General features: G+C 42.5%; 2 protein-coding genes and 2 long non-coding RNA genes across 5 annotated transcripts in view; all 4 read right to left on the bottom strand.

Moving 5' to 3' along the window:
* The window catches only part of GTF3C6 (general transcription factor IIIC subunit 6), a 12,970-nt gene extending 1,851 nt beyond the window's left edge, over positions 1–11,119 (bottom strand). The window contains exons 1-5 of one of the 2 annotated variants that reach the window (XM_003121346.5): positions 10,990–11,119; positions 10,617–10,697; positions 9,411–9,474; positions 9,263–9,307; positions 5,141–5,254 (exon numbers count right to left, since the gene is read on the bottom strand). In XM_003121346.5, the coding sequence (XP_003121394.3) occupies positions 5,141–5,254; positions 9,263–9,307; positions 9,411–9,474; positions 10,617–10,697; positions 10,990–11,103 (418 nt within the window). In that variant the 5' untranslated portion in view covers positions 11,104–11,119. The remainder of the gene's footprint in view (positions 1–5,140; positions 5,255–9,262; positions 9,308–9,410; positions 9,475–10,616; positions 10,698–10,989) is intronic. The other variant, XM_005652686.4, reaches the window with a different exon arrangement.
* A 17,708-nt stretch (positions 11,120–28,827) lies between these two features.
* On the bottom strand, positions 28,828–39,664 carry LOC146406157 (uncharacterized). The gene is made up of 4 exons (XR_014807340.1): positions 39,530–39,664; positions 39,229–39,452; positions 29,431–29,572; positions 28,828–28,939 (listed from the first exon to the last, which is right to left on the bottom strand). It is a non-coding gene; the product is annotated as an uncharacterized LOC146406157 (long non-coding RNA).
* A 4,419-nt stretch (positions 39,665–44,083) lies between these two features.
* AMD1 (adenosylmethionine decarboxylase 1) lies at positions 44,084–68,081 on the bottom strand. Its single transcript, XM_003121345.7, has 9 exons — positions 67,645–68,081; positions 51,135–51,221; positions 50,021–50,147; positions 48,906–49,008; positions 47,892–47,934; positions 47,651–47,795; positions 47,450–47,542; positions 47,214–47,369; positions 44,084–46,267 (listed from the first exon to the last, which is right to left on the bottom strand). Exons 1-9 carry the CDS (start codon positions 67,752–67,754, stop codon positions 46,127–46,129), a joined length of 1,005 nt encoding a protein of 334 aa, XP_003121393.2. The 5' UTR covers positions 67,755–68,081; the 3' UTR covers positions 44,084–46,126.
* LOC146406156 (uncharacterized) lies at positions 53,322–57,999 on the bottom strand. The gene is made up of 2 exons (XR_014807343.1): positions 54,170–57,999; positions 53,322–53,430 (listed from the first exon to the last, which is right to left on the bottom strand). It is a non-coding gene; the product is annotated as an uncharacterized LOC146406156 (long non-coding RNA).
* Positions 68,082–68,628: the final 547 nt, after the last annotated feature.

Raw genomic sequence — 68,628 nt, 5'->3', positions numbered from 1 at the left:
GGCGTTGCCGTGAGCTGTGGCATAGGTCACAGATGTGGCTCAGATCCCTTGCTGCTGTGGCTGTGGCGTAGGCCAGCAGCAACAGCTCTGATTAGACCCCTAGTCTGGGAACCTCCATATGCTGTGGGTGCAGCCCTAGAGAGGCAAAAAGACAAAAAAAAAAAAAAAAAAAATTAAAAAATTAAAAAAAAAAAACCTCAACATAAAAGAACATGGTGCCTGTACCTACTGATAAATATGCACATAATTTCCATCTTCCATGGAGAACTCAGGAAGCCTATAGGGTATGCAGCATCAAAACCACTTAAGTATCGAGTTCCCGCTGTGGTGCCAACAGGATCATCGTCATCTTGGAAGCACTGGGACACAGGTTCAATCCCCCATCCAACACAGTGGGTTAAGGATCCCGCATTGCTGCAACTGCAGCTTAGGTCACAAGTGGGACTTAGATGTGATCCCTGGCCCAGGAACTCCATATGCTGAGGGGCAGCCAAAAAAAAAAGGAAAAAAAAAAAAGAAATCCCAGTAGGAGTTCCCTGGCGGTGCAGCAGGTTAAGGACCTAGTGTCGTTACTGCAGTGGCTTGGGTTGCTGCTGTGGCTTGCGTTCAGTACCTGGCCCAGGAACTTCTACATGCTGCAGGCAAGGCCAGAAAACAAACAAACAAAAAAACTACTATGAGTAAACAACTTCAGTTATTATTCCAAACTATTTTTCCAGAGTCCAATTCCCAACTCATTCTCAGAGATAACTGAGCTCCCACTGCCATCTCTTGGCTTTAAAAAAATTTAGCCACTTTCCTGCAGCTTGTTCCTTACCCCATTTTTTTTTCTTTTTAGGGCTGCACCCACAGCATATTGAGGTTCCCAGGCTAGGGGTCTAATCAGAACTACAGCTGCTGGCCGACACCACAGTCACAGCAACGCCAGATCTGAGCCATGTCTGTGACCTACATCACAGCTTACGGCAATGCCGGATCCTTAACCCACTGAGCAAAGCCAGGGATCGAACCCACAGCCTCATGATTCCTAGTCAGATTTGTTTCTACTGCACCACAGCGGGAACTCCATTGCCCAATCAGTTTTCATAAGACAATAGATGATACTACTCTATTATCTTGTGAGTTAGACTTAGATATTATTTTGAGTTGGAAAATCCAACTGTGAAATAAGACAACTCTCAAAAAAAAAAAACAAAAAAAAACCTTGAAAAAAATTTTTGTTCTTTTCCTCACAGCCCTTTCCCCTCAATAAACTCACATAATTAAGAAATGCTCCAATAATAGTAGCTATTTTTTCTTTTATCTGTATGACCCTTCCAGCCAAGCATTTTCAATGGATCCTCAGTTTCTTTTTTTTTTTTTCCTTTTTAGGGCTACACCTGCAGCACATGGAGGTTCCCTGGCTAGGGACAGAATCAGAGCTGCAGCTGCTGGTCTATGCCACAGCCAAGCAGCACCAGATCCAAGTCACAGCTTGTGGCAACACAGGATCCCCAACCCACTGAGCAAGGCCAGGGATCAAACCCGCATCCCCATGGGTACCAGTCAGGTTCTTAACCCACTGAACCACATGGGAACTCCTGTATCCTCAATTTCTATAGCAAGCCCAAGCTGTTTACTCTCATCTTCAAAATTCCATTAGATATCCCTAAGATACCCCAACCCATCCTGCCCATCCCTGTACAAGTATCCATATGCTCCTATCCCCCATCATAAACTAAGTCTTCTGCCCTATTTGTTGAAACGTGGTTACTGCTGATGTCTTTTCTCGTGTTACTACTATAAATTCTCCTTCTTCCAAAAATTTATTATGGAGATCCTCCGTCGTGGCTCAGCAGTATCAAACCCGACTAGTATCCATGAGGATGCAGGTTTGATCCCTGGCCTCACTCAGTGGCTTAAGAGTCCAATTCAATCCCTAGCCTGGGAACTTCCATATGCCTCGGGTATAGCCCTAAAAAGGCAAAAAGAAAAAAAAATTTTTTGATTAGTATTTCCCCACTGGTTCAGCTTCAACTACTGACTTCCTACTTTTTTCCCTGCAATTGGACTTCCCATGTGGCTCACAATATATTTTTTCCTGCAATTAACGTCATTCTCCTAGTCACCAAATTCAAAACCTTAAAGCCATCATGAAGCCTACTCTGTAATTTAGCACAATACCTGTCACATAATGGATACATGAAATAAGTTGAGTGAAATGGGTGTCATCATAGTCATCCATGTTTGTTTCAATGTGATTTACTTAAGAGTACAAGTTCTCCAAGTTCCCTTGTGGTACAGTGGGTTAAGGGCCTGGTGTTGTCACTGCAGCTATTTGGTCACTGCTGTGGGTTCTATCCCTGGCCTGGGAACTTCCACATGCCACTAATGTGGCCAAAAAAAGGGCTTTGAGTTCCTAGAAAGTAAGGACCACATCTTCTATTTTGCCCTGCATCTTCCAATGTGTGGCAGCCAGCCTCCAAGACGGTCCCCAACAATCCTCACCTTACATGCAGGCCCCTGTGTCATCCCCTTCCACGTGGAATAGAATATGAAAGAATGTGATTTTTTTGGGGGGGGGGACTGCACCCAAGGCATGTGGAAGTTCCTGGGCCAGGGCTCGAACTCATGCCACAGCCGTGACCCAAGCCACAGCAGTGAAAACACCAGATCCCACTGTGCCACAAGGGAACTCCAGACAGAATGAGGTTCTAAGGCGAGTTCATAAAAGACATTGTGGGGTCTACCTTGTTCCCAAGGATCACCTCATCTGGGAAAGCCTGCTGCCATGTCAGGAGACACTCCAATAGTACTATGGGGAGGCAAAGATGTGAGGCCTCCTGCTAACAGCCTGCACAAACTCACCAACCGTGAGAGTGAGCCATCTTACAATGATGTGAGATGCATCCAGCCTTACTCAAGCCTTCAGATGACTGCAACCCAGCCAAGATACTGATTGCAACCTCACGAGAGACTCCAGCCAGAACTACCTAGCTAAGCTGCTCCCAAATTTCTGCTTCATAGAAACTGTGTAAGATGCTGTTCTGTTGTTGTTGTTTTAAGCCATTAAGTTTAGGAGTAACTTTTAATGCAGCAATGGATAACCAATACAGCCTTGAATAGTTGGTTACTATTTATTTGATTAAAATAGACATGCATATATCTTCACAAAGATCTATTAGATTATTAAGTACTATATGAGAAGAAATTCTATAACTTCCTTTAAAAACTCTATCTAGGAGTTCCCGTCATGAATCTGACTAGGAACCATGAGGTTGTGGGTTCAATCCCTGGTCTCGCTCAACGGGTTAAAGATCCGGTGTTGCTGTGAGCTGTAGTGTAGGTGGCAGATGAGGCTTGGATCCCACATTGCTGTGGCTGTGGCGTAGGCCAACGGCTACAGCTCTGATTAGACCCCTAGTCTAGGAACCTCCAGATGCTGCGGGTGTGGCCCTAGAAAGACAAAAAGACAAAAAAATTTAAAAATTAAAAAAATGAAAACAATATCTAAATGATAGCTAAGCAATCTTATCTGGATCTGCCTTTCAAGTTCATTCTAGAACTTTAAGTGCCTCCTTCTTCCTATTATTTTCAGAGTGCCTCAAAAAGGGATAGTTGTGGAATATATAAAAGACTTGGTATACAGTGATGTGTACTTGATATAACCAATTTCTATAAAATTAATGTACCTTCAAATATTTATTCCTTAAAATACAATAAATCAAGCCATGAATATTCATCAATAGAGTCTTATTTAAATATGCCTTTGAGCAATAAGTCATTTTTTTTTTAAAGTGGGCAAACACCTTTATTCCAACCATGTCCCAAATTCCCTAGGGTAGATGAAAAAGCAAGGTGTGGTCAGCAATAAGCTTTTAAATCATCAAATGATTGTTTGTTCATCTCCACAAACACATGTATGCTATGGGTGCAAAAAGCACTGTCCTCAAGTCTCTAGTGTGGGATGACCAGTACCTAGAAAGGCTAAATGGATGCCTATTAAGAACTAGACTCAGGAGTTCCCACTGTGGTGCAGCGGAAACAATCCGACTAGTAACCATAACGTTGCAGGTTTGATCCCTGGCCTCGCTCCGTGGGTTAAGGATCCAACGTTGCCAAGAGCTGGGGTACAGGTTACAGACAAAGCTCGGATCCCGCATGGCTGTCACTGTGGCTATGGCACAGGCCAGCAACTACAGCTCCAATTTGACCCCTAGCTTGGGAACCTCCATATGCCCCATGTGCTGCCCTAAAAAGAAGAAGAAAGAAAAAAAAAAGGACTAGACTCAGGGGAATTTCGTGGCGGTCTAGTGGTTAGTACTCAGCACTTTCACCACTGTGGCCTGGGTTCAATCCCTGGTCTGGGAACTCAGATCCCATATCAAGCTGCTGTACACCACAGCCAAAAAGAAGAACTAGACTCAGAACTAACAACTTGGCGTCCCCCTCATGGCTCAATGGAAACGAATCTGACTAGCATCCATGAGGACGCAGGTTTGATCACTGGCCTTGCTCAGTGGGTTAATGATCCAGCATTGCCATGAGCTGTGGTGTGCGTCACAGATGCGGCTCAGATCCCTCATTGCTGTGGCTGTGGTGTAGGCCAGCAGTTACAGCTCTGATTTGACCCCTAGCCTGGGAACCTCCATATGCTGCAGGTTTGGCCCTAAAAAAAAAGAACTAACAACTGTGGTCCTGGAGTCCCTCATATCAAGCCAGCTTGGTTGTGAACATCTGGGAAAGGTTACTATATCTGCAAAAGGTTAGGAGATCCTGTGGGGTTACTCCTTGGGAATCCAGAACTGCTATCATCATTTCTTCTGCACTTACAAAGCAGTTTTACTGAAAGTGAGAGAGAGAAAGTGGTGGGGTGGGGGGTTTGCCAAATTCACCAAGAGCTGGAAATCACATCAGGTTTCCTGACAAACTCCTCACAGTCGTTGGCAATGCAAAGCAGGTATTTTATATGTCTCCAGCGCCCTCTGCTGTGTAAGAATTAAACTAAATTTTAAATTGTACTTTTCAAGGGGCATCCTCAATTTTAACATACCTAACCCATCACATAGTTAACACTACAAAGTACAAAGAATGTCTGGGCAGCAACGTGCCATTTTCAAAGCCAATATTAAATCACCTATTTTCAGGGAAGTGAACTAACCTTTGTGTTCTTCTCCTTCCTTCTTTTCTGTCAGAAGAGTTCTTGTCATGCTGAGCTTCTTCATTGTGTGGCATTTATATTTTAGCACTGTTTTATTATTGCCTTCTGCATCTACTAGAGTATAAAATGAGCATAATTATTATACTGCTTGATGTCATCAAATAACAGTAAGCCTCAATGATTCCAGTTTATTTATTTTTTTTATTTTTTAGTCTTTTTTTTTTTTTTTTTTTTTTGCTATTTCTTTGGGCCGCTCCCACGGCATATGGAGGTTCCCAGGCTAGGGGTTTAATCGGAGCTGTAGCCGCCAGCCTATGCCAGAGCCACAGCAACGCGGGATCCAGGCCTCGTCTGCAACCTACACCACAGCTCACGGCAACGCCGGATCATTAACCCACTGAGCAAGGGCAGGGACCAAACCCGCAACCTCATGGTTCCTAGTCGGATTCGTTAACCACTGCGCCACGACGGGAACTCCTGATTCCAGTTTAAAGTACTTCCTGTCAAGAAAGTGTAGTAAGTTCATGAGTTAACTCATTCCAGGAGTTCCCGTCGTGGTGCAGTGGAAATGAATCTGTCTAGTATCCATGAGGATGTGGGTTTGATCCCTGGCCTTGCTCAGTGGGTTAAGATCTGGCATTGCCATGAGCTGTGGTGTAGGTTGCAGACACGGCTCGGATCCTCTGTTGCTGTGGCTGTGGTGTGGGCCAGAAGCTCCAATTCCACCCCTAGTCCGGAAACTCGCCGATGCCGTGTGTGCAGCCCTAAAAAAAAAAAAAAAAGACAAAAAAGAAAAAAAGAAAAACAGAATTCCCGCTGTGGCTCTGTGGTTAACGAATCCGACTAGGAACCATGAGGTTGCAGGTTCTATCCCTGGCCTTGCTCAGTCGGTTAAGGATCCAGCATTGCCGTGAGCTGTGGTGTAGGCTGCAGATGCGGCTCGGATCCTACATTGCTGTGTCTCTGGTGTAGGCCAGTGGCTACAGCTCCGATTGGACCCCTAGCCTGGGAACCTCCATATGCCACAGGAACGGCCCTAGAAAAGGCAAAAAGACAAAAAAAAAAAAAAAAAAAAAGAAAGAAAGAAAGAAAAGAAAAGAAAAAACTCATTCCTCCTGCTCCAAGTGACAGATAAAATATATAACTTAAGGCACAAGTGAACTCAAAAACAACAAATGTCTCTCCAGGAAAACAGAAACATAAAACTGAGTGACATTAAATCTATGGGCCTGTTAGGTTCCAGCCCTGAGGTAGGAAAAGTGGAGCCAGGAATTTGACCTTACAAGATAATGAGGTCTAAAATTCTACAACTCCAGGAGTTCCCGTCATGGTGCAGTGGAAACGAATCTGACTAGGAACCGTGAGGTTGCAGGTTCGACCCTGGCTTCACTCAGTGGGTTAAGGATCCAGCGTTGCCGTGAGCTGTGGTGTAGGTCGCAGACGTGGTTCGGATCCCGCGTTGCTATGGCTGTGGTGTAGGCCAGTGGCTACAGCTCCAATTGGACCCCTAGCCTGGGAACTTCCATATGCCGTGGGTGTGGCCCTAAAAAGAAAAAAAATAATAAATAAAATAAAATTCTACTACTCCAGGAGTTCCTGTCATGGCGCAGCAGAAACAAATCTGACTAGGAACCATGAGGTTTTGGGTTTGATCCCTGGCCTCATCCAGTGGGTTAAGGATCTAGCATTGCCAAGAGCTGTGGCGTAGGTTGCAGACATGGCTTGGATCTGGCATGGCTGTGGCTGTGGTGTAGGCCGGCAGCTGTAGCTCCGATTCGACCCCTGGCCTGGGAACCTCCATGTGCTATGGTTGCGGCCCTAAAAAGCAAAATAAAGTAAAATTCTACTACTTTGAAAGACCAGGGAGTTCTCTTGTGGCTCAGCCAGTTAAGTCCCCAGTATTGTTACTGCAGTGGGCTCAGGTCATTGCTGTGGTGTGAGTTCGATTCCTGGCCCCAGAACTTCTATGTGTCACTGACGCAGGGGTTGGGGGAGACACATGGAGTGAGGACTAAGTCATGAAGAGAAAAAAAGTGCTGCCAACCAGATGCCTGGGGTCATGGCTTTATAAAAACTGGTATAGGTAGGAGGGAGGTTGAGGCTCTGAGCTAAGGACGTGAAGCACACTGAAAACTCCATAGCCTGCCACTGCGCAGATAACTGATTCTACACTTTAGAAAGCCCCACAGTGATATCTATTCAGTTGAACCACATGAAATTGTTGATATTCAGCCCAAATTGATAATTTCATATGGTTGAATCTAGTACAGATGCTCATCCATCTAGCAATTCCGTTGCTAAGTGTACACCTGAGAGACATTTTTACATTATGCACAAAGAGACATAAAAACATTCATGGGTGCATTTTTGTCTGAATTAATAAGCATAATTAAGAAAATGGGCTCTGGGAGTTCCTATCGTGGCTCAGCAGAAATGAACCCGACTGGGAACCATGAGGTTGCAGATTCAATCCCTGGCCTCGCTTAGTGGATTAAGGATCTAGCGTTGCCATAAGCTGCAGTGTAGGTTGCAGACGCAGTTCAGATCTGGCGTTGCTGTGGCTGTGGTGTAGGCCGGCAGCTACAGCTCTGATTCGACCCCTGGCCTGGGAATCTCCATATGCCACAGGTGCAGCCCTAAAAAAAAAAGGAAAAAAAAGAAAATGGGCTCTGGAGCAAACCACCTGGGTTCAAATCCCGGCTTGGCTTCTTATTTCATGTTCGACATTGGGAATCTTATTTACCTTTTCATGCTTCAGTTTCTTCAAATATAAAATGGAAGTAACAGTGATAGCTGCTTCACAGACTTGTGGAGAGGATTCAATGAGTTAATACGTGTAGCATCGGAACAGTGCCTGACATACAGAAGGCACTCAATACATTTTAGTAGTTACTAATAATTACTGATAAAAATGGAAGCAACCAACATGTCCATTAATTGGAGAATAAACTATTACATAATCATAAAAAGAATACTAAACAACAGGGAAAAGAGAATTACATATACCAACATGTACAAATCTCAAAACTTAGCTCTAATTGAAGAAAGATATAGAATGTGTATGTATAATATGCTAATATTTATATTAAGTTTGAAAATATACTATTTATTAGTTATGGTTACAAACATATGTAATATGTATTTATATGTAATATAAAATCAGGTATAGGAAAGAAAAACACCAAAAACACCAAATTTAGGAAAGTGATTACTACTGAAGACAGAAGGAAGGGAATAAGTGTGGACAGGGGTGTACAAGGGCCTCAAATGTATCTGGAATGTTTGTTTGTTTTTGTCCTTTTTAAGGCGGCACCCTAGACATATGGAGGTTCCCAGGCTAGGGGTCGAATCGGAGCTACAGCTGCTGGCCTATGCCACAGCCATAGCCACACCATATCCAAGCTGAGTCTGTGACCTACACCACAGCTCACAGCAATACTGGATCCTTAACCCACTGGGTGAGGCCAGTGATCGAACCTGCATCCTCATGGATCTTAGTCGGGTTTGTTAACTGCTGAGTCAAGAAGGGAATTCCTGGAATGTTTTTAAATTACCTAATAAAAAGACAGGATTTCATACAGCTGGACAATGGATACACGAGATATCTAATTTATTTTTAATTTAATTTTTTCCTTTTTTGGGCTGCACCCCCAGCATACAGAAACTCCTAGGCTAGGGGTTGAATTGGAGCTGCAGCTGCCAGCCTATGCCACAGCAATGTCAGATCCAAGCCTTGTTGGGTTCATTACCACTGAGCCACAATGGGAACTCCAAGACATCTAACTTTAATACCTATTATACATAAGTATGTTTGAAATATTTCATAGCAAAAAGAGTTGAGGAGTTCCCATCATGGCTCAGTGGTTAACAAACCCGACTAGGAAGAGGTTTTGGGTTTGATCCCTGGCCTCACTCAGTGGGTTAAGGATCTGGCTTTGCCATGAGCTGTGGTATAGGTTGCAGATGTGGCTTGGATCCTGAGTTGCTGTGGCTCTGGCGTAGGCCAGCGGCTACAGCTCTGATTAGACCTCTAGCCTGGTAACCTCCATGTGCTGTGGGTGCGGCCCTAAAAAGACAAAAGACAAAAAAAAAAAAAGTTGAGTCAGTACAGGAATCACTTACCATGTTCAACATTTTCTTCAAATATAACACAGGTCCCAAGGGTGTCTGCAGAAAAATGTTAAGGCAACTTGTTAAGAAATAAGAGCTACTTTCTCCAAAAGGCATTAGGGAAAAAAAAAGGAGTTTCAGCTCTCTGACATCCTCCTACCTTCATATTCCCCAGCAAAGACATAGCCATCCACCTGCAGAATGGGCCTCTCAGTATTAATTCCCTACAATAGAAAATAAGATCATAAAAAAAAAATCATTAGAAAAAGCATTTGGGGGTGGCGGAGATAGGTGAAAGGGTAAAAAAGGGCTCAAAAGAACTTCCAACTATGAAATAAGTCCTAGGATGTTTTAAGAACATTATGGTGCCTATAGTTAATAATGCTATATATTTGAAAGTCAGTAAGCAAGTTCTCACAAAAAGAAAAAATTTGGGGAGTTCGAGCTGTGGCTCCGCAGTAACAAACACAACTAGTATCTGTGAGGCTGTGGGTTCCATCCCTGGTCTTGTTCAATAGGTTAAGGTTCTGGTGTTGCCATAAGCTGTGGTGTATATGTCACAGATACAGCCCGGATCTGACACTGCTGTGGCTGTGGCTGTGGCTTAGGCTGGCAGTTGTAGCTCCAATTCCCGCTCCTAGCTTGGGAACTTCCATATGCCTCAGGTGAGGGCCGAAAAAGAAAAAAAGAAAAAAAAAAAAAAATTGTAACTATGTGTTGTAATGGCTGTTAGCTAGACATAGTGGTCATCATTTCACAATATGTACAAATATTGAAAAAGTGTACAGCTGAAACTAGTATAATGTTAAATGTTGGTTATTTCTCAGTTTAAGATAAAAGATGCTGTATATCTGAAATTAACACAACATTGTAAATCAACTACACTGCAATAAATTCTTTTAAAAATAAAAAGAAGGGAGTTCCCATTGTGGCAGAGCAGAAACAAATCCGACTAGCATCCATGAGGATGTGGGTTTGATCCCTGGCCCCACTCAGTGGGTTAAGGATTTGATGTGGCTGTGATGTAGGCCGGCAGCTGCAGCTCCAATTCATCCCCAAGTCCAGGAACCTCCATATGTCACAGGTGCTGCTGTTAAAAAAAAAACAAAAAAAAACAAAAGCCCCCCCCCATCTAAATTTTTCACTCTCTCCAGCCACATATGTAGACACCCAGGCAATCAGCGTCTATCTTCTCCCATCTGCTCCCCGTAACCCCTAAGCCCGTACTTCTGTGATTGTCTTCACTGTTCACTGCCTTTGTTCGGGGAATGAATTCTATCAATCTTAAGGGGTGGTTATACTTCACCATTCATTCTTTTAAATTTAAGGAAATCTACACCCCCCCCCCCAATTCTACAAGACTCACCAAAATCTTGCATTTATGTTCAACTTTCGAGAGAAAGTCTGAATCAATAATTCCTGATAATTCCACCAGAACCAACTGCTCCTGGTGGAAAAAAGAGAGGTTAACTCTCTAGCTCGCGAGGGTGCAGGAGGAGGCGGTTAACAAGAGAAGCCAAACGACCCCAGCGCCACCACCCCTTTGTGAAATCGAGGTCCTGCTTTCAACCAGAGGAAACCGGCGACGGTACCTAGGATAACTTCCCTCTTTCCCTTCCAACCGCCGTGCCGCTCGCAGGGCGCCGCGAGCCCAGGGTCACGATCCCGCCCGGGGACCCTCCCCCCTTCGCCGGCCGCGCCCGGACTCTCAGCCACGCGGCCGCTGCCGCTGCACTCACGGCCTCCTCTTCGTCCTCGTCCCCATCGCCTCTCTGCGGTTCCTTGGCCGCCGCCATACCGCCGCTCCTCTGCACCGCCTCCCAGCCGCCGGCCCCGCCCGCCTGGGCCTCCATCTTGAGTACGGGCAGCAGCTCCCGCCCCGCTGCGGCTCCAGCCGCGCCCACCGCCCCTGCCAGGACGCGAGATGGCGGCTCCCAGGCCCACGTGGAGCCCCTCCTTTCTCTCCTAAGAGCAGGAGCCGGTCCCGATCCCGTGTCCGAGGAAACTCTCGGGCTCCTGGCCCAGATGGAATGAGAGCAGTAGAGAGGCACAGGGGATAAAGGAGATGCTGGCATGGTGCACCGTGGACCAGGTGCAGCCTCCAGTGCTTGGAAAGAAATTCTTTTTTTTAAAATTTATTTCTGTTTTCTAAGAAATTCTTAATATCCTGAGAGCTAACTCAGGCTAATTAATATTCTAAATATCGTGTGAGCTAATTCAGGATAATTCCTGTAAGGAAAAGAGAGGTGGTTACAGAAAAAAAATGAGACGGTCTCAACAGAACCAGATTGCCTTTAATCAGCAAGGAGGGGCAGCAGTCGGGTTGGAGGCCAGACTGTTGCGCCAGGGTCTTGGGGCTTTCAGAATATATAGGGGAGTTTAGAAGCCCTGTTTTTTGTCAAGGTTATTTTTATCAGTTACAGTTTAGCAAGTGTGGTCGTTGACTCGGGAATGTGTGTCGGTCGCCGTCAGGAACTGGTCGTGCCTGGAGCCAGTAGTTCTCAGTATCTCCTCCTGGGCGACCTGGGCTTCCCTTTACTTCTTAGCCTCGGAACTTCCCATATGCCACATGCCATAGTTGCGGCCCTAAAAATAAAAAATAAACAAATAATCTTTATCTAAGACAGGATGGTGTCTGTCCAAAGAGCATGAGCTTTGAGGGTCTGATGTTTGTCCATTTCTACTGCATTATGACCAGCAAGGCATGCAGCAACTTGGTTATTGTGAGAATTAAATGAGATTATTCAAATAAAATAGATTTAGCCCAGTATTAGACACTTAATGTGCATTTAATCTATTATTGGGGTAGTATACAAAAATTTAGGGTATTAGGACTTTTAAAAAACATTTTCCAAGAATTCTTGTTGTGGTACATTGGGTTAAGGTTCTTGTCTCTGCAGCAGCTGGGGTTCCTGCTGAGGCGCAGTTCAGTCCCGGGTCCAGGAACTTCCACATGCTGCTGGGCAGCCCAAAAAAAGAAAAGAGTTCTTTTTTTTTTTTTTTTTTTTGGTCTTTTCTAGGGCACACCTGTGGCATGTGGAGGTTCCCAGGCTAGGGGTCAAATCAGGGTTGTAGCTGCCGGCCTATGCCAGAGCCATAGCAAGGTCTTCGACTTATACCACAGGTCACAGCAACAAGGCCAGGGATCAAACCCACAACCTCATGCTTCCTAGTCAGATTCGTTAATCACTGAGCCACGATGGGAACGCCAGAAAAATGTTCCAAGTAATGAAGATCTGCTGCTAAATTATAAGTAACAAAATAGGGGAAGATTTCCAAGTCAGATTAGAAAGAGCCATGGGAGAGACAAATTACATGGTTTTCTACAGCCACTGTTAGAGCTAATAGAGAAAAATCTATACAATTTGGTGGGAGGACCAATTGATTTTTAATTGTAGTTAATAAGAGGAATCTTATTTTAAAAAATCAGAAATACAGTGTCTGAGAAACATAAATAGGGTGTCATGCTCAGTATTCAAAAGCTCGCCACAAGGAGGAGACAAATGAATTAAAAATTGTTTATTCTGCTCTTTTTTTTCCTTTAGAACACATTTTATAAATTAAGTGCCTATATGAAACATACACTTAGTAGCAGAAGTCTAGCAAAAGAACCTTTAGTATTAACGTTTTGTCTTAAAAACATTTCACACTTAAATAATTGTTTATAGTCCATTGAATTCTGTTTTTTAAAATCCATCTCTTACTCTGCTTTAAACTAAATGCGGAGTTCCCATCGTGGCACAGTGGTTAACGAATCCATCTAGGAACCATGAGGTTGCGGGTTGGATTCCTGGCCTTGCTGAGTGGGTTAAGGACCCAGTGTTACTGTGAGCTGTGGTGTAGGTCGCAGACTTGGCTCAGATCCCGTGTTGCTATGGCTCTGGCAGGCCGGCGGCTACAGCTCCAATTAGACCCCTAGCCTGGGAACCTCCATAAGCCGAAGGAAGCGGCCCTGGAAAAGGCAAAAAGACAAAAACAAACAAACAAAACCCAAAAAACTAAATGCTAGACCAGCGACCCTCAAACTTCAACTGCATGAGATTCACAATGGACAGCTTGTTAAAGCCCCGATTGGGAGTTCCCTGGTGGCTCATCAGGTTAAGGATCTAGCATTGTCACTGCTGCGGTAAGAGTTCGATCCCTGGCCTGGAACTTCTTCGTGTCGTAGGCACAGCCAAAACAAAAAACAAACAAACAAAAGCCTAGATTGCTCAGCCAGAGATTCTGATTCAGCAGGTCTGGTATAGGACCAGATGTAAAATAGGCATTTCTAACAAATTCCCAGGTGATATTGATGCTTCTGTTCCGGGGAACACATTTGAGAACCACTATGCTAGCTAGATGGCTATGGAAGAAGCCTCTTGCTAGTTAAATATTGGGAGTTCCTTTCTTGGCTCAGTGGTTAACAAACCTGACTAAAATCCACGAGGATATGGGTTCGATCCCCAGCCTCGCTCAGTGGGTTAAGGATCCTGCGTCATTGTGCCTGTGGTGTTGGCCAGCAGCTGTAGCTTTGTTGCTGTCCCTAGCCTGGGAACTTCCATATGCTGTAGGTGCTGCCCTAAAAAGCAAAAAATACATATATCTATATATATATATATATATATAGAGAGAGAGAGAGAGGGAACATACTAACCAAAGCATTTTCAGTTTGCACACAAGTAACTTAGTATCAGAAATAAAACTGGAATGTTCATTTTTGGAGGACTTTGATTTCAAAATAAACCAGTTCACACTTAATTTAGTAGCAGCGTGGCACTATTGGAAGCTACTGGAGTGTGTTTCAGGCAGTGAAGTAAAATGGCACCTCCATATGGAAAGACTGAGGGAGTGAGACCAGGTGGGATCTCTGGGGATTCTTCTCAAACCACGACACAGGCACCCCATATGAAGCTCTTGATAAATGTAGAAAATGTTCCCAAAGCAGCTCTTTGGTTCACAGACAACTAACTAGAAGTTTCCTATGATGTTAAAGCAAAAATAGGTGGAGGAAGATGCAAAATCTGCCTTTTTGTTTGTTTTTGTTTTTAGGGCCACATCTGTGGCGTATGGAAGCTCCCAGGGTAGGGGTCGAATTGGAGCTGTAGCTGCCAGCCTGCACCACAGCCACAGCAACGCCAGATCCTTAACCCACTGAACGAGGCCAGGAATTGAACCCACATTCTCACTGACATTATGTCGGAGTCTTAACTGGCTGAGTGAGGCTTTAAAAAAAAAATTTCTGGTCCTAAGGGCTTTCAGATGGGGGGACTTCTCAAGGGAAGGGGTAAGAGATCATCATAGAAAGGAAGCATGAGTGTTGAAAAACAAGCATTTAAATATTACTGACTTAAAAGGGAAAAGTTTTGGAGTTCCCATCGTGGCTCAGTGGTAACAAACCTGAATAGTATCCAGTAGGACGTGGGTTTGTTAACCAGATTGAACTGCAGCTCCAATTTGACCCCTTGCCTGGGAACTTCCATATGCCGCAGGTGCAGCCCTAAAGAGGAAAAAAAAAAAAAAAAAAAAAAAAAGGCCACAGGACTTGGGCGACTGTCTAGATGAAGAGGCCGTTAAGGAATTTATCCAATTTATTTATTTATTTATTTATTTATTTATTTGTCTTTTTTTGCTATTTCTTGGGCTGCTCCCACGGCATATGGAGGTTCCCAGGCTAGGGGTCGAGTCGGAGCTGTAGCCACCAGCCTACGCCAGAGCCACAGCAACTCGGGATCCGAGCCACGTCTGCAACCTACACCACAGCTCATGGCAATGCCGGATCCTAAACCCACTGAGCAAGGGCAGGGACCGAACCCGCAACCTCATGGTTCCTAGTCGGATTCGTTAACCACTGCGCCACGACGGGAACTCCTTATCCAATTTATGAGCCTGAGAGTCAGTTCAGAAGTGTTGTATCTGCAACATGCAGGACAGCCCCAACTGCCCTGTCCAAACAGATACGAGGGTGACCAACCAGGCTAGTGGTTCTTATGTGTAGTCCCTAGACCCTTGCGGTCAGCATTACCTGGGATTCTGTTACAAACGCGAATTCTCAGGCTTTCCGTTGGTGGCTCAGTGGTTAGCAAACCGGACTAGCATCCATGAGGACTCGGGTTCGAACCCTGGCCCCGTTCAGTGGGTTAAGGATCTGGCATGGCTGTGAGCAGTGGTGTAGGTTGGTGGCTACAGCTCCGATTGGACCCCTAGCCTGGGAATCTCTACAGGCTGTGGGTGTGGCCCTAAAAAGACAGAACCCGCCCCTCACCCCAAACAAAAGGCAAATTCTCAGACCCTACCCCAGACTACGAAGTCACACACGCTGGAAATGAGGCCTGACAATCTGTCATTGAACAGGCTCTCCCGGTGATTCTGACGCAGGTGAAAATTGAGTGCAGCCAGATTTTTTTTTTTTTTTTTTTCTTTTAAGAATTTGAAATGGAAGATACCATGAGGATCAGTCTGTTGATCATGGCAGTAGAAGCTGACAGCCGGTCAGAGAGAGACGAGTAAGCTGGAATTATGAGTAAGCAGAGCTATAACTAAATGAGGTGGTTGGCTGGTAGTCATAGGACCGAGAGGAAGGGTGACACCCCATGGTTGGGGAATACTGCGTTCCTGAGGCAAACGAGAGTGACAAGTTCACCCAGTCTCTAGGTGAGCATGGAATCTCTCCAGGTCCATGTCCATTTTGGTTCCCAATTGAAGCCCAAGCACATTGCTATTCTTAGATACCTATGATATTCTTATCTCCTTTATTGTCACATGAAACCTTAAAATAGATAGGCTTCCCATTACTGAGTGAGTCTATGTTCCTAAAACAAAAAGCGGATGGACCTCTAAGGTAGATGGAGCAAAAGTTTCATAAAAAGAATTCTTTAAAAAAAAATACACTCGTGTTTTTCCTTTTTAAAAATAAATTTTACCATCCTATTTTTAGGTGTACAGTTCAGTAGTTAAGTATATTCACGTTGTTGTACAATCATTCTCCAGAACTTTTTTCTTCTTGCAAGGAATTGCCTTTTAAAGAATGAATTCTTGATGAAATCTATTTTAATGCTATAACCTTTCCACTTGAACAACTGAGCAACTGCCAAAGTTAACCATCAGGTCTGATGCTCAGGTTCATATTTGGAGGTTTTTGTTTGTTTGTGCTTCTCTTATTGGCCTCCTTATTCAGGCAATACTTAGAAAAGGTACTGTTGGGAGTTCCTGCCGTGGCGCAGTGGAAACAAATCCGACTAGGAACCATGAGGTTGCAGGTTCGATCCCTGGCCTTGATCAGTGGGTTAAGGATCTGGCACTTCCGTGAGCTGTGGTGTAGGTCACAGATGTGGCTGGGATCTGACATTGTTGTGGCTGTGGTATAGGCCGGCAGCTACAACTTGGATTAGACCCCTAGCCTGGGAACCTCCATATGCCGCTGGTGCGGCCCTAAAAGGACAAAAGACAAAATAAAGATAGAAAGAAAAGGTACTATTGGGAATTCCCTGGTGGTGCAGTGGGTTAAGGATCCAGTGTTGTCAGTGCTGTGGCTTGACTCAATGCTGGGGCTCGGGTTCCATCCCTGGCCCAGGAACTTTCACATGTCGTGGGCGTGAACAAAATAAGAGAAAAAATACCATTACTTTTTCAGCTGGAATGTGCCTTGACCTCTTCTCGCATCCTCTCATTTCTTTCAGCTATTGCCCTAATCTGAGTCTAAACTTCCCACTCTCTGGAGTTCCCGGAGTTCCCCCGTCGTGGCACATCAGAAACAAATCTGACTGTTACCCATGAGGACACAGGTTCGATCCCTGCCCTTGCTCAGTGGGTTAAAGATCTGGCGTTGCCATGAGCTGTGGTGTAGGTCACAGACCTGGCTTGGATCCCACGTTGCTGTGGCTGTGGTTTAGGCCGGCAGCTGTAGAACCGATTCAACCCCTAGCCTGGGAACCTCCATATGCTGCAAGTGCAGCCCTAAACAGCAAAAAAAAAAAAAAAAAAAAAAGAAAAAGAAAAAAAAGTTTCAAGAAAGGAAGTCAAAGTTCTAAGAATAAAACTGTTATAGTTATACTTAGGGTGTTACAAATGTTTTAGTTTGTTATGACAGTTTGACCCCTATCAGAATGTACCATACCTTATCAAACCTCACACTCTTCCTTTCACCCACCAGCTACCACTTTTGTTTTAACCAAGCCAATCTTCGAAAATGCTACATCCTCCTTTTTTTTTTTTTTTTTTTTTTTTTTGCCACTGGGCCTTTACTAATGTCATTTGTTCTGCCAGGCTGACTTTTGCTCCTTCTCAGTCCCTGCCTATTGCTTCTCTTACTCCAAGAAACTTGTCCTGACTGACCTTCTCCAATTTAACAGTCATTGATTCAACTCACATTTTCTGAGCACTTAGTATGTATGTGCCAGGCCCACCAGTTCCTGTTGTGGCACAGCGGAAATGAATCCGACTAGTGTCCATGAGGATTTGGGTTTGATCCCTGGCCTCGCTCAGTGGGCCAGGGATCTGGCGTTGCTGTGAGCTGTGGTGTAGGTCACAGACCTGGCTTGGATCCCACGTTGCTGTGGCTGTGGGATAGGCCAGCAGCTTCAGTTCTGATTCAACCCCTAGCCTGGGAACTTCCATATGCCATGGGTGTGGCCCTTAAAAAAAATAAATAAATAAAGTGCCAGGCCTTCCCTCTAATTTTCCTATGAATTTCTGTGCGCAGCTGTTAAATTTATTAAGCAAAAAGAACTTGAGACTGAAATGGCTCTAATACTGTAGCAGCCCAAGTAAGCAATTTAGAGATCTAAGCCTGTAAATGCTTCAAGGTTATGACATTTAAACCTAAGAACAATCACAGACAGCCAACTAGGCTTTAAACTATAGCCAATCAATAAATTCCTTACTTTGCTTCCCGGTCTTCTCTATTAAAGTTGCTGCCTAGATCCCATGGATGAAGCTCCACTAACCATTTCTGGTTTTGCACTGCCCAATTGGAATCGATTTTTGCTCAGATAAATTCTTAAAAATGTTTAATATGCCTCATTTTATCTTTAAGTCACATTGCTCACGTCTGCTTTGTATTTGTTAGTTCATGTATGTGTATTTTTTCCTCAGATTGATTTCAAGGAGTTCCCATTGTGGCTCAGTAGTAAGGAACCCAACTAGTATCCATAAAGATTCGGGTTTGATCCCTGACCTCGCTCAGTGGGTTAAGGATCCGGTGTTGCCATGAGTTGTGGTGTAAGTCACGGAAGTAGCTTGGATCCCACGTTGCTGTGGCTGTGGTGTAGGCTGGCGGCTACAGCTCCGATTTGACCCCTGGCCTGGGATCCTCTGTATGCTGTGGGTTTGGCCCTAAAAAGAAAAAAAAAAAAATTGATTTCAAGTGCCTTGCGTTAAATTTTTTTTTTTTTTTTGGCTTCTTTGCAGAGTTGTGAATTCATTAAGATTATTGAATGAATGCATGGATAGATTAATTAAATAATGTGAAACTGGTTTAACTCAGAGGAATCTGAGGGAAATACTTAACTAAAAAGTCTTAACTAGATTAAAAAGTCTAAGTCCAAACAGCCACAGCCACAACTGGGGATCTGAGCTGCATTTGCAACCTACACCACAGCTCACAGCTCAGCAGGATCCTCAACCCACTGAGCAAGACCAGGGATTGAACCTGCATCCTCAAGGATACTAGTCAGGTTTGTTACCGCTGAGCCACAACAGTAACTCCACAACAGCTCTGAGGGTTATGATGTAGATGATTCAACTGAGTGACCTATCTCTGTACTGTGCTCTCCTCCTTGAGTGTTTTTTACTGGAATCACTCATTTCTGAACCTAACTCATTCACTGTTTACATTATTTCTTCTCCATAGAAGTGACTTGACTTCAGTGACTGACATATGTTAAGTCCTCCAAAGTAATGAATATGTGTTGTGTTAGCTTTTGCAATAAAAGTAAAAGTTCTTTCATTGCAGAAACCCAGTTTTTTGTTTTTTCTTTTTAGGGCCACACCTGCAAGCATATGGAAGTTCTGAGGCTAGGGGTCAAATCGGAGCTGCAGTTGCTAGCCTATGCCACAGCACGGTAACACCAGCTCCTTAACCCACTGATCGAGGCCAGGGATCAAACCCTCCTCCTCATGGATACTAGTTGGATTTGTAACCTGCTGAGCCACAATGGGAATTCCTGGGAACCCAGTATTTGAAGTAGTTTCACACAGGCAGATTTTTTTTTTTTTTTGGCCCCATCCTTGGCATGTGGAAGTTCCCAGGGCCAGGGATCAAACCCAAGCCAAAGCAGTGACAATGCTGGATCTTTAACCTGCTATGCCACAAAGGAACTCTCTCTCTTACACACACACAGACACACACACAGACACACAGTCATACACACACACAGTAGAATTAATACAATTCTGAATTTATAGTGGGTGCTTAATAAATGTTTCTGAGTGGCTGAATAAATTGCAAAGAAAAATATTTTACCTTTAAAAGAAAGAGTCTTCTTTCCCTAAGTCTGTGTTTTTCAGTGTGGTACTGGACTCCCTGTATTAGAATCTTGAGATGCTTGTTAACAGCAGAAATTCTTTAGCCACAGACCTACTGGCATCAGAATCTTATGAGGGCAAGGTTGAATAGGTGGGTGTAAGGACCAAAAATCTGTACTTTTAACAAGTGCCTCAAGCGATTCTGATGCACTTGCACCATTGCCCTAAGTACAAGGTAGGACAAACAAGTCCCAGGAAGGCACTTGCTAATTGCTCAGCAATGAAGAGCATGGACCTTGAAGCCAGACTGCCTGAGTTTATCACAAAATGTATGATCTGGGCATGCTCTTTAACTGCCCTGTGACTCAGTTTCCTCATCTACAAAATAGAAAGAACAGTATAATTATCTCAGAAAGGTAAGGATTAAATGAGTCAATATATGTAAGGTGCTTGGAAGAGAGCCTGTCTATATAAGCACTCTGTGTGTTTGCCATGATCAGAAAAGGATGCACTTTCCAGCAAAATGGTATACATTTCTGTATAGAGCCTCTCCAATTGTAGAAGACCTAACCTGCAGAGTTTGTCTTTTTTTTTTTTTTTTTTTTTTTTGCCTTTTGTACGGCCGCTCCCATGGCATATGGAGGTTCCCAGGCTAGGGGTCGAATCGGAGCTGTAGCTGCTGGTCTGCACCAGAGCCACAGCAGCTCGGGATCCGAGCCATGTCTGGGACCTACACCTCAGCTCACGGCAACGCCGGATCCTTAACCCACTGAGCAAGGCCAGGGATCGAACCTGCAACCTCATGGTTCCTAGTCGGATTCGTTAACCACTGCGCCACGACAGGAATTCCGAGTTTGTCCTTTTTTTCCTTTCTCCTTTTCTGTTTTAGAGGAGTAGACACTTCAAGCTATGATATTGCCTTACTGCAGGGCAAACCTGCACAAAGAAAGCTTAGATCTTTCACCACATGCTGCTGAGCCAGAGATCAGTACTCAGTCTTCAGGACAGCTTACCCGTAATTAAAATCAAATAAAAAGGGCAGGAATTCAAATGAGTCCAACGTATTTTCTCACTTACCAGAAAGTGTTTGGATAGCTACAGAGGGTAACAAAACAGAAAGCCTATTGTAGCCACAACTCTCCAGCCAAGTCATCTCCTGTCCCGTCTCAGTGGAGATCACTTTGCCCATGGGGCCTCTTCTTCCTTCCTACTCTTATCTCCAGGACGTCTGCTAGCCTCTGGTAGATGGAAAACATTCCCAAGACTGAACCAGAGAGTTTATAACTCTCCCTCATAGCGTAAGATGAGCTTTGGCAACTGATCACTCGAGGCTGAATCCTTGATGGCAGGTGTGCCTGGGAAATTTAGGGCAGTTTTTCTACAATGGGCTCCTTGTTGGTGTTGACTCCAGACTGGATATGATTTTTTTTTTTTTTTTTTTTTTGCTTTTTAGGGCCCCACCCAAGCATGTGGAAGTCACCAGGCTAGGGGTAGGATTGGAGGTACAGCTGCCGGCCTATACCGCAGCCACAGCAACGTAAGATCTGACCCTTGTCTGCAACCTACACCACAGCTCATGGCAATGCCAGATCCTTAACCCACTGAGCGAGACCAGGGATTGAACCTGCATCCTCATGGATTCTAGGGGGGTTGTTTAACTGCTGAGCCACGAAGGGAAATCCCCAGATTGGATATGATTAATGGAATCATTTTTTTAATAACTATTTTTTTATTAAAGTATAGTTGATTTACAACATTGTGCCACCAAACATTGTGTATACCAAAGTGACCCGGTCATATCAGAATGGACTCTTGGAGTTCCTGGCATGGTGCAGTGGAAACAAATCCAACTAGGAACCATGAGGTTGTGGATTCGATCCCTGGCCTCGCTCAGTGGGTTAAGGACCTGGTGTTGCCGTGAGCTCTGGTATAGGTCACAGACTCAGCTCGAATCTGGTGTTGCTGGAACCTCCATATGCCTTGGGAAAAAACAAAAAACAAGAAAACAATGGATTTTTAAAATTAGACTTTCTTCTTCTTTTTTTTTTTGTCTTTTCAAGGGCTGCACCCGCAGCATATGGAGGTTCCCAGCCTAGGGGTCTAATCGGAGCTATAGCCGCCAGCCTACACCAGAGCCACAACCACTCCAGATCTGAGCCGTGACTACAACCTACACCACAGCTCACAACAATGCCAGATCCTTAACCCACTGAGTGAGGCCAGGGATTGAACTCGCAACCTCATGGTTCCTAGTTGGATTTGTTTCTGCTGCGCCATGATGGGAACTCCAGGATAATTTTTTAATGAATCAATTCTTTTAAAAATTATTGCATTGTAATATATGAAGTACATCTCAATTAGTTTTTTTTTTCTTCTTAGGGCCGCACCCATGGCATATGGAAGTTCCCAGGCTAGGTGCGGAATCGGAGCTGTATCTTCGGCCTATACCACAGCTCTCGGCAATGCTGGATCCTTAACCCACTGAGCAAGGCCAGAGATTGAAACTTCGTCCTCATGGATGCTGGTCAGATTCATTTCCACTGAGCCACAATGGGAATTCCTGAATTGTATCTCAATTAAAAAAATGATTCTAAGAGTTCCCACTGTGGCTCAGGATCGGATGTTGTGTCTGTAAGGATTCAATCCCTGGCCTCTAATTTTCCATCGCTCACCAAAAGTAAGTTTTCCTTCCATGAAATTTAATTCTACTTAAAGTGTTTTTTAAAAAAATATTTATATATAGGGAGTTCTCAGCAGCTACAGCTCTGATTGGACCCCTTGCCTGGGAACCTCCATATGCCGTTGGTGCAGCTATAAAAAGACAAAAAAAACATATTATATATAGAAAAGTTGGAGTTCCCGTTGTGGTGCAGAGGAAACAAATCCAACTAGGAACCTTGAAGTTGCGGGTTCGATCCCTGGCCTTGCTCAGTAGGTTAAGGATCCGGTGTTGCCGTGAGCTGTGGTGTAGGTTGCAGATGCAGCTTGGATCTGGCGTAGCTGTGGCTGTGGCATAGGCCAGGGGCTACAGCTTCAATTGGACCCCTAGCCTGGGAGCCTCCGTATGCTGCAGGTGCAGCTGTAAAAAGGACGAAAGACAACACACACAAAAAAAAAAGAAAAAGAAAAAGAAAAGTTGCAAGAATATTACAAGATCCCTAGGATAGTCTTCACCTTAAAACCATTATATATAAATACATATAGTCTACTTCTTTATTTCTTTTTTTATAATGATTTTTATTTTTTCCATTATACCTGGTTTATAGTGTTGTGTCAATTTTCTACAGTATAGCAAGGTAACCCAGTCACACATACATGTATACATTCTATTTTCTCACATTATCATTCTCCATCATAAGTGACTAGATATATTTCCCAGTGCTATATAGCAGGTACTTCTTTATTTCTATTTATTTATATACTTTTTCTTCCCCTGAGAAATTTAAGAGTAAGTTGCAAGCACAATGCCTTTCTAACCTTAATTCTTAACTGGAAAAAGTGTACCGCACCCAGGAACTATAGAGTAATCCAGTATCGGTCTTTTCAGCAACACCCACTCAGGCAGATTATAATCAATGTTGATAGCATCACTTTCAAATTCTAGCATCGTCTAACTTGAACAATGGTAGATAAAAATCCAACTGTAAGAATAATTAATAGTCTTTGCTCAATAGACATTAACTAAAAATTATGTTGGTGCCTTAATGAATAAAAGAATAAAACATATCCATATGTTGCTCATTTGAGAGTTGTTGAGCTTAACAAAGATTTATGTTATTTCCCCCTGTATTTTCCTCTTATACACTGAACCATTTTCTTTCAGGGTGAGAAGAGGATTTAAAATAAAATTGCAGATGGAGGGAGTTCCCGTCATGACTCAGTGATTAAAGAATCCAACTAAGTAAGAATGATGACGTTTGGGGTTCGATCCCTGGCCTCACTCAGTGGGTTAAGGATCCCACGTTGCTGTGAGCTGTGTTGTAGGTTGCAGACTCGACTCGGATCTGACATTGCTGTGGCTGTGGTGTAAGCCACTGGCTGTCTCTCCTATTTGACCCCTAGCCTGGGAACCTCCATATGCTGCAGTTGCAGCCCTAAAATAAATAAATAAATAAATAAATAAATAATACATATAAATTTCTTTCCAGTGCTGTCTTTTTCAAACAAAGCACTCTTTTTTTTTTTTTTTTTTTTTTTTTTGGTCTTTTTGCTATTTCTTTGGGCCGCTCCCACGGCATATGGAGGTTCCCAGGCTAGGGGTCGAATGGGAGCTATAGCCACCGGCCTACGCCAGAGCCACAGCAACGCGGGATCCGAGCCGCGTCTGCAAACTACACCACAGCTCACGGCAACGCCGGATCGTTAACCCACTGAGCAAGGGACCAAACCCGCAACCTCATGGTTCCTAGTCGGATTCACTAACCACTGAGCCACGACGGGAACTCCCAAACAAAGCACTCTTGGGTAGAAAATCACTGCATAGATCAGCATAATAAGAGAGCAAAATGGCCAAGGTCATCTCTATGAGGAAGAAAGTTTTATAGCAGCAAATTGCTGGCAACAGTTTAGACCCTTATTCCCGGTTTTAAGCCAAACCTTTGGAACATAATTGTTTCTTTTTTTTTTTTTCTTTTTTGCTTTTTAGGGCTGCACCTGCAGCAAATGGAAGTTTCCAGGCTGGGGTTTGAATTGGAGCTGCAGCTGCCAGCCTATACCAAAGCCACAGCAACCCGGGATCCCAGACGGCTCTGTGACCTACACCACAGTTCACATAACCCACTGAGTAAGGCCAGGGATCGAACCGCATCCTCACGGATACTAGTCAGGTTTGTTACTGCTGAGTCACAATGGGAACCTCCTATTTCTCATATTTAAGAGGACAGGGAGTTCCTGTTGTGGCACATCGGAAATGAATCTGACTGGTATCCATGAGGTTGCAGACTTGATCCCTGGACTTGCTCAGTGGGTCTGGGATCCCGAATTGCTGTGGCTGTGGCGTACGCTAGCAGCTGCAGCTTTGATTTGACTTCTAGCTTGGGAATGTCCATACGTTGCAGGTGTGGCCCTAAAAAGCAAAAAAAAAAAAAAAAAAAAAAAAAAAGGGGGCAAATTTGTGAAAGTTGTCTAAATCTTGGTTAGAACCTCATCATCCTGTGTGCTCCCTAATGTGAAACTGGCCTCTTACTCGATGAATACAACCTGACTTACTGTTTTAGTAGCATCCAATATTTTGAGTGTACTGCCATCTTTCTGGTACCAATGAGGCTTTGGTTAATTAAGGTCTGGTTGATTAATTAGGAAAAATACTTTATAATATAAACACAAGTAAAATGCACTTTATGGAGTTCCCTTGTGGCGCAGCATGTTAAGAATCCATTGTTGTCACTACAGCAACTCTGCTGCTTGCTGCGTCATGGATTTGATCCCTGGTCCGGGAACTTTCACAAGTGGAGGGTGTGGCCCAACAAAAAAACAAACAAAAATGCACTTTATTTTTGTTGTGCTGATACCAAAGGTAAAAAAACCAGCTAAACTTATTGCCTTTTCTAGAAGTGCAGTGTCACTGAATATTTATTAAGCTTCCTTGGTATGTGATAATCTTTTTTTTTTTCTGCACCTATGGCATATGTAGTTCCCAGGGTAGGGACTGAACCCATGCCTCAGCATCGAGTGGGGCTGCTGTAGTGACAAAACTGGATCCTCCACCCAATGCACCTTAGCAGGATCTCCCATGATACTCTTTTATGTATCTGTTCATGTGGAAATACATTTAAAAGTTGATGATGCAATGTGATTTGATTGCACTGTGACTGAGGAGGCTGTGATTTTTCCACAAAGATAATGTTTCTTTTCATACTTTGAATGACACCAGGACAGCAACTAGTTAAGGATAAGAGCTAACAACATTAAACAAAAATTTTCCAGTGTTTTTAAAAAAAGAACATGATTAAGTAGTTGTCACGGTATCTTCCTCATTTTGTTATGCCTCATTCTTTGATTAAAATGACATCTTTACTATAAGCACTAAACATTGCTAAGTATCATCTTGACTGGATTTGCTCATGCTGTGTTTCTAAGTTTACTTTCTCAGGGTTAACTCATACACCTGTTTGGGGAGGTTTTTTGTTTTTTTTTTTTAAGGAGGGAGGTGGCTTACTTTAGTGTCACAGAATTTCCATAATGATTTGCCACATGATTTTCCATTATCTTTTTTTTTTTTTTTTTTGGCTTTTTGTCTTTTCTAGGGCCGCACCTATGTCACATGGAGGTTCCCAGGCTCTGGGTCTAATTGGAGATGTAGCCGCTGGCCTACACCACAGCCACAGCAATGTCAGATCCGAGCCGAGTCTGTGACCTACAACACAGCTCACAGCAACTCAGGATCCTTAACCCACTGAACGAGGCCAGGGATCGAACCCAAAACATCACCGTTCTTAGTTGGATTCGTTAACCACTGAGCCACGATGGGAACTCCCTCCATCTGCAAGTCTTTAGGGTAAGTTGGGAACACATATGGGCATCACCTATGGCTTTTCATAAGTCTCTGATAATTTTATTTTTTTGTTGATTTTAATTTTATTTGATCATTCACGTGCCAATCACAAACATCCTGGTTGCACTGAAATAATTTTGGATGAAATAATTTATTTACTTTTTGTCTTTTTAGGGCTGCACCTGTGGCATATGGAGGTTCCCAGGCTAGGGATCTAATTGGAGCTGTAACTGCTGCCCTACACCACAGTAATGGCAACGCCAGATCCAAGCCACGTCTTCGACCTACACCACAGCCCATGGCAACACCGGATCCTTAACTCACTGAGTGAGTGAGATTGAACCCACATTCTCATGGATACCCGTCAGATTTATTTCTGCTGAGCCACAATGGGAACTCTCTCTGATAACTTTAGATATACTTTAGGAAGAAGAAAAAAATCTTTTATTTACATTATGCTAAATTAACAGTACCTATTTATCTTTCATAAACTTGTGTTCCATGAAACACTGCCCAGTATCTGATAAGCAATAAGTAGGGGACTATGTGTTACTTATTACTGTGTCTTTTGGTGTTGAGCATAAAACAGTACATGTTGTAGGAGACTGATACACTTTTGATGAATTGAAACAATTCATTGCAAAATTCTAGTTTGCAGATAAAAACTCAGTACATAAGGGCAAGAAAGGATTGACTTGGAATTCCCATTATGGCTCATCATCAGTAACGAACCCAACCAGTATCCATGAGGATGTGGGTTTGACCCCTGGTCCTGCTCAGTGGGTTAAAGAATCCAGAGCGTTGGCATGAGCTGCAGTGTAGGTTGCAGAGGAAGCTTGACTCCCAAGTTGCTCATGACTTTTTTTTTTTTTTTTTGCTTTTTAGGGCCAAACTTGAGGCATATGGAAGTTCCCAGACTAGGTGTTGAATAGGAACTGCAGCTGCTGGCCACAGCCACAGTCACACCAGATCTGAGCTACGTCTGTGACCTACACCACAGCTCATGGCAACAGTGGAGCCTTAACCCACTGAGCGAAGCCAGGGATGATACACACAACCTCATGCTTCCTAGTCAGATTCCTTTCCGATGCGCCACTATGGGAATTTCAAGATTTGCTTTTTCTGGGCATTTCTGTCATGGCTCAGTGGAAATGAATCCAACTAGTATCCATGAGGATGTAGGGTTAAAGATCTGATGTTGCTGTGGGCTGTGGTGTAAATCACAGACAGCTCAGATCCTGCGCAGGCGTAGGCTGGCAACTGCATCTCCTATTCAACCCCTAGCCTGGGAACTTGCAGGTGCGGCCCTAAAAAGCAAAAAAAAAAAAAAAAAAAAAAAAAAAGATTTGCTTTTTTTATGCTCATTATTTGACCCTTTTTCTTTCTTTATTTTTTATTTTATTTTAATTTTATTTTTTGTCTTTTTAGGGCTGTACCCACAGCATATGGAGGGTCCCAGGCTAGGTGCTGAATCAGAGTTGTAGCTGCTGGCCTACACCACAGCCACAGCAACACCAGATCCAAGCCATGTTTGTGATATATACCACAGGTCACAACAAGACTGGTCCTTAACCCACTGAGTAAGGCCAGGGATCGTCGTGCATCCTCATGGATACTAGTTAGATTTATCGTCTCTGAACCATGACAGGAACTTCCTGTTTTTCATTTTTTAAAGTTTCATTGAGGAGTTCCTGTCATGGCTCAGTGGTTAACAAACCCGGCTGGCATCCATGAGGATGTGAGTCGATCCCTGGCCTTGCTCAATGGGTTAAGGATCCAGCATTGCTGTGAGCTGTGGTGTAGGTTGCAGACTCAGCTCGGATCCCACATTGCTATGGTTGTGGTGTAGGCCAGCAGCTATAGCTCTGATTCGACCCCTAGCCTGGGAACTTCCATATGCCCCGAGTGCAGCCCTAAAAAGACAGAAAAATTAAAATAAAAGTAAAAATAAAATTTCATTGAAGTATAGTTGATTTACAAGTTTGTAATAATTTCTGCGGTACAATAAAATGATTCATCCATTCTCTTTCAGATTATTTTCCTACAGAGATTATCACAGAATACTGGATAGAATTCTCTGTGCTATTTGGCAGATCCCCGTTGGCCAATTATTCTATATACCACAGTATGCATATGCCAATCCCAAACCCCCCCTGGTCCATCCCTCCTCCACCTGTCCCCTTTGGTAACCATAACTTTTTCAAAGACTGTGAGTCTGTTTCTGTTCTGCAAATAAATATATTTGTATTCTTTTTTTTTTGTCTTTTTGCCTTTTCCAGGGCCACACCTGTGGCATAAGGAGGTTCCCAGGCTAGGGGTCGAATCAGAGCTGTAGCCACTGGCCTGTATACCACAACCACAGCAACATGGGATTCGAGCCACATCTGTGACCTACACCACAGCTCACGGCAACGCCAGATCCTTAACCCACTGAGCAAGGCCAGGGATCGAACCCACAAGCTCATGGTTCCTAGTCGGATTCGTTAACCACTGAGCCATGATGGGAACTCCTGTGTCCTTTTTTTTTAAGATTCCGCATATAAGTGATATCATACGATGTTTGTCTTTCACTATCCGACTAGTTTCACTTAGTATAATCTCTAGTTGCATCCATGTTGCTGCAAATGGCATTATTTCATTCTTTTTCATGGCTGAGTAACAGTCCATTGCAGACACGTACCACTTCTTCTTTATCCATTCATCTGTTGATGGACATTTAGGTTGTTTCCATGCCTTGGCTATTGTAAATAGCACTGCAATGAACATAGGGGTGTATGTAACTTTTCGAATTACAGAACATTTGACCTTTTCTTCAGGTCAGGTTTATCCTTCCCTACGAAGCACTCACTGGTTGCCACAGACTTCGATGATGGCTGCTGCTGCTGCTTTTTTTTTTTTTTTAATGATTTTTATTTTTTCCATTATAGCCATTGTTTACATTGTTCTGTCAATTTTCCACTGCACAGCAAGGTGACCCAGTCACACACATATATATTGCTTCTTATTTTTTTACACCACGCAGGTGGCTGAGCATATTGGGTCTCTATCACATTAGATTTTCTGTTTATCACAGGTAAGAAGAGCTCAATGTCACCTTGTATACTGTAGGCATGGCACTGTCACAACATAGGTACTAAATCAATATTTGATGATGCTCACACTGATCGTAAAGATCAATAGTAAATTATTTACTGTTAAGGGTTCAGATCAGTTGCTTATAGCAAACCTCAAATATTTTACTTACCTGTTTTTTTTAGGAGGAAAAGTGCTTTGGGGGTGACAGCTTTGCTCCAGTGTTCCAGTGCAGGCCTCCCTTCCAGACCCCTGCAGACTGGCTCAGCTTGTACCCAGCCACAGCCTTCTCAATTTGTATTGTCTTAGTTTTTCTGGAATCCCAGGGATGTGGAGGAGGATCAAATATTTAAAAAAAAGAAAGTCCAAGTGTTTTTTCATGAGTTAATTGTGAACATATTGTACAAAGGATAACAAAAGAATAGACATTATAGACATTGCAGGAGTTTATAATCTAATGGGACAGGAGTTCCCGTCGTGGCACGGTGGTTAACGAATCCGACTAGGAACCATGAGGTTGTGGGTTTGATCCCTGGCCTCTCAGTGGTTTAAGGATCTGGCGTTGCCGTGAGCTGTGGTGTCGTTTGCAGACGCGGTTCGGATCCCTTGCTGCTGTGGCTCTGGCGTAGGCCAGTGGCTACAGCTCTGATTAGACCCCTTGCCTGGGAATCTCCATATGCCGAGGGAGCAGCCCTAGAAAAAGCAAAAAGACCAAAAAAAAAAAAAAAATCTAATGGGACAATGTGGATACACACAACTGAAAATATGTAGGAATAGATAACACAATAACACAAACTATATATCACGTATGAACAACTGTATCTCCATACTCAGAACCAGAAATAGTCAAGGAAGACCTGATAGAAGGAGAGAGGCAGGAAGAGGGGAGAGGAAGGAAGGAAGAAAAGGCAAGATGGGAAGGGGTCCTAGGATGGAGAGACGAGGCTATGTGGAGCTCTGGGGTGGGTGTGGATGACCTCTCTGTGGTATAGATGGCCAGCTGGGTCATGAGAGTGGCCCTTACACTCCACAGCAGGTTAAGAGACTGGCTGAGTAAGGAGGAAGAGGTAAACTGAAAAGGAACCAGAAGCCTCGCTATAAAAGATGGACAGTTTCTATGAGGGGCTGCTTGCAGGTTTGCGATATATCCCGAACAGCAATTGAGGAAGATGAATTGTGCTATAATAATAATAATAGCCAACATGTATTGAACACTTGCCATATGCCGGATGCATGTATGTATGTGTTTCTGTATTAGCCCATTTTATCTTACAACAGCACTGTGAAGGAGACACTGACATCTCTATCGTCTAGGCAAGGATACCAAGGTAAGTATCTATTCAAGTGCTTCTGAATAGCAAGGAGACTGGACTATGAACTTAAGTGGACTGACTCTGACCCATTATGTGCCACAGCCTCTCTATTCCTGCAGAACTCTTCATCTACATGGCAATGAGGAGATTCCTGAGAAGGTTGTAGTAGTCTGAGGCATATAGTGATCAGACCCCAAGTTTAGATTGTGATCATAGAAAAACAAGGAAGAGATGAAACTGAGAAAAATTCCTATTGGAGAATCAATCAGACTTGCTAGATATATTTGAAAATGCAGAAGAGGAGTTCCCGTTGTGGCTCAGTGGGTTAGGAACCTGATGTGGTCTCTGTGAGGATATGGGTTCGATCCCTGGCCTTGCTCAGTGGGTTAAGGATCCAGTGTTGACAGGAATTGTGATGTAGATTGCAGACGTGACTGGCATCCGGCATTGCCGTGGCCGTGGCATAGGCTGGTGGCTGCAGATCTGATTTGACCCCTAGCCTGGGAACTTTTATAGGCTGCACTTATGGCTGTAAAAAGAAAATGCAGAAGAGAGAGACTAGGAAGGTAAGGGTGTTTGTGTCTATATGATTTTATTCCAAAAAGGTTTCTCGAGCACTTACTGTATGCCAGAAACTGTTACATGCTATGACAGAAAGAGTGACCCAGACAGGCAAAGACTTTGCATTTATGGAGCAAGATGGTGTTATTAGTTAAAAAAAAAGTTACATATGCATAGACTAAGTCTAGAAGGAACACAACAAATTGGTAACACTGGTTGTTTATGAGGAACAAGATGGAAGCAGGGGCAGAGGTAGAAGGGGAACCAGTGTTACTCTTAATGGATTTTAACATGTGACCTGTTATCTATTCAAAAATCACAATTATTTTTTGAAAACTGAGATAATAAGGCTGTATATGTACTAAGACATATATGTGTAGGTGTGTGTGTATCTATTTGCCTGTGTGTTCATAGACTTTCTGGCATTTCATCTAAACAACTAGCAAAACTGGACACCTCTGGGAGGGAAACTGGGCAGGTGGGGAATAGAGGTAGGAGAGTGACTTCACTCTACAGTCTTCTGTATCATTTGTATTTTTATGAATTTGGTTATTGCGGGACTTCAAGGTTTCTCCAAGGAGATAAAATTCAAAAAGCTTCTGGCTGAGATAAGAATTGCCAGGCCCTTATCAGCCCACCTGTCTCACTGTAGTTGTTACAATGTTCCTAAGAACCTCTCCACCCCAACAACTTGGCCTACTCCTTCCCACCACCCCATTACACAAAAGGTGTGTAGCCCACTCCTTACTACACCCCACTACACAAAAGGTGTGTAGCCCACCCCTTACCCCGCCCCTAGAGGGGTAACATATGCCCCCAACCAACCAGCAGATGTAGCCAAAGACCCCATCCTTCCCCCACCAACCATTAAGTGTATCAGAAGACCCCATTCATCCCCAACCAATCAGCAAATGTATCAGAAGACCCCATTCTTCTCCAACCAATCAGCAAGTGTACCAGAAGACCCCCATTCTTCCTCAGCCAATCAGCAAGTGTATCAAAAGACCGCATTCTTTCCCAACCAATCAGCACGTCAACAGGTGTATGGAAAGACCACTCCTCAAATTCCTTTGTCTTTGGGCTATAAAAACAGATGTGACCATGCTCCCGGGGTGGGCTCTCCCAGATTATCAGGAAGTTGACCCGCTGTGTTAACAGTGCCTCTTGCCTCAATAAACTTGTCTTTTCTACACGTTGGTTTAAATCCGGAAAATTCTTTTTCCACAACAGTTACTGATTATATTATCCATGTATAAATATTAATTTAAAAATTGAGTTTGCTAGTGTTCTCTTATGGCTCAGTGGGTTAAGGATCTGGCATTGTCACTGCTGTGGCTCTGACTATAGCTGTGGCATGGGTTTGATCCCTGGCCCAGGAACTTCTCCATGCCACAGACGCCTCAGCAAAAAAATAAAAATGAATTTTGAAAATAGTAAGCAGAAACCTAGGAATAGAGGTTTTATATACAAAGTTGCACAGGTTTTTAACATTTTTTGTATGCTAGTGTGCTTTCACCAAGTTGTAACTTTTACTAAACTTAACATTCAAAGAAAAAGTGGGTGTATGTGTGCACATTTGGTGTAGGGCAAGCAGCAAAAACATTGGTGTTGTCAAAATAAGGGAATTGAAATATTTTGGCCTTTGGCTAATGTGGGAGAAACTTCTCAGCTATCAAAATTCTCTAGATAAGTGTTCAAAGAACGCCTAAGGCAGTTTCACTTCATACAATAGAAACACTGTTGAAACAGGTTCAGCTGGTGGCCAACCTCCACCCATAGGCTTCAGGGTTTTTGTGTTTTCTTGTAAGAACTAAGCCTGACATGACAGCCTGTACTGGGCTTTCAATCTGAATTGATCCACTGAGTCACAAACACAGTTTGGATCATGAAACCCCTGATTCTTTCACAGAAGTTGTGATAGGGATGCAGTAAGATAGTTTCACAGGTAGTTACGGAAGTTCCATTAAGGCACCATAGACAGAGAGGGAACCCCAGGGGACTTTGGGAGACCAGCGCTAAGTTAATAATTGCTCAGGAGGGCCATCAGAATGAGGCAGGCTTGCTTGACTAGTGGAGGCATGAGATATACCTCAGGTCGTTAGGTGAGGGATGGGGTGAAGGCTGCATTCAGGTTCAGACCAAGGGCTGGAGTTTAATGCCCACCCTTCTGCTGATTGGAATAAGCACCATGACACTCCTAGTTTGAACTTAGAGTCAAATACTCTCTGACATGATACTAAGGAGGAGTGACAACTCAAAGAGGCAGAGGCAGTCTTTTTCCACCCCCATGCCCCTTGGATTATATAACTGTAGCCCACCTAATCCTTGGGCAGAGTTTCCTTGCCTGGCCACTTGCATCTCTCACAGGCATCCTATCCTATCACTTTGTCTCTCGCTGAATTCCTTCTGTGTTGAAGCACAAAGAAACTGAGCCTCAGTAAGTCCAGACACTGGGTGAGTGATCTTAAATTGAAAAGAGTGGGTTCAAGTCCCAATCTGGGTTTAGGCTGGATTTGAGTCCTGGCATAAGGGCTCTGGCTAGGTTCAAGTCATAAATGCTGTCAGTTTCAGCAGGATAGCCATTTTTTTTTTTTTTTTTGCTTTTTAGGGCCACACCTGCAGCATATGTATGTTCCCAGGTTAGGGGTCAAATTGGAGCTGCAGCTGCCGGCCTACATCACAGCCACAGCAACTCGGGATCCCAGCCCAGTGTGCAAATTACACCACAGCTCATGGCAACGCTGGATCCTTAACCCACTGAGCAAGGCCAGGGATCGAACCCGAGTCCTCATGGATACTAGTCAGGTTCTTAACCTGCTGAGCCACAATGAGAATTTCCAACTTTCAGGGTTTTAAAACAGTTTAATTGAACTATAATTGACAAAAATTTGCACATATTAACAAGTGTTCAGCATGATATATTTTAGTATGTGTATAGCTATCCACCACAATCAAGATAATAAACACATCCGTCACCTCTAAAAATTTCTTCCTGCTTTTTTGTAATCCTCCCGTCCTGTCACTCCAGACCTTCTCCCCTCCCTAGACAACCACTCATGTGCTTTCTGTCACTATAGAAGACTTGGCGTTTTGTAGAATTTTATATAAATGAAATCATACAGGATGTATTTTTTCTTCTTACACTCAGCATAGTTACTTAGAGATTTATCTATGTTGTAAGTACCAAGAATTCTTTTTCATTCAAATATTTAAGATTATAAGTCCACACTCATTCTAACAAATACCACAGAGATCTTGCGTATTCGTTACCCAGTTTCCCCCAGTGTTAACATTTTGTAAAACTGTAGTACCCTATAGCAACCGGGATACTGGCATTGACACAACCTACCAATCTTATAGTCTTTTTGAATGTGTACATTTAGTTCTAAATAGTTTTGTTTTTGTTTTATGGCCGCACCCTTTGCTTATGGAAATTCTGGGGCCTGAGGATTGAATCCAAGCTGCATCTGCTACCTACATCGCAGCTGTAGCAATGGCAGATACTTAACATAGCTAAGGATATATTTCACATCTCTGGGTAAATATATAAGAATGGAATGGCTGATTGATGTGCTAGCTGGATTCTTAGCTTTTAAAGAAACTGACAAAATTTTTCAAAGTGGCTGTACCCACCAGCAGTGTTTGGAAATTCTAGTGGCTACACATTCTCTCCAACACTCCAACCTTTTTTAAAAGTCAGCTTGGAGGAGTTCCCACTGTGGCATACTGAGTTAAGGATCTGGCTGCAGCTGTAGTGTAGGTTGATGCTGTGGCTCTGATTCAGTCCTGGGTCAGGAACTTCCATAGGCTGCAGGTGCAGCCGAAAAAAAGAAAAAAAAAAAAACCTCAGCTTTGAGATATAATCTACATACCATACAATTTACCCATTTATTTAAAGTATACAATTACATTGTCCTTAGTGTATTCACTGGGAGGGGCCGTCTGTCACCACAGTCAATTTTAGGACATTTTCCTCACCCCTGAAAGAGCCCCCCACATCACAATGAGGTCACTCCTCATTCTCTCTCCAACCCTTAACACAAATCCTATGTAACCATACTGACATACTATCTGTCTCTATGGACTTGCCTTTGTCTGGACATTTTATGTAAATGGATTTGTACAATATTTGGACTTTGGTGACTAGTATCTTACAGACATGATAGCATTTTCAAGGTTCGTTCATGTTGCAGCACATATCCATACTTCACTCCTGCTTATCCCACAAATCCACTCACCAATGGATGGACATTTGGGTTAATTCTACATTGCAGCCATTTAATTCATTCAACTCATTCATTTTGGCTGTGCCTGAAGCACATGGAAGTTCCCAGGCCAGGGACTGAACCAAGCCACAGCATCGACCAGAGCCACTGCAGTGACAATATGGGATCCTTAACCTGCTGCACCACAGTGGAACCCCTGCAGCCTTTAATTTTTATTGTCTTTTTTTAAAATGGCTGAAACCACGGCATATGAAAGTTCCCAGGCTAGGGTTGAGTTGGAGCGGCAGATGCCAGCCCTCGCCACAGCCAAAGTAACTCAGGATCTGAGCCATATCTGGGACCTCCACCGCAGCTCTTGGCAATGCCGGATCCTTAATCTACTGAATGAGGCCAGGGATCGAACCTGCATCTTCATGGATACTAGTTGGGAACTACTTTTTTCCCACCTTTCTTTGTTTTTGCCCTGCAGACTATTAAATTGAAGCCATTCTTAAGTATGTAGTGATACTTCATGGTGATTAATTTTAATTTTTTTTGGTCTTTTTTTCCTTTTAGGGCCACATCCATGGCATACGGAGGTTCCCAGGCTAGAGGTCTAATTGGAGCTGTAGACGTTGGCCCACGCCAGAGACACAACAACGTGGGATCTGAGCAGTGTCTGTGATCTACGCCACAGCTCACGGCAACACCGGATCCTCAACCCACTGAGCAAGGCCAGGGATCGAACCTGCAACCTCATGGTTCCTAGTTGGATTCGTTAACCACCGAGCCATGATGGGAACTCCTATTTTTTTTATTTTTGTCTTTTTAAGGCTGCACCCGGGGGGCATGTGGAGGTTCCCAAGCTAGGGAACCTACAGCTGCTGGCCTACACCACAGCCATAGCAACTCGGGATCTGAACCGCATCTGCGACCTATAATGCAGCTCACCGCAACGCCAGATCCTTAACCGGCCAACAGAGGCCAGGGATCGAACCCAAGACCTCATGGATGCTAGTCGGGTTCATTAACCGCTAAGCCACAATGGGAATTCCTGAAGCAACAACTTTTATTAGGTTCTACAATGGTAATTATTTGAAATGGGATGATCTACCAGCACTTGAATGTGTTTTGAATGAACAATCTCATGAATGAGTGAGCTCTGTTACAGGGCATAGCATTTGCTCCCAAAGGCATTTGGATCCGTTTTCTTTATGAGGGTGGCATGACTTTGACAAAGATGGGAAAATGACCTTCATGTCCTGTCTCCCCTCCCCTGTTCCCCAGTTTCTACACTGCAAAAGTACCTAGAGCTCTATCAGCACTGCAAAATGTCTGCTGACTCATATCAGCCACAAACTGTTACCAGTTTGTAACCAGATAAGTACAGAAACTGAGGGCAAGTGTTTTAAGAGTTTTTATAATATTTGGCAGAGTAACTTTGCCAGCTGAATTAATTTTTTAAAACCAGGCTGTATCTGTAAAAAATTCATTGTCATAGAAATTGACTTATTGCAGTTTACAGAGTCATCAGTCTTTGACAGACTAGAAATAAAAACTGGTCCTGGAGTTCCCGTCGTGGCTCAGCAGTGAATGAATCCAACTAGAAACCACGAGGTTGTGGGTTTGATCTCTGGCTTTGCTCAGTGGGTTAAGGATCCGGCATTGCTGTAAGCTCTGGCATAGGTCGCAGAAGTAGCTTGGACTCGAGTTGCTTGGCTCTGGCGTAGGCTGGCAGCAACAGATCCGATTAGACTCCTACCCTGGGAATCTCCATATGCCGTGGGAGTGGCCCTAGAAAAGGCAAAAAGACAAAAAAACAAAAACAAAACTGGTCCTTTGGGTCAAAATTTAACACTGTTCTAGGAGACCCTATAGGCCGAGTGCAATAGAAAAAAGCCTAGTGATTCCTGTGTCAGACCAGCCTTGTCTTTCTAAATGTGTGGATTCCACTGGCCTGTCTCTGAACCTACCTGTTCTTACTGTAACCCTGGCCTCTGACCTATTTCTGCATCAGAGGGAGCTGACTTCTAAACTCACACTACTGGACTTCCCTTCCAGGCTCAGTGGTTAACGAACTTGACTAGGATCCAGGAAGATGTGGTTTTGATCCCCCATCTTGCTCAGTGGGTTAAGGATTGGTGTTGCCATAAGCTGTGATGTAGGTTGCAGATGTGGCTCGGATCCTGAGGTGCTGTGGCTTTGGCATGGGCCGGCAGTTGTAGCTCCAGTTGGACCCCTAGCCTGGGAATTTCCATATGCTGCAAGTGCAGCCCTAAAAAGCAAAAAAAAAAAAAAAAAAAAAGAAAAGAAAAAATCACACTACTGTCCCTGCATGGTGTAGATTATGGTAGGTGGCTCAACTTTTCTGCTAGATATTATTTACTATAGTTCTATAATTTGCTTTTCTCAGTTAACATGTTATAAGAGTGTTATCATGCCAATAGAGACTTTAGAGTTTTTTTTTTTTCTTGATAGACTTAGTTTTGATAGCATCAATGTATGTTTCTTTTTTTTCCTTTCTTGTCTGATACATGGCATATGGGGTTCCCAGACCAGGGATCAGATCTGAGCTGGAGTTGCAACCTACACCATGGCTGTGGCGAAACTGATCCTTTAACCTATTGTGCCAGGCCAGGGATCAAACCTGTGTCCCAGCACTCCAGTTGCTACAAACCCATTGTGCCACAGGGGAACTCTAGCTTCAACATATGTCAATGTATGATTATCTAACCAATCCCCTTTAGGCCCAGGTTTGCTCTACCAATGGTAGCAATTCTTTCAAATTATAAGTAAATACATTTAAGAAGTTAGCATAAAAGGTTATTTTATTTTTTTTAGGGCCACACCCATGGCATATGGAAATTCCTAGGCTAGGGGTGGAATCAGATCCATAGCTGCCAGCCTAGGCCACAGCCACAGCAATGCAGGATCCGAGCCGCATCTGTGACCTACATCATAGCTCACAGCAAGCTGGACCCTTACTCCACTGAACAAGGCCAGGGATTAAACCCAAGACCTCATGGATACTGGTCAGGTCTGTTAACCGCTGAGCCATGATGGGAACTCCTGTGTCTCACTTTCTAACTTCACTTAGAATAACTTCTAAGTCCATCCATGTTGCTGTGAATGCCATTCTTTCATTCCTTCTTATGGCTAATATTCCATCAAGTGTATGTTCTACATCCTCTTTATCCACTCCTCTGTCAATGAACATTTAGGTGGCTTCCATGTCTTGGCTGTTGTATATAATGTTGCAATGAGCATTGGGGTACATGTATCCTTGTTTGTCTTTTCAGGGGTGCACCTGTAGCATATCAAAGTTCCCAGGCTAGGGGTTGGAGCTGTAGCTGCTGGCCTACACCACAGCCACAGTAATGCTGGATCCGTAACTCAGGGATCAATAGGATAGAACCTGCATTCTCATGGATGCTAGTCAGATTCATTTCTGCTGAGCCACAAAAACTCCACATGTATCTTTTTGAGTCATGGTTTTCTCTGGATAGATACCCAGGAGTGGGATTGCTAGATCATATGGTATTTTTAGTTTTTTTTGAGGAATCTCCATACTGGTTGTACCAATTTACTTTTCCACAATGGTTGTACCAATTTACTTTTCCCACCAACAGTGTAAGAAAGTTCCCTTTTCTCCACACCCTCTCTAGCACTAATGGTTTGTAGACTTTTTGACGATGGCATAAAAGGCTATTCTTTATGAAAGTGCCCATAATCTCACAGTCCAAGCATAGCAATTCTGGATTCTTTTACCCACTCTTTGGTTCATTAAACTCAACATATCCAAAATCAGACCTATTACCCTCTAGCCTAATCTTCCTCCCTTCTCCTGAATTGTCAGTAGAACAAAGCCAGAAAACTAGGTGTTCTACTTACCTCTTTAAGGTGTCATGTTTAGCATTTTGTTTCTTTGACTTCAAGGTATGAATTGTAACATTTCCTTTTTCTTTCTTTCGCACCGGTGGCATATGGAGGTTACCAGGCTAGGGGTTGAATTGGAGTTGTAGCAGCCAGCCTACGCTATAGCCACAGCAAACCGGAATCCGAGCCGCGTCTGCAACTTACACCACAGCTGATGGCAACGCCTGATCCTTAACCCACTGAGGACAGAGACGGTTTCTAGTCAGATTCGTTTCCGCTGTGCCACAACAGGAACTCGAGTTGTGATGTTTCTTACCTCTCCGGTTGCAGGAGTCTTAACTGGTGGCTTGACATCAGTCTAACTTTCTGCAATCCATTTTAAAGCTCCCCTCAGGATTCTTTTTGGCTCCCAAATTAGATTTCTTCAAGATTCTATGAAGAAATTTTCCTTATTATACAGATATCTTGAGCTGAAAAAATTCTAGAGAGTCAGCTCTAAGCCACCAGTAGCTAGTACTCCCAATAAGGGAATTAACGTGATTGGTCCTGGGGGCAGGCGCTGATGGGGAAAAGAAATCCAAATTTAGCACCAAAGTATCCACTGGGAATTTTTCTACCATCTTAAGCACATTCCCTCTTTCCTCCATACTCAGTACCTCCACCTAAATAGATTCTTGCTATTTCTAGAGCAAGCAATTTACCTTGATCTGTTTGAAAAAAGATCTGCTTAAAATGGTACATTCTGGAGGTCCTGCTATGGCATAGTGGGTTAATGATCTGGCTTGTCTCTGTGGAGGTGCCAGTTTGACCCGCAGTCTGGCACAGTGGACTAAGGGACCCAGTGTTGCCACAGTTGCAGCATAGGTTACACCTCTGGCTCGGAGTCCATCCCTGGCCTGCTAATTTCCATATGCTATGGATGTGGCCAAAAAAGAAAAAAAAAATGCTACATCCTTACCCCTCCACCCGCCCCCCCCCAGCCCCCATTTTGGCTGTACCCAAGGCAGGCCAAAAGTCCCCAGGCCAGGGACTAAACTGGCATCACAGCAGTAACCACGCCAATCTTTAACCTGATGAGCCACCAGGAAACTCCCATCCTTGTTATTTAGTATATTCCCACAGCTATTAGATCAAAGACCATCTCTTCCAACCTCCCTGGAGTAAGAGGCAGATTTCCCTATGGTCCTGCAGCATGTATCTACCACATCATTGTCTATTTCCACAATTAGAATGAGATCCTAGGAAGGGGAGTGATTATGTCTTACTCATTTTTATATTCTCAGCATCTAGCACTATGTCCTGCATTCAACTGATACCCAGTATTATTATTTTTTAAATAGGGAGTTGTCTATTTGTGGCCATGCCACCTACGATGAGCCACTGCAGTGGTGCCAGATCCTTAACCTGCTGAACCACCAGGAAACTCCATGAGTACTAAGTTTAACTTACCAAACACTCATGTTGTTTTACCTTATATATTGGGTACATTTCCTTAAAAGTTTCTTGTCTTTTTTTTTTAAAGGGTCGCACCCAAGGCATATGGAGGTTCCCAGGCTAGGGGTCGAATTGGAGCTGTAGCTGCTGGCCTACATCACAGCCACAACAATGCCAGACCCAAGCCACATCTGCAATCTACACCACAGCTCACAGCAACACCAGATCCTTAGGAACCCAATGAGCGAGGCGAGGGATCGAACCCGCAACCTCATGGTTCCTACTTGGAGTCATTAACTACTGGGCCACGACAGGAACTCTGTACATTTCCTTAAAAGTTTTAATATAATTGCATGGACATTATGACCAGATCACTAACAAGCACCCTAAACTTTTGACATTAAATTGTTTCTAAGTGATTTTATATGACTACATAACTCAAGTTGAAAATGCATTGGCGGGAGGTCCTGTTGTGGCTCAGTGGTTAATGAATCCAACTAGGAACCATGAGGCTGTGGGTTCGACCCCTGGCCTTGCTCAGTGGGTTAAGGATCCGGTGTTGCTGTGAGCTGTGGTGTAGGTTGCAGACACGGCTCGGGTCCCAAGTTGCTGTGGCTGTAGTGTAGGCCGGCAGCTATAGCTCCCCGGCAGCTGTATCTCTGATTAGACCCCTAGCCTGGGAACCTCCATGTGCCGTGGGAGCAGCGCTAGAAAAGACAGAAGGAAAAAAAAAAAAAAAGGATTGCCAGTTTCCCTGTGGTACACTGCAGTGGCTTGGGTTTGTTTCCTGGCCCAGAAACTTCTACATGTCATGGGCATGGCCAAAGAAAGGAGATGCAGGGAGTTTCCGATGTGGCTCAGCAGGTTAAGAATCTGACTAGTAACCATGAGGATGTGGGTTTGATCCGTGGCATCACTCAAAGGGTTGCTGTGAGCTGTGGTGCAAGTCACAGATGCAGCTCATATTCAACCCCTGGCCTGGGAACATATGCTGCAGACACGGCCCAATAAAGATATAGGCAGATTATCCTAGTAATGATTTTCCAGGCTACCATCACTGAGTCAGTATGTATTTCCATAAACGCTTCACCAACATTCCATTTCTTTTTTTTTTGTTTGTTTAGGGCCACACCCATGGCACATGGAGGTTCCCAGGCTAGGGGTTGAGTGGAGCTGCAGCTGCTGGCTTACACCACAACCACAGCAACACTGAGCAAGGCAGGGATCATTCCTGCGTCCTCATGGATGCTACTCAGATTTGTTAACTGCTGAGCCACGATGAGAACTCCCTATTTCTCCTTATTTTGCAGGCTTTGAATCCCTGAAAAATAACGAGGGCTGGTTGGGAGATATGTGAATAGGAGATACCATGAGCCTGCATGGAGCACCAGGGTGAAGGACAATAAAGGGCTAACTTCAAGGATTCACCCCGATCTCCCCTAAATACTAAAATGCTAAAACTGAAGTCAAAAGAAGGAAACCTTTTGACTATCAAGGATGGGAATTAATTCTTGAACTGTAAATAAAATAGGTGAAATAACTGAATTCTCAAGTTTTGGTAAGTATAAAAAAGGAGACTTATTTGGAAAAGGTTTAGCTGAGAGACTGCATGGTGAATAAGAGAATGAGTGGGAAAGTGAATCCGGACCCATCATTTCTACTCGTGCAACCCTGAGCAAGTTAAACAGGACAGTGTTTTGGGAACCTGTTTATAACTGAATCTCCACCCCACCCCCCTACAGAAATAGTGTCTTTACACAACAAAGGAGACAAACCATATGGTCTTTTTTTTTTTTTTTTTTGGCTGAGCCCTCAACAAGTGGAAGTTCCTAGGCCAGGGATGGAACCCATGCCACAGCAGCAACCCGAGCCATTGCAGACACCAGATCCTTAACCTACTGTGCCACTGGAGAACTCCCATATGGCTACTTCAATGGATCCAAGAAAGAGGTGGGGGGAACCTGCCAAATTCAATACCCAGTCATGAGCAAAACAGAGCAAACTATAAACAGAGGTAGACTGTGTAAAACCATCTAGGCATCTACATAAACCAACAGCATTCTTAATGGATTACTGCATGTTTTCTTCCCAAAGTTGGGATAAGTAAGCCCTTAATTGAGGACCAGGGTTAGGCTAAGGCAAGACCCTAGGTAGCGAAATGCAAGGACACAGTCACTCCCAGATCCTTAACCCACAAATCGAGGCCAGGGATTGAACCTGCAACCTCATGTTTCCTAGAGGGATTTGTTTCCCCTGCGCCACGATGAAAACATCCTCAACAGGCTTATATTTATATAGAAATATAAAGTACATGAATAGTTAAAGCAGTAAGTAGACCTACACCTACATGGTCAACTAAATTTTTAAAAAGGCACCAAGGCAATTCAGTGGAAAAAGCACAAATAGTTCTCTGTGATCATATGAATAAAAATCAACCTTTAATGCTACACATTACCTCATGCCACAATGAGATGGATCACAGCTGTAAAAGCCAAAAATTACAAGGCTTTTACAAGAAAACAATACCACCATCACAATGTGAAGGAAGCCCGATTCAGACAGAAATGATCCCACTTAAACAGTTGATAAATTGGACACCGTGGCCCAGGTCACAGCTTCGGCTTAGATTTGATCCCTGGCCCAGGAACTTCCATATGCCACGGGTGTGGCCAAAAAAAGGAAAGAAAAAATTGATTAAAAAATTTGATAAACTTTTATTTGGCACATTTAGGAGCTAGACTAGGATAAAATACTTGCTAAACACTAAAGAAAGAAACTGTATCCAAAGTAAAGTTTTATATCTCATTAATAAAAAGAGCCAAACTCATTTGCCAAAAATTGGGAGCCAACAAAATGTTAAGAGGAGAATAGCTAAACAAATTGTGGTATATTCATGGGATGGAGTACTACTCAGCAGACAGACAGACCTGGTTAAACCTCTCCAAACTTTTATACTACTGCTCATTACTGTATGCCAAACTCACCTGTTCCTGTATAAGAATTTGGTGTTATAGGTATAGCACACATATATAACATCTTGCTTTTAGATCAAATGTTTTTGTTGTTGGTTTTTGGATTTTGTATGTATTTTTAATATTTTTCATTATAGTTGATTCACTTATCAACCCTTTTTTACTCAAATTTTGGACAATTTTTTCCCATTTTTGGCGGCCCTGTGGCATACTGAGTTTCCAGGCCAGGGATCAGATTTGAGCCGCAGTGGTGACCTAAGCCACAGTTGTGGCATCGCCGGGTCCTTAATCCACTGTGCCTGGCCTGAGTTGCTGTGGCTGTGGTGTAGGCCAGCAGCTGCAGCTCTGATTTGACCCCTAGCCTGGGAACTTACATATGCCATGGGAGCGGACCTAAAAAGACAAAACCAAAATAAATAAATAAAAGTACATCAACAGAAAACTTTCTGAATGTCACTAGACAATGAATTAAGCAAACTTTTATTGAAGCTTAAATTGTGGTACAGAAATACATTTCAACTGATTTAAGTCCAACACCATGAAGAGAGAAATTATGGCACCAAAATTTTCCCTCCTCTATCATACATACTAGGATTAATTTAAATTACTATTCAATCTATAGTTTTCATTTTTCTAGGCTTTGTTCCGTACAAATTTGTGCAGTTTTTCAACCTTAAATAGAAATCTTAAATCTATTGGGGGGGAAAAAAATCAGACCTCAAGCCAACAAATGTCATCAAATCTACTGGGACGCTGTTCAAGAACAAAATCCACTTTTGAGCATTGGTCCTCATAATAGCACCAAAACATTAGGTACTGTGTGCTAATTACAGAATCAGACTGACCCATTGATTGAAAGCTTCTTCAATGAAACTTTGAATCAACAACGTGCTTAAAATAAAGTCAAGTGTTCCAACCACTTGATTTCAAACCAAGTAGATTTTATGTTCAAAAACACTAAAAAAAAGTGTCATTTATAAATACGGAAGGAACAAAAACATCACTGCATCAATCCAGAGAGAATTAAAAATTTTGTTTGAGGACAAAAAGAAATACAAAATTAAATCAACTTTGTTCTTTTCTCAGCTGCCTAAATATCAGTGTTTTGCAAATATATCTAAAAGATGCCAACTCTTTTCAGTCTGTATTTCTAGTCATTTTCCCATTGACCATTTTGGAATTTTGTTATGTCTGCTTCACTGAGTATGTCTGAATAACCCGAACAGTTCTCATTCTAGGCAGTTTCACTTGCTCTCATGAAACCACAGTGAAAAGAACACCAGTAAGAGGAACTCTTAGACTATCACATGCATCGAAGTCACAAGACGGCAAAGACATTGATTTTGCTTTGAACCAAAGTTTATGGCATATCATTAATAGAAATTAGTGGAAATGGCTGCAAAAATAAAGTTAACGTGAATCATCTGAGCTTATCTGATTTGTTGAATCCAACACAACCTTTATCTTAAAACTCCTAATAAATACAGTATATTGATAATAATTCTTTTACACTACCACTTAGCCAGTTAGTAAAGGCATGGTACTCCTGAGAAGGTAATCTCATTTAATGGGGTGGGCATGAGAGCTACAGAATGGCATGTGATTTCTATTCAGTTCTGCCAATATTCCCTAGCATCAATCTATGTCTTCTTTCCTCATTGATATGACCTTATTTTTGTTACTTTCTCCAAAAGAGCTCATTCTTATGAAAAGGCCAAACTCCCCTGACCTTAAAAGAAAATGAAGCCCAGGCTCTATCCCCTCCTCCCCCCTCTGGGGTATAAGAATAGCATAAACCCACAGTGTAATAGTGTATTGCTTTACTGAGGGGGTGTGGTTGGGAGGGGAGATACCATGGAGAGGAACGAATCAATTAAAATAATACAAGTTTAGGAAGCAATGTTAAAATAGTAACGCACAAAATGGATAACTGCAATCATTAGAGGACTTGACTTGTGGAAGGAAAACTTTAACTGCTGTTGCAAAAACATCTGTATGAAGTAGAAATTGGTTCTGATAACATTAGTAGAGTATGTTCTAGAAAGTGGAGGTAAGGTGGATGTAAAATCCTGGCAGCAATTTTATAGAACAGTCCCAGATGGCTAGGCTGAGGCCAACACCTAATGAGGACGAAAGCCTTGTCTGTGGGGAATTTTGGATGAAACCTGGAGAAATATTACACTGTGCGTAAACCAAATTGAATTGTTTTCACAAGTGTTGTAAAGTTTCATACAGTAAAAGGTTTTTTCTACATGCACTTCAATTTCACAGCAAGAGTGGCATAGGATACCTAAACACAGAAGAGAGCATTCATGCAAGATATCTAACTCCTTGATATAATAATGCATACAATTCAAAATGATTACACTATCATTACATCTAGGGCTTTCTGCAACTACAAGGTGGTGGTTATGGAAAGCATGGCCCCTGGTATCAGTATCTAAAAAGCAGCCACCACCTTCTTCTATGTGTGTTCTCTTTTTGCGTTTTTTCTTCATTTTTCTTAATCAACTCTGCTGTTGTTGCTGCTTCTTAGCAAAACTGGTAAAAACAAAATTGTAATCATTGAACATAGCACTCTGGCAATCAAGACGTTTAAAACCTTCAATCTTCTGGGGTGAAGAAAGCACGGTGCGACATTTAGAACTCTGGGGAAAAAATTAAATTAACCATTAGTGCTCCCAATTTGCAGAAGTATTCTCAAACAGAGTAATCAGGCAATAAATATTTGAGGCTACTATCTTAGTCACTAAAATATTTTTTCTTTCCTTTTTTTTCTTTTGTATTTTTAGGGCCACACCTGCAGCATATGGACGTTGCCAGGCTAGAAGGTGAATTGGAGCTGTAGCCATTGGCCTACACCACAGCCAGAGCAATGCGGGATCCGAACTGCGTCTACGACCTACCCCACGGCTCATGGCAACACCAAATCCTTTACCCACTGAGGAGGGCCAGGGATCAAACCTGCGTCCTCATGGATACTAGTCAGATTCATTTTCCTTGAGACACGATGAGAACTCCCTACTTTTATTTTTTTTTTGCTTTTTAGGACAGCACCTGCTGCATATGGAAGTTCCCAGCCATGGGTCTAATTGGAGCTACAGCTGGTGGCCTCCACCACAACCACAGCAATTTGGGATGGGAGCCTCGTTAGCAAACTACACTACAGCTCACGGCAACGCTAGATCCCTGACCCACTCACTGGGGCCAGGGATCAAACCTGAGTCCTCATGGATACTGGTGGGATTTGTTTCCACTGTGCCACAATGGGAGCCCCCCACTAAAATATTTTATCTGTGTCTTCTTATTGGCTAGATGAAATGACACCGTATGTCCCCCAGCACCATCGCCCCAAGGCCTGTCAACAGGGAAAATAAACAGGACAAGAGGAGCCCCTGAACTGGGTTAGACATAAAACAAGAACCAAGAGAAGTCTAATGAAACACACACAAAGCTTCTCCATCTACCAAAAACCTCAATTAGTAGTACCTCTGGATAACTGACTGATTATGCGCCATATCAAAATACACTGTATGACACATGTCACTATCCTTACGTTCCTAAGATTTTACTGTAGGTAATAAAACACATTACCTGATTTACAAACAGGGTGGTCACAAATTTTCCTGGCTTGAAGACTTCCACCACTTTCCTGATCAGGTCATCATAGGAGGTCTGACTTAAGTTTGTTTCAAAGCTAACATAAGAAAATTCTGGTTCTGGAGTGATGTGAATAGTCCAATAAGTTCCCTTAGAGAAAGAGTTCTGGGTTAATAACGGAAAGGGTACACTCAAATATTTAAATTATTAAGCAAGACATTAGTACTTACATCCGATTTCATTCCATTCATCGAATACCCACAAGGATTGAACAGTGTGGCATCAATGACAGAACCTGGTATCAGGTCACGAATTCCACTCTCCTAGAAAAAAAGCAAAAGACTGAATCATAAATTTGAAAAATAAACAGGGAATAAGTTAGAACATTTAGTCACCAAGCAAAAGGCAGCATTAGTATTGAGAATGCTTACACGAGTGACATCCTTTGCAGTAACACCATCTTTCATGTAGAACTGGTCCATAACTGCTGGGTCAAGCTCACTCATCAGAATTTCCAAGGTTTGATCTGGCTGATTGATTACTCGACTCTCTGGGAAATCCAGAGTATACAAGTACCTATAACAAAAATACAAAATTATTTCTAAAAAATGACAAGCAGAAATTTAAAGAAAATCTTAGAACAAAACATTGATGAAATTGTGTCCAACATACCAACAGTCAGAATTCATACGTCCCATACAATATGCTGCTCCATCTGTTTAAGGAGAATGTAAAATAAATTTAACAGATCCATCTGATGGCACATAGGCAGGATCCCCCGCGCACCTTTTAAATAAAATCTTACTGATGTCATTTAGAGATGCACTTAAGCCAGTGAGTCTGTCTAAACAGTGCTGAGAAACCTATGGTTTACTTCTCCCCTAAAACTCCACAAGGAAATGGAATTTGGTCACCCATTTATCTACTCTCCCAAGTAAATACAAGTTATTTTACATAATACATTCTTTCTTCCATGGTGTCTTCAAAACATTCAACACAGTAAATAAATAGCCTAGTACAGTTTCATATTAGTAGAGAGATAAGAATTGAACGATAGAAATCTGATCTTTCTTTGAAAATCATCCATGAGTTGACTTTATACCAAGTTATTAAAATAATCTAAGGCTGGAGTTCCTTTGTGGTGCAACACGTTAAAGGACTGGCCGTCACTGTGGCAGCTCTGGGTTGGAGAAAGTTCAATCCCTGGTCAGGCAACTTCCACATGCCACAGGTGAGGGGACAAAAAAAAAAAATCTTAGGTTTTCAGCCTCATCTAGGATATAAGGGAATTAGATGAGAAAACTTTTAGTTCCCTGTCCTTGGAAGCTCAAAAAGGAAGATCTATAAATAAATGTTTAGTAAATGGATGGAAGAAAATCTCGCCAATTTAGTTGAAGGGACAGCATGATCTATGCTTATTTTTCTAGATGAAGGGATCACAGCCATCATAACCACTAAGCTAGATGCAGGTGATCAGTTCTCTGATTTTCCCCCAATCATTTCAACAACACTTAACACACATATTCTAAAATTTTTAATAAGCTATGCTGAGACATTTATCTTAAATATATAATGGGCTACACTTGATACACAGGAATACATATATGTGCACATGTATAAAAAATCTTTCTTTGAAATGATATATCCTCTAACTTTAAGAAAGGATTCAATTCTATTTCAACTTACTTGGGAAAATTGCATTAAGAAACTCTATTTCTTCCTGGAAATTCCGGTGTGGGTACCCTTGGTGAGAAGGCTTCATGAAATTCTTACGAGAATAAAAGAAGCTCTAAAAAAGACAGATAACTTCATATACAGAATTCTATCACCTTTCCGAAGACTATCAACTATTTCCTATATATACACATCTAAACCAAAACTATCTCTACCAACACTTTCCCCAATGACACTTAACATAGTGTTTTTTCTTTAATATACTTAAAAGATGTGTAGTAACTTGCTGGCAAACAAAAAGTGAAGGTCCACTGTGTCAAAGAGCAGGGTTTCAGACAATACCAATGACTTAATGTTATATAGAGCACAAGTTGTTTTTTTAGTTGTGGATGAAGAGTCTCAACAGAATGTAGACTGTGCCAGTGAATTTCTAGAAACTACAAAATGCCCGATCTACTGATGATTGGTCATAACAACCTGTAAAGACAAAGTACAATATTTCTAGAGCTGAAATTCCTAATCTGTTTTAAAACAGGCACATAAGCAAAAATTCTGTGGGAGAACACAAAACTGTGCATATTTAGTTTTGCAACAGTGATCCAAAAGTTAAGAACATACTGCAAAATCTGTATGTCTTTGAGGAATCAACAATTAACAAAAACTATTTTAGGTCCTAATAACAGCTACCCTTTCCTTAGTTAAGTAAAATATTAAAATTTAACACCTGCTTATCAGAACAATTATGCCCTAAGTATAACTCTTGAATGCCATCAGAATGAAACTATTGCTCTTTAACATAATCGATTCTTTATTATGATGACCGGATAATTTTTCTTGTTTTCTCTTTTTAAGTGTTTCCAACCCCCGTAGTAATAATACTAAAGTATTAACTATTGAAATGTTTGTTTTTTTCTTTCTCCCACTTGAGTTTTATCTCAACTCATCCTCTGGCTCCTCCATATTTTCTGCCATTCATGAGCAGCAGCAGGCACTCTTCCTCCCACAGCGAGTGCCCTTACCCATTACAACGGAAGAAGTACACAAATTTATTTACCAGGCACATTACTGAACACTAACATTTATGCCAACACTCCTAAAAGGATAAATAATGCTTTTTGATTACTTACTTGAATTGAGTCAAACCCACTGTAATCCCTAGCAAGTTTCAACAGGGGAACCAGTGCTTTCAGCAAGAGGGTGGTACCACATGTCTTCAAAATGAAACGTCTCTTGGAGACAAACATGCTACTCTCACTGCAATTAAAAAAAAAAAAAAAAAGTCAAAACATTGTAACAATGGTTATGTACTACTGAGATGCTTCATCTATTACTAGGCTATTGTGTACAATGTAAATGTGGGGCTAGTAATTTTAAATGTTACGGTCTCAAGAAAGCAAGTAATGTACCGTAGTATTCTTCCTATTACATAAAAATCAGTGTAAGGTTCTAGAATCCCACAAAAATAGAACTTGACTTAGGTAAAAAGCATATTAGCTCATTACACAAACCCTCTTTTACTAGCCAACTTTTCCTCTTACCTAACCTATCCTGGGACATTTACTAAGTTCATACTCTACCTCATCTTGGACCGCCCACTCTCACATGTATTTCTGTAACCATCTCATTACTTTTCACTAGATAATAAGCTCCATGAGGAAAGGAATGTTTGTTCTTACTCACCATTATATCCCTAGGGCCTGGAACATAATACGCATTTGAAACATCTGTATTTGCCAAACACAAGCTTAGAAAAAGCAGGCGCCTCATGCACTTTGTTCAATACAGTAGCCCCGAGGCCCATTATAAGAATTCAGTAAGTTAACCCTGTACTTATAAAAAAGGTTATATGGCTTTCTTCTCTTATATACAGCAATTTTATTTGTATGGTGAAGCTAATTTTCATTTTGCCAGAAGTTCTAAGTGGTATAAACTAATAAAAAAAGAAAAAAAAAGGTATAAACTAGTAAGGAAGACCTGTATCAGAGACTGAGGACAAAGCAACAGTGACATTTAACAAACTCTCCTTTACAGATGCTTCCTGCTGACTTTAAGGAGGTAATTAATAATGACAAGCATCCCAAAGAGCTATTAGGTAAGACTTCCAAAACCAACTACCCTACTACCTAGGGACACCTAAGTAAACATTTCATTTTACATATTTTTCAAGACAAGGTAAAAACAATTATAGAACCAAGATCCAGACTGAAATCTGTTAGCCAACGCTTGTTTTATAGGACTCACCTGAGTACATAAGCTTCCTGCTTGTCAGTTTTTGTCACACTTATGATTGAACATTGCACATCCTTCAAAAGTATGTCCCATTCGGATCTATTATTTAACCGAAAAGAGGATAATTAATTCACAACAGTGCTTGCATACTCTCAAAAATTACAAAGCTCCTAACTTAAAAGTTCCCCAAGATTTAAGACCACAGACTTTTTTTTTTTAGTACCACATCCACAGCATATGGAGTTTTCAGGCTAGGGGTTTAACTGGAGCTACAGTTGCTGCTGGCCCACACCAAAGCTCACAGCAATGCCTGGACTCCTGACCCACTGAGCGAGGCCAGGGATCGAATCCACACATGCATGGTTTCTAGTTGTATAAGCTTCCGCTGAGCGACGAAGAAGATATTGGCCCAATCAATGGGCAATTGGATGACCAGTCGGAAGGCAGAAGCTCTTTTGCCCATGTGGCACATGGAGGTTCCCAGGCTAGGGGTCTAAATGGAGCTACAGCTGCCAGCCTACACCACAGCCACAGAAACGCTGGATCCTTAACCCACTGAGCACTGCTAGGGATCAAACCTGTGCCCTCATGGATGCTAGTCAGATTGGTTTCCACTAACCCATGACGGGAATTCCCACCAAGCAACTTAAAAAAAAAAAGCTAACAATTACTTTTTTTAAAAAGGTGCTAAAAGTTTATATGAAGAAGAAAATACACATTAGACTGCCATGTTTTTGCAGTTTGTTTCAAATTTTTAAAAATGGTTCAATTTGTTGTCTAGCAAAGGAAAAACAATTGCAATTAACACCTAGTTCTGAGTAACACAAACGTATAGATTGCTTTAATCCTCTTGTTTAGGTAACAAGGCTTTCGTATTTCTATAAAATGCTTACAACATTCCAGCACTCATAATATTTCAATTCCACAAATAACATGCATTCGTGCAAAAAGGGAAATATGGCCAGACCTAAAGGAAAATATGGGGCTCTTATTGAATCTATTACTTTTCTGCTTTGTGAGGTTTTCTACAATCACCCCTGGGCTTGCTTTAATAAACCCACTTCACATGACTGATAAGAATAAATCACAAAGTGCACACAGAATTTACCTACTAGACAATAATTTAAATACTGAATATGGGAGTTCCCATTGTGGCTCAGCAACATGAGGACGCAGGAATGATCCCTGGCCTTGCTCAGTGGGGTTAAGGATCTGGTGTTGCTGTGAGCTGTGGTGTAGGTTACAGATACGGCTCATATCCTGTGTTGCTATGGTTGTGGTGTAGGCTGGCAGCTGCAGCTCCACTTGACCCCTAGCCTGGGAACCTCCATATGCCGTGGTGCAGCCCAAAAAAGCAAAAAAACAAAGCTGAATATGAAGGCAAATAGCAAAAATACCCACTATAAATATTAGAAGCAGCAAATACAAGTCTAGAGCACAGGGATCTCTTTAGAGATCTAATTCAGACCTTCTTTCAATAATGCTATAGGCAAAAACGTTGTTACCCACTGACTTCCCAACTAGAATTTACCACTCTTACCACTCTCTTCTATCTGCCGAATACTTTTTTTTTTTTTTTTTTTGCTTTTTTAAAGGGCTGCACCTGTGGCATATGGAAGTTCCTAGGCTAGGGGTCGAATTGGAGCTACAGCTGCTGGCCTACACCACAGCCACAGCAATGCAGGATCTGAGCACGTGTCTTCAACCTACACCACAGCTCATGGCAACACCAGATCCTCAACCCACTGAGAGAGGCCCAGGACTGAACCCACAACCTCACAGTTCCTAGTCAGATTAATTTCCACTGTGCCACGATGGGAACTCCTCCGCTGGACACTTTAATCATTCCTTCTCAGTTCTAGTCACTATTTATATTGACTCCCCCTTCCCAGTTTTATTCAGATTTAATCAACATACATCACTGCACAAGTTTAAGGTGCACAGCACAATGGTTTCGCTTCTTCTGTATACTGCAAAGTGACTCCTGCAATGCTTAGTTATTAGCTTATCAAATAGGTACCAAAAAAAAAAAAAAAAAAAGCACTCTAGACTGCCCTTAGATTTATTTACTCCTTTCTTTTTTTGGTTGCCCCAGGGCATATGGAATTTCAGGGCCAGGGATGAAACCTGCATCCCAGTGCTCCAGAGACACCACTGAGGCTGATTACAATCCCACTGCACCACAGGCGAACTCCAGGATTTATTCTTTTTTTTTTTTTTTTTTTTTTGTCTTTTGTCTTTTTGTCTTTTGTTGTTGTTGTTGTTGCTATTTCTTGGGCCGCTCCCTCGGCATATGGAGGTTCCCAGGCTAGGGGTTGAATCGGAGCTGTAGCCACCGGCCTACACCAGAGCCACAGCAACGCGGGATCTGAGCCGCGTCTGCAACCTACACCACAGCTCACGGCAACGCCGGATCGTTAACCCACTGAGCAAGGGCAGGGATCGAACCTGCAACCTCATGGTTCCTAGTCGGATTCGTTAACCACTGCGCCACGACGGGAACTCCTGGATTTATTCTCTTAACAGTTTTCACATCATAAAGCAGTGTTAACTACAGGATGTTAAGACTTTTAAACATTCCCCCCAAACGTCTTTCAGCATTTCTTTTTAAGTGTTCCTTGGCCAAAAAGAGGGTGCTAAGCCTTAATCAGAAGTTCTGTGCACACAGATGGGGCTTGTTTAATGGAGCCTCTATCTAGGCTGTTTCACTGGTAAACTCCTTTTGTGTTTTCTCTTGCCTGGAGCACACATTAAGATTTCTGTTAAATAAATAAATTAATTAAATAAAATTAGGAATTCCTGATGTGGTGCAGCAGAAATGAATCCGACTAGGAACCATGAGGTTTCGGGTTCGATCCCTGGCTTTGATCAGTGGGTTAAGGATCTGGTGTTGCTGTGGCACAGGCCGGCAGCTGTAGCTCCGACTAGTCCCCTAGCCTGGGAACCTCCATATGCTGCAAGTGCGGCCCTCAAAAGCAAAAAAAAAAAAAAAAAAAGAAAGAAAAGATTCTGTTAAGCAAGACAGAGTAAAGGCCTAGGGATCCCACACTCAACATAAGCTTTTATTCTGTTTTCAGCCTCAATGATACCTGCTTCCCTGTTTCATATAAATCCTGTTTTACTCTCTCCAAAGAATAAAACTATTATCTAATATTCAGATCTCCTGTCATCTCCCTTCTCATCTGACACATTTTATGATAAAGACACAATCAGAAGAATAATTGAAACAGAAAGAGTGTACTGACAGATACATAGATAAACTAAACCTATCCCTATGTTCTGTACTTCAGCCACACTGAGTTTTCCCACAAACATGTTCTCTCTTCCCAGAAATAGGGCACCATAAAATTGATCATCCAAATCAAGCCACTTCAGAGTGAATGAGAACCTTATAATTATGCAGAGACAATAGCTATAAACTTTGTTCTGGGTACTGCTGGAATGGATTTCACCCTACCCAGAACCTGTCCCCACCTTCCTTCTTCCACCTAAGTCACCCCACTACCCCCTACCAGATCAAACCTGCCATTAAAAAGGTCTCAAAACTCAAAAGGCTTATCTAAGTGTTTTAGTTGTGTGGCTATTTTGGTATTCATGTTTTAATTCCACTAGAATCATTCCATGTAACTACTCAATAAGAAATGAATTTTATGGTTTCTAGCCTCGGTGCCTAACTCACTTCACAGCAGGCCCTCAAATATTTGCTGAATCTCAGTAATTCTTCTGATTAGATCTTATAAACTTGCTAGAAAATCAAATAGCTTTCAATTAAAAAAAATCCAAATTGTTACATGATCCTTTACTGTTTTGTCACCATAATAGTTCGGGTATTTACAGAGTGGCTGAGTTCTTGAAAAGATAAAAAACAAAAGATTCATTGAGCAGAGTTATTCTGTTAACGAACTACAGATATAGTAGTATATTCCACTTGAAATGCTATCTCATTTTTTTGGCTGCATCCAAAAAATCCAAGTTCCTGGGCCAGGTATCAAATCTGAGTGACTTAACACCACAACCACGGCAAAAATGGATTCCTTAACCTGCTGCACTACAGCAGGAACTCCTGAAACCCTACCTTATTTTAATCTACACAAACAAAGGCTACTCATTTCACTGCCCACTATCTTAGCTGTTACAGAACTCATTCGTTTTAACCTACCTAGACATGGTTACTTTCTAAAATATTTTTTTTCTGCAACCCACTCCTCTTTCTGGGAATCTAACACACGATGTCAGATTTTGAGGAGCTTCCTGATGGCATAGCAGTTAAGGATTTGGTGTTGTCACTGCTGTTGCTCGGGTTCGATCCCTGACCAGGGAACTTCTGCATGCCATGCTGGCCAAAAAAACCAAAAAAACCCGTTTGGTTCGTCCCACCAGGATCTGTTCATTTTCAGTCTCAATCTTCCTACTGATCTACCTTCAGGTTAACCCACTCTTCTGTCATTTTAATTCAAGACTATCCAGGAAACTTTTAACTCCAGCAGTTCTTTTTAATTGTTTTTTATAGCATTTTTAAAATTACTCAATTACATTTATAGTTGTACAATGATCATAACCAAATTTTGTAACCTTTCTTTTATTACTCAATGAATTTATTACATTTGTAGTTGTACAATGATCATCACAATCTAATTTTATAGGATTTCCATCCAACAATCCCAGCGCATCCCCCTGTCCCCCAACCTGTCTTATTTGGAAACCATAAGTTTTTCAAAGTCTGTGAGTCAGTATCTGTTCTGCGAAGAAATTCATTGTGTCCTTTTTTTAGATTCCACATGTAAGTGACAGCATTTGATGTTGGTGTCTCACTGTCTGACTTCACTTAGCATGATAATTTCTAGGTTCATCCATGTTGCTGCAAATGCTAGTTCTTTTCTTTCAATGGCTGAGTAATACTGCATTGTGTGTATGTACCACATCTTCTTTATTCACTCCTGTCGATGGACATTTAGGTTTTTTCCATGTCTTGGCTATTGTATATAGTGCTGCAATGAACATTGGCGTACACGTTTTAATTGGGTTTTTTTGTTTTGCTTTTCCTGTACCCACAGTATAAAGAAGTTCCCAGGCCAGGGACTAAACCCGCACCACAGCAGTGACCAGACCCATAGCAATGACAACACTGGATCTGCAACTGGCTGAGCCACCAGAGAACTCCAGTCTTCTCATTTTTACACAACTTCTATAGGTTACAGAAGTTATGAAAGCCATTTCAGAGTTATGAAAGCCATTGCTATGATATTCAGATCTTTCCTGCTATGTGCCATCCAGTGGCCAGTCTGGGAGGTGATCTGTCAGTTTTCAAAGCCTTTCATATGCTGTTTAGCATCAGATCCATATACAAATAGCTAAGGAGTGTTCATATAAGTTATTAAGGGATTACTTTCTTCACCTTTCCCATAATCTCCATGATAACCTCTGGCTCAATGGGGTGTGGAGAGATGGGTAAAGAGGACCCATTTCTTGGTACTGTGGCTAGAAAGCCAAGGCTTTAAGTTTCTCCACTCTGCACAAGTTACTATAGGATTGCCTGAGCTGTGGCAGGGAGAATATGAAAAAAGCAAAGCACTACAAAAACAAGAAAGGGGTTTTCCACATTTTCTCTAACCCAAAGGGGCCCACTTCCTTTCCTTCCTTGCATACCAGAAAAAGAAGACCTCTCTTAGAGCTCTGTTTGTGTGCAGTTCTGGGTTTCTGGCAGCTTGAGTCCACCTCAGGAGACACCAGAGGGGACAAAAAAAACACCAACAAAAACCAAGAAACAGAAACTCCTGGCTATTTCAGTAATATTTTGAGTTCTGGCTTCCTTCTCCAATGTACCTAACATTTACTGATTTTCAGAGTCTTCAGAGCTGCTCCAAGCATTCTGTCCAGGGTCTTAGCGATAGTGTATGCTGTTTCCATCATGATGAAAAAGAGAATGCTCTTGTACTCATTCATCATTGTTATAAATTCTGCAACCAAACTCTTCCTCACCTAATAGAAACATAGGTGGATGGTCTGTATCAGCCAGGTGATTACAGAAACAACCTTAGGAGAAGAGAACTGCTGTCTCAAAAAAGAATAAATCAAGGAGCAGGAAAGATGGGACAGACATGGAACTGAAGAAGTCAATACAATGTTATCCACGAGCATATAGAACACTGCTTACTCTATTTTGAACCTTTCTCAGAGTTAGAACTTCCCAGTTCTGAACTTCATGTCTTAACAGTCCTGTAAAAAGAGCTCTGTTTAGCCTCTCTGAATCTCGACTTACTTCCTCATTCTCCTCCTTTCTCCTGACTAGGACAAACTGCCATCACGCTCCACAAAGCCCAGGCTGGAATATGGCGGGTCTGCCACTTTAAAAAATATTCTCCTATTTAAAGTTTTCTTAGTCTGTGGTCTAATAAGCATGAAACCGGACCCTTACCTTATACCATACAACTCAAAATGGATTAAAGATTTAAATTAAGATGGGAAACTATAAAACTCCTTGAAGAAATCATAGGGGAAAGCTTTAGGACATTGGATTTGGCAATGCTTTCTTGGATATTACCCAATAAGCACAGGCAACAAAGACAAAAACAGGAAAATGAGACTACACCAAACTTAATAACTTGTGTATCACAGGAAAATACTCAACAGAGTGAAAAGACAACATGTATCTGATAAGAGGGAACATCCAGAACATATAAGAAACAAAAACATATAACCTAATTAAATAGTGGGCAAAGAACTTAAATAGACAGCTCTCCTCCAAAGATATATATATGAATGGCCAACAAGCATGTAAACAGAAGCTCAAAATTGATAAAACACTGTAAATCAACTGTAACTAAAAAAATTAAAGATGCTCAACACACCACTAATCATAAAAAAAATGCCGGAGTTCCCATCGTGGCTCAGTGGTTAACGAATCTGACTAGGAACCATGAGGTTGTGGGTTCGATCCCTGGCCTCGCTCATTGGGTTAAGCATCCGGTGTTGCCATGACCTGTGGTGTAGGTTGAAGATGCAGCTTGGATCCCGCGTTGCTGTGGCTATAGTGTAGGCCAGCGGCTACAGCTCTGATTAGACCCCTAGCTTGGGAACCTCCATATGCTGTGGATACGGCCCGCAAAAGACAAAAAAAAAAAAAAGAAAGAAAGAAAAAAAAGAAAGAACAAGTGTTGGCAAGAATGTAGAGAAATTTTAACACAGTGTACTACTGGCAAAAATATAAAATGGCGCAGCCAGTATGGCAAACAGTATGGACATTCCTTAAAAATTACCACAGGAAGCAGCAATCCCACTCCTGGGTATATACACAAAATCATTCAAAACAGGATCTGAAGAGATATTTGTACATCCATGTTCATTGTTATTTACAACTGTCAAGAGAAGGAAGCAACCCAAATGTCCATCAAGGGATTAATGGATAGACAATGTAATGTATACATATGATGGATTATGTGGCCTTATAGGATATAAGTATAGGATAGGATTTTCTATCACATACTTCAATGTGGATGAATCTAAGGATTTTATGCTTAGTGAAATAAGCCAGCCACAAAAGGATGAACACTGTAGGTTTTTACTTATATGAGGTACCCATACACTCATACAAAGCAGCTAAAGTAGTCAAAATCAAAGAAAGGTGATCACTAAGGGCTAGGCAAAGAGAAGAGAGGAAATTAGTGTTTAATGGAGAGTAACATTATATTCAGACCTTAAAACCTTACTCAACGTGGTAGTAGTAGTCTGTGTCAAACCCATCCTAAAACATCAGATTATTCTTTAGCAAAGTCTAGGCTGACCAGGAGTTAAATTCTGAGAATGCCTTTGTATGGTGGTTAATTCAGATATCCAGAAAAATAAGCTTTCATCTTTTGTTCAAAGGAATCAACCAGACTGTACTGTTAACTACAAACACAGTACTAAGTTCTCCGCCTCAAACTTTTAGTCATTGCTACTTTCAATGTGTACTTCTCAAAATTTGAGTGAAGGAGAGAAAAGACTAGCAGAACATGCCACTAGTCCTACATGTCTTTTCCAACATTAACCTTACAGGTGTTAAAAAAAAAAAAAAAAAAAATCACCTCTAAACTTCCCACAATTACCATGTATTCTCTTCACCTTCCAACAATACAATTTCCTGTATCAATCCACCTCATTACGAAGAATAGCTCAGGTCTATGATGAATTCTTTTTTTTTTTTAAACATTTATTTATTTATTTATTTAGTCTTTTTTTTTTTTTGCCATTTTCTTGGGCCGCTCCCACGGCATATGGAGGTTCCCAGGCTAGGGGTCGAATCGGAGCTGTAGCCGCCAGCCTATGCCAGAGCCACAGCAACGAGGGATCCGAACCGCGTCTGCAACCTATATATACCACAGCTCACAGCAACGCAGGATCCTTAACCCACTGAGCAAGGGCAGGGATGGAACCTGCAACCTCATGGTTCCTAGTCGGATTCGTTAACCACTGAGCCACGAGGGGAACTCCTATGATGAATTCTAAAGCAAAAAGAAAAGACAATTTTAGAGTCCTGAAAGATCGGACTATCTTTCCTTACCAAAATTTCTTATTTTCTACAGACTGTTTCCCCATACCTGCCATTCTCATTAAAAAGGCTTTTGTTTGGGTCCAAAATTTTAGTGCAGCAACTCTAAGACATTATGCACGTAGACAAAAATGGCCTATTTCTATTCAACATCATTTGAAACTTGAAACATTTAGCAGAGAAAACTGCAAGTTAAACCTAATATATTATACCTTCTTTCACATTTCAATTTTAAATACGGTGTGAAATAAGTCCGTTTTAGATCATCTGTCCTTTCTTCAGTTAGATGTCTAGACTACTGCTTTTCTCCAACATATTGTTAACTAGTATTATTTAACTGAAGCCATACCAGACAAGATTTACTTTCTTAAAACCAGGAGTTCCCATCCTGGTGCAGCAGAAATGAATCTGACTAGGAACCATGGGGGTGTGGGTTTGATCCCTGGCCTCGCTCAGTTTGGTTAAGGATCCAGCATTGCTGTGAGCTGTGGTATAGGCTGGCAAGTGTAGCTCCAAATAGACCCCTAGCCTGGGAACCTCCACATGCTACAAGTGCGGCCCTAAAAAGACAAAAAATGACAAATAAAATAAAATAAAATCCGAAACCAACAACCCAATCGAAAATGGGCAAAAGACCTGAATAGACATTTCTCCAAAGAAGGGATACAGATGGCCAACAAGCACATGAAAAAATGCTCAACATCCCTGATTATTAGAGAAATGCAAATCAAAACTACCATGAGATACCACCTCACACCAGTCAGAATGGCCAACATTAATAAGTCCACACATAACAAATACTGGAGAGGGTATGGAGAAAAGAAAAGGGTACCCTCCTGCACTGTTGGTAGGCATGTAAATTGGTACCACTATGGAAAACAGTATGGAGGTACCTTAGAAAACTACCATATGACCCAGCAGTCCCACTCTTGGGCACATATCTGGACAAAACTTTCCTTGAAAAAGACACATGCACCCCCTATGTTCACTGCAGCACTATTCACAATAGCCAAGACATGGAAACAACCTAAATATCCATCGACAGATGAATGGATTAAGAAGATGTAGTATATATACACAATGGACTACTACTCAGCCATAAAAAAGAACAAAGTAATGCCATTTGCCACAACATGAATGGAACTAGAGACTCTCATACTAAGTGAAGTCAGGAAGAGAAAGACAAATACCATATGGTATCACTTATATCTGGGATTAATAGATGCAAACTATTGCCTTTGCAATAGATAAGCAATGAGATCCTGTTGTATAGCACTGGGAACTATATCTAGTCACTTACGATGGAGCATGATGGAGGATAATGTGAGAAAAAGAATGTAAATATGTATGTGTGACTGGGTCACTTTGCTATACAGTAGAAAATTGACAGAACACTGTAAACCAACTATAATGGAAAAAAGAAAAAAATTATTTAAAGTTAAAAAAAAAAACAAGCTTGGTGGCCTAGAACCTGGCATTGCCTCTGCTGTGAAGCAGGTTTGATTCTGGCCTGGGAACTTCTGCATGCTGCCTATGTGGCTAAAAACAAATGTGCCCCTTTTGTCTCCCTTGAGAAATTAGTAAAAGACTCCAAGTATCACGTAATTTGTTCAGATTACACTGAAGGTAAATTCCACTAAATGGTGTACAGGAGTGGGAAATGTTTAAAAGAAAGGGGGTTCCAGCTTGACTTGAAGTTAAAGTTTGGAAAGCTAAGCCAAGTGCATTCTATTCCCTCATACCATATTAAAAAAAAAAAATCAATTCCAAATGGATTGCAGATCCAAATATGATAAGTAAAAACAAAATTTAGAAGGGAAAAAAAGAACATCTTCATTACCTCTGAAAAAGCAAAGATATCTTAATCTTAAATAAGAGAGAAATTACTATTAAAGGTGAAAATACTGGTAAATTGGACCACATTAAAATTATAAACTTCTGGGAGTTCCTGTTGAGGCTCAGGAGGTTAAGAACTCAACTAGTATCCATGAGGATGTGGGTTTGACCCCTGGCCTCACTCAGTGGGTTAAGGATCCAATGACATTATGAGCTGTGGTGTAGGCCAGCAGCTACAGCTCTGAATGGATACCTCGCCTGGGAACTTCCGTATGCCACAGGTGCGGCCTTACCAAAAAACAAAACAAAACTTCTGGAGTTTCTGCTGTGGCCCGGTAGGTTAAGAATACAATGGCAGTGGCTCCAGTTGCTGTAGAGGTAAATAGGGGTTTGATCCCTGGCCTGGGAACTTGCAAATGCTGCATGCAGCCATTAAAAAAAAAAAACAAAGAGCTTCAGTTTATAAAGCTATCATTAAAAAAACAAAAGAGGGAGAATCCGACTAGGAACCATGAGGTGGCGGGTTCGGTCCCTGCCCTTGCTCAGTGGGTTAACGATCTGGCGTTGCCGTGAGCTGTGGTGTAGGTTGCAGACGCGGCTCGGATCCCGCGTTGCTGTGGCTCTGGTGTAGGCCGGTGGCTACAGCTCCGATTCAACCCCTAGCCTGGGAACCTCCATATGCTGTGGGAGCGGCTCAAGAAATAGCTAAAAAGACAAAGGAAATCATAAAGGGCATAAAATATTTGTAATACACATTTTGGACAGAGAATCCATTCATAAAATATAAAGAACTCCTACAAACTGAAAAGTCATCCAAAAATGAAAACAGGCAGACCTAAGCAAGTATTTCACACAAGATAGCCAAATGGTGAATAAAGATAGATGAAAGGATGCTCATCTCCATTAGTCTGAAGAGAAATAGACTACTATATACTCAGAATAGCTAAAATTAAAATATAAGTAAGTAAAATACACGTACTGATGAAGATAAAGAACTGGAACCCTTATGCTAAATATATACGCATACCCTACAATCCCATTCCTAAGTGTATGCATTTCTAGCAGGAAAGCATACATATTGCTCACTACAATACTTACAATAGCATCCACATCAATATATACTAGCAAACTGGAAATTACTCAAATACCCATATTAACAGTAAAATTGGATAAAATTTAGTATGTGGACACAGCATCAAAAATGAACTAGGAAACCTCAAACACAATGTTGACCAAAGGAGGCATAATACATACTAAATGATTCTGTGTCACACAAAAATGGGGGAAAACTAATCTATGCTATATGTTAAGAAGTCAGGATAGTGGTTTCCTTAGGTGGAGAGGGGGATAGGTTTTAACTGGAAAGAGGTATACAGGGGCCTGCTGGCTAGTTACATTCCTTAGATTTGAGTGCTGGTTACATGAATGTGATCAATTTGTGAAAATTCAGGATATAATTATGATTTTGTTATGCACCGATAAAAAGTTCAAAAAACCCAAAATATCTGTATTCACAAGATAAGTTGTTTTCCTTATACATTTTTCCTATTATGTTGTTTTCTTTGACAGATTACCACTTTCTCCAGTTCTTCCAGAATATTTCCTTCAAAATGGCCCTATGGTTTTTCTTTTGGTTCATGTCTTTGGAATAGTTTTCATGTTACAAGTTCTTTAAACCCCACAATGCTTCCAATTAAGTACTTTTTGATACCTGATGACAGCAGAAGCTTTTCAATTTCAGCAGCTTTTCAAACTCTCCAAATTCATATTCACTGTTGTTACTATACAAAGAATCTGGGGGCATATATTATTCTAAGTTGATTTAGTACAGACGCTAAGTGCTAGGTTTACATACACTGAAGGGAGGGCTTTTATGACAGCAATCACAATGTGGTTTGCAGCAATAATACAACACACATACCAACAATGACTCGACTGATTAACATTTCTATGAGTAAGGCAATTCAGTCACTACAACTTGAGAAGCATTGAAAAGCTAAGTTACTACGCTGAAATGATCAAACTCTTTACTGGAGGCACACACCCATTTATTTTGTGTTATACAGAACTTCCAAGTTCTATCCATCTTTTCATTTACTGTTTTATCTACAAGATTTTTTTAATGGCTGCATCTGTTGTTAAAATTTTTTTTAATTTTAACTTGCAGCTATGGCAATGCCAGATCCTTAACCCAATGCACCTAGCGGGGAGATGAACCTGTGTTGCCACAGAGATAATATCAGATCCCTAACCAGGTGCACCACAGCAGGAAGTCCTACAAGATTTCTGACACACACGTGTACCTGGGAAACTATCACAAGACAGTGACCACACGCTTCTAAAAAAAAGTCCCTCATGCCTCTCTGTAATCCCATTCTTCTCCTTTACTCCCATCCTCAGGCAACCACTGATCTGCCTGTCAGATTAGTATACATTTTCTCGTTTTACTGACATAAAATCTTACAGTACTTCCTAGAGGGGCTTATTATTATTTTTTCTCCAGCATATCTCAATTTTTTATCACTTAGTATTCCATTGTATGAATATATCATAATTTGTTTATCCATTTACCTATTAAGAGAGATCTGTTCTCAATTTGCGGACCATCACAAAATAAAGCTGTTACGAAATTCATGTAAAAGTCTTTGTGTGGACACATTTCCTGTTCACTTGGGCACATATATGAGTGGACTAGACTGGCTGGCTCATAACAGATATATTAACTTACTAACCATTTTCCAAAGTCCATACACTATTTTCCAAAGTCCATACACTATTTTCCATTTCCACCTGCAGTGCATTGCATGAAAACTCTGATTCCTTCAGAGCTTATCAGGGTCTGATATCAAAATTATACAAACACCAAAAGGAACTGTGAAGTGTGTTCCCCATTTACTATTAGAATGTATGAAAATGGGCTATAATTACTTTTCCCTTGAATGTTAGAACACTCAAATGTAACCATCTGGACCTAGATTTTCCTTTATGGGATGATTAAAGATTAATTCAATTTGTATAATGATTTACATAGAACTATTAAAATTTTCAACTTCTTGCATTCAATGTGGAAAGGCATTTTTCTACAAACTTCCCCGTAATATCCTTGTTGTCTTTTAAATGTCTTTAGCATCTGTAGTGATGCCCTTTTGGGACATCTTAACCCTTTCTGCATTCTTAGGAAGTAGAGTAGTTAGCTATGTTTTCTTTATAAACAATGTAGTTAATTTTACTCCAGTCTGTTAATGTCTTAACAAAAGTCATGAAATTATGACTTTGGTCTATTTGCATTTTAGTGGAATTACTGAGGATGTGAGGCCAGGGCTTAGGAAGGATTTTTCTGGTTTCCAAATATTTATATCAATAAATAAGAACAAAGCTACCAAAGACTGATTATTCCATGGAAGAATTAAAGTTTAACTTCACTAAGCACTCTAAAACTCGACATCTCCCGTACTTGAATAAACACCTATCAAACTGCTAGGGCAACTTTTAATGTCAAGCAACCCTTTGGACTACAATCTTAGCAGATTTTCCTTTCCTCTCCATCCTGGTTTGCTTTTAAAAAAGGAAAAAAAAAAAAAAGTTCCCCCCTTAAAGGCAAAGAATCAAAGATAAAGATGTTAACACTTACAGAGTGGTTACTATGTGTCAGTTTTTAAGTACTATATACGAATTAACCCACACAACTAATACAATATATTAATACATGCATTAATTAAGAAAAATATAAGTACTAATCCTCACAATTACCCTATGAGGTAGGTACCATTACCGTCTATTTTAAAAATGAGGAAACATCGAACAGCTAGCTATGAGATGTTTGAATTAAATCTATACATCCCATAGGCCATGCACTAACCATTTCAAGATGACTGATAATCCTTCTTTGGTTTCTGAAGCCTGCACCCCACCTCCTCAGAGACCAGAAGCCAGTAATTCCTGCTGGGCAGGCCATTGATTTTAGGTGACTTAACAGGCATATATAGTTTTCCAGGTACTTTTTTTTACTTCCTAGTAAGTAACCTAACCAGTTAAATCTTTGCCTGACAAGTAAAAATGTTCCTCGAAAGTTAGTTACCAATGGACCTTTCTCTCGGTTAAATCCACCAGATGTTCTTACTTGCTTTATTTATAACAGCTGAAACGTGGTAGTAAACTCACAATATTTAACGAATTTTAGTGTCTACAAAGCTTATGGCCCTAAATCACGATTTCAACAAAACGGAATATTCTGTCCTTGAAGGTTTAACTTTTGCTACTATTTTAAGCTCCACAATGAAGCAGTTTCAGCTGATGAATATACAAAAAAATGGCTCTCAATCATCTAACTGAAGAAAGCAAGTTGCACCCTATAAGCTCTTCTCCTTCTCCTTGATTCAGCGAAGTCAACCAAAAAAAGCCTAAGCTTAAATTTTCTCATTTCTGCAGGGACGAAAAACCCATTTCCCTTTATTAAGAACATGTACTTACAAATAAAACTGACATATTTAAAGAGCTAGAAGAGAAAAATTATTCATTTTATAAGACAGTTCTTACTCATTAGTTCTTCCTGACAATATTTTCTAGATAATCCTAACATAAGCATTTAACCAAAGGCGTATCACCAACACCAGGGAGTTTTCCCCATCCGTAAAATGGAAGAAACACCAAGCTTTGCCATATTTATAAGTAACTGCTTTCTATGATAAACATATGAAGTGCTGAGAGCAGAGGGCTATATTAAGGTAATTTAGGTGTCGCACAAAGGTTGAAAAATGAAACCTGTCACATTTTAGCTAACGCGATGCCTTCCTACAGGAGAATCCTTCAAGACAGACTGCCCTAAAGTCCCGGCAGCACGTGTCCGCCTGGATTCTTCTCCAGTCGCTTTTTGTCAGAGACGGCGGAGAGCGCAGCCAACATTCCTGAAACGCCCATTGGCCCACACCCTGGGGCCAGGCTCCCGGTCGGGCCCAGGAGCTCATTGGTCGTTGCCTCTCAATGAAGCGGCCGCGCCGGTTCCTCCGCCTCTCGGCCACACTCGCTGCACTTGTGCTCGGAGGAGCCTAGAAAGGCGACGGGTGCCTAGCGGAACCAGCGCTGCGGAGAGCGGGCCCAGGCACCTTCCGGGTCGCCTATACCCTCGTCTGCGCCAGGACCGAGACCACTGCAAGACCGCTCTTTTTCTGCGCGACAGTTCAGCTCTCTCGCGTGACTGCCCGGGTGGGAGGCTGAGGCCTCAGATTCCTTTGCAGGCTCAGGCATTAAAGGTATTATGCCCGAGCTCGGACGGGCCTTTAGTTGGTAAATGTACGCAAGCCTTACTCCACCCGGCATCTCGCGCGGACCCCAGTGACTCGGTAGCAGGCTACACAATCCAAGGTCGAGACTCGGAAGTAAGCCTCGGTGGGCTCCCCGGCCGTCTCCAGAGGCCGCCCCGATAAGGCTTGGTGCAGAGCGCGTTAGGGCGGCGGTGGGGCCCAGCCACTGCGACACCACTGCTCCCGCCCAATCCCCGCCGGCCGGGCGCCACATGCTGCCAGCGCCGACCGCGGGCGGGAGGCCTGCTCGCCAGCCCCTCTGCCCGGGCAGGCCCCCTCCTCCCGCCTCAAGCGGAGAGAAAGAGTCCGACTCCCGATCAGCCCCCTCCCTCCTCTGTTCCCGACCCGCTCCCTCCCTCTTCCACTCCAGAGGCGGGCACGCCCGAATTAGCGCCTGACTAAGCCCGCCGAGCCACACCTGCCTGGAGGGAGCACGCGCCCACCCCCCGGCGCCAGGCACCCCACCCCGGGCCCCGACAACCTACTCCGGGGCGGGTGGGGGGGAAGTCGGGAGGCGAGGGCAGCCAAAGCACCCCGAGCGGCGCTGCACGCCGTCCCGCACGCCGCGCCGGGGACGTTACCTGAGCACGCGGCGGCGCCGGCCTCCTCCCCTCCCCCCGGGCAGCGCCCGGCCGGGCAACGGTGGCGGGAGAAGCCGGCTCGGGCTCCGCGTGGACCTGGCCTCTCCCCCCGGCGCCGGGGCCCAGGCCAAGGCCACAAAACGACCCCCGCCCACGGACCTGCCCCCACCAGAAGGCTGCGGGAATCCAGCCCCCGCCCCCTCTCTGCCTAGGGCTACTGCCTTCCAGGCGGCGACAGACCCCATACCCGACAGTGGGCGAGAGCCCCGAGCACCCACCTTGGGATGGTGCGAAGATCCCCAGATCCTTGATTTGCGTCGGGCTGCTGCCTGGAGAACCAAACCTCCAGCAGCTTCTCGGTCCCTTCGAAAAAATGTGCAGCTTCCATCACCGTGAGACTAGCGAACAACCAACAACCACAGAAAATCAACTAAATTAAATCTCTTCTCCCGCCGCTGCCGCCGCCGCTGCGGATTGTTCCAGCTGTGTTACTAAAGTTCAGGTTCCTTTTTTTGCTATAATTTTATATTAACTTTTTTAAAAAAAGGGCTAATAAAATTTTCCCGGCTTTTTTTTTTGTGTGTGTGAGCGAAAGTTGAACGTGAGTCTGTTGGAAATAGAGGCAGATACAGCTCAGTCTCTTGTAGTCCGCTGTTTCCCCGTTAGAGAGAGTAGAGCGAGCGCTAGCTAATGTCGCCGGCCATACTGTGGGAGCGAGGGCGCTGCGTGAGTCGGGAATTTATATACTCCGTCTACCCCCAGAGGCCAGGAAGTGACGTAACGTCCCTCCCCCGCGGCTCATAGCTCCAGTCTCCTGTCAATCACCAGCCGCCCATTTGCGGCTGGCTAGCCGCCCGCCTGCGAGGAGCGCGGGGAGCGGCCCGTGTCCCTGCGGTTCGATTTCGGGGTGGCCCCTGGGCGGGAGACGGTACTCTGTTGTCCGGCTGGGGACTAGGAATCGGGGGTCGAATGTGGAGAGAGTGGCAGAGCGGGGACGGAGTGAGGAAAGGCTGCGTAGCGCTGCGTAAAACAACTGGCTAGCGGGGAACATGGGTGGGTCCTCTGGAGGGTTGGCGGGGTTCGGCGGGGGCGGTGGCCACTGCTGGGATGGCGTGGTGGTTTTGATCCTGTGCACTTCGCCGCGATCGCTGAGGTACTCAGCCATTCTCTAAAGTGTACTTCCCTAAGGCCACCGAAGCCAGGCGTTAAAACTCCACGTTTGTCCGTGACGCACATGTTGCCAAGGGTCGAATTAGAAGGCG

Source organism: Sus scrofa, chromosome 1 (genome assembly GCF_054392235.1).
Source record: "Sus scrofa isolate SSC_HxYL_T2T_F1_AM1 chromosome 1, Sscrofa_HxYL_maternal_Yorkshire_Landrace_v2.0, whole genome shotgun sequence".
Lineage (NCBI taxonomy): Eukaryota > Metazoa > Chordata > Mammalia > Artiodactyla > Suidae > Sus > Sus scrofa.
The sequence above is the reverse complement of the archived record's forward strand: the minus strand, read 5'-3'. Positions and strand labels throughout refer to the sequence as shown.

What these genes read in the sequence shown, in the direction of transcription:
- AMD1 (XM_003121345.7), bottom strand. Translation starts at nt 67,754, where the DNA reads ATGGAAGCTGCACATTTTTTCGAAGGGACCGAGAAGCTGCTGGAGGTT. An exon ending in CGTATGAATTCTGACTGTTG is followed by an intron (nt 47,796 to 47,891) that starts GTATGTTGGACA and finishes TTTTTGTTATAG; the next exon opens with GTACTTGTATACTCTGGATT. An exon ending in TGAATGGAATGAAATCGGAT is followed by an intron (nt 47,370 to 47,449) that starts GTAAGTACTAAT and finishes TCTTTCTCTAAG; the next exon opens with GGAACTTATTGGACTATTCA.